The sequence below is a fragment of the Dromiciops gliroides genome, chromosome 5 (assembly GCF_019393635.1).
Source record: "Dromiciops gliroides isolate mDroGli1 chromosome 5, mDroGli1.pri, whole genome shotgun sequence".
Classification (NCBI taxonomy): Eukaryota; Metazoa; Chordata; class Mammalia; order Microbiotheria; family Microbiotheriidae; genus Dromiciops; species Dromiciops gliroides.
In genome coordinates this window covers 240,677,647-240,749,735 of record NC_057865.1, presented here as the reverse complement: position 1 = coordinate 240,749,735, position 72,089 = coordinate 240,677,647, and the positions used below count along the sequence as shown (strand labels likewise).

Genomic DNA, 72,089 nt, shown 5'->3' with positions numbered 1-72,089 from the left:
TTGTTTTTTTCATAAAACCAGCTCTTGGTTTTATTAATTAATTCTATAGTTTTTTTGCTTTCAATCAGTAATTTCTCCTTTAATTTTCAGGATGTCTAGTTTAGTATCTAATTGGGGATTTCTAATTTGTTCTTTTTTCTAGCTTTTTAAGTTGCAAGCCTAATTCATTAATCTCCTCTTTCTCTTTTTTATTCATGTAAGCATTTAGAGCTACAAATTTTCCCCTAAGCACTGCTTTGGCTGCATCCCATAGATTTTGATATGTTGTCTCATTATTGTCATTCTCTTGCATATAGTTATTGATTGTTTCTATGATTTGTTGTTTGGCCCATTCATTCTTTAGAATGATATTATTTAGTTTCTAATTGATTTTCATTCTACTTTTCCCTGGATCTTTCTTACATGTAATTTTTATTGCATCACAATCTGAGAAGGATGCATTTACTATTTCTGCCTTTCTACATTTGACTATGATGTTTTTGTGCCCTAATACGTGGTCAATTTTTGAAAATGTGCCATGTACTGCTGAGAAAAAGGTATATTCCTTTATATCCCCATTCAATTTTCTCCAGACATCTATCATGTCTAACTTTTCTAGTAATCTATTCACCTCTTTCACTTCTTTCTTATTTATTTTTTGGCTAGATTTATCTAATTCTGAGAGGGGGAGATTCAGATCCCCCACTAGTATAGTGCTACTGTCTAATTCCTCTTGTAACTCATTTAACTTCTCCTCTAAGAACTTGGATGCTATACCACTTGGTGCATACATATTTAATATTGATATTACTTCATTATCTATAGTACCTTTTAGCAAGATGTAATTTCCTTCCTTATCTCTTTTAATGAGATCTATTTTTGCTTGTGCTTTGTCTGAGATAAGGATTGCTACCCCTGCTTTTTTTACTTTAGCTGAAGCATAAAATATTCTGCTCCAGCCTTTTACCTTTACTCCGTGTATATCTCTCTGCTTCAAATGTATTTCTTGTAAACAGCATATTGTAGGATTCTGGTTTTTAATCCACTCTGCAATTCACTTCTGTTTTATAGCAGAGTTCATCCCATTCACATTCACAGTTATTATTACTGACTGTCTATTCCCCTCCATTTTATTTACCCCCTTTGTACTTTTCCCCCCTTCTTTCACCCTATTCCTCCTCACCGACATTTTACTTCTTACCCCTGCCTCCCCCAATCTGCCCTCCCTTTTTATCACCCCCCTCTTTTCTTTACCCTTTTCTCCCTTGCTTTTATCCTCCCTTCTATCAGTCCCCCCCTTTCCCTTCCCCTTTTGCTTCCCTAAAGAATGCACTAAGTTTCTTTATCCCAATGAAAGTATATGTTATTCCCTCTTTGAATCAAATCTAATGAGAGTAGGGTTGAAACAATGTTCACCCCTCCTTTCTTTCCCTCTATTGTAATAGGTTTTTTTTTTTCACCTCTTCATATGATATAATTCATCCATTTCCACCTCCCCTTTCCTTTCCTCCCCTTAGACTCCCTTTTTAACCCCTTAATTTTTTTTGTATCATCACATCAAAGACAATTTATATTTATACCCTCTGTGTAAACTCCTTCTCTCTGCCCAAATACATTTATAGTCCTTAAGAGTTATGAGTATTATCTTTCCGTGTAGGGATATAAGCAGTTTAACCTAATTGAGTAACCTTTTTTTTTTCCCTCTGTTTACCTTTTTAAACTTCTCTTCAGTTTTGTATGTTAAGATCGAATTTTCTATTCAGTTCTGGTCTTTTTGTCAGGAAAGATTGAAAGTCTCCAATGTCATTAAATGTCCATCTTTTCCCCTGAAAGAGAATGCTCATTTTTACTGGGTAATAGATTCTTGGCTGCAATCCAAGCTCCTTTGCCTTCCAGAATATCATATTCCAAGCCTTGCAGTCCTTTAATGTTGAAGCTGCCAAGTCCTGAGCAATCCTGACTGTGGCTCCATGATATTTAAATTGCTTCTTTCTGGCTGCTTGGAGTATTTTCTCCTTCACCTGATAATTCTGGAATTTGGCTACAATATTCTTTGGAGTTTTCTTTTTGGGTCTCTTTCAGGAGGTGATTGGTGGTTTCTTTCAATGATGATTTTATCTTCTGATTCTATGATATCAGGGCAGTTCTCCTTAATAATTTCCTGGAATATGGTATCTAGATTCTTTTTCTGGTCATGGTTTTCAGGCAGACCAATGATTCTCAAATTGTCTCTCCTCAATCTGTTTTCCAGATCAGTTGTCTTTCCAATGAGGTATTTCAAATTTTCTTCTATTTTTTTATTCTTTTGATTCTGCTTGACTGCTTTCTGGTGTCTCATGGATTCCTTATCTTCCAACTGACCAATTTTAATTTTTAAGGCATTGTTTTCTTCAGTGAGTTTATGCACCTTTTTTTCCATTTGGCCAAGTGAATTTTTTAAGGCATTGTTTTCTTCAATGAGATTATGCACCTTTTTTTCCATTTGGCCAAATGAATTTTTTAAGGCATTGTTTTCTTCAGTGAAATTATGCTCTTTTTTTCCATTTGGCCAGTCAATTTTTGTGCTTCCTTTTCCAAGCTGCTGATTCTTTTTTCATAGTTTTCTTGTTTTGCTTTCATTTCTCTCCACATTTTTTCTTCTACCTCTCTCAATTGATTTTTAAAATCCTTTTTGAGCTCTTTCAGGAAGGCTTTTTGTTCTTGAGACCAATTCACCTTCCCTTGTGAAGCTTCAGATGTGGGCAATTTGAGGGTATTATCCTCATCTGAGTTTGCATTGGCTTCTTCCCTATTGATACAGAAGTTCTCAAAGGAGAGGGCCCTTTTTTGCATCTTACACATTATTGCAGCTTATTTATTTTTTAAGTTGAGGTCTGCTCTGGGGGCACTAGGGTCCCTGTTTTGGGTTTCTTGTGCTGGGGTATAGGTGCTATGTGACCAGCTTTTTACTCTGAGGCCTATATAGTGTGTGCAGTTTGCCCCCCTGCACTTCCTGTCTGAGCACTCAGCCAGGCGCCCGATCCCAGTGCCCAATCCTGGCACCCGATCCCACCTGACCCATCCGTGGCCCTCCCGGCCGGTGCAGGTAGGTTTTTCCACTGTCCTTCTTGGTCACCAGATTTTTGAGCCAGGTTCCAGGGGCCTCAGTTGTTCAGCTGTGGCCCACAGCTCCTGCCTACTTGCCCCGACCCCCTCGGCGCTGGGCTGCTTCCCTGTGCTGGGCCTCCCTTTTGCCTGAGTCAGACTGACCTTTTCCTGAAGTCTTCTAAATTATCTCTTGTTGGAGGACTGTGTCTCTCTGTCTCTTTACAGGTTCTGTAGTTTCAGAATCTGTCCAGAGGCTTGATTTAATGTTCTTTTTGAGGGAACAGAAGGAGAGCTCAGGCACCTTGCTGCTTCCTCTCCGCCATCTTGGCTCCGCCCTGTATAACCTTTCAATTTAAAAACATTTCTTTTCTCATCCTCCTCCCTACTCCATCACCCACACATTAACAAAAGAAAACGCTTATGATAAACATACTTATTCAAACAAAATCGTCTTCATCATCAATCTTCTAGCATCATGATTCACTCTTTTGCTGATCAGAGTTCTCAAGTGTTTCAAAATTGTTCATTTTTATAATGTTATGGTATAAATTATTTTGCTGGTTCTGCTCATTTCACTCTACATTAGAGTTCATACAAGTGCTCCCAAGTTTCTCTGAAACCATCCATTTCATAATTTCTTACAACACAATCAGATTCCATTCCATTCCATTCATTGTTCAGCTATTCTCCAAATGATGGCCACCCCTTCAGTTTCTAGTTCTTTATTACCACAAAAAGAGCAGCTATAAAAATTTTTCTACCTATAGATCCTTTTCCCCTTTCAACCTTTTAAATAGACTGACTTATCATTAGTCTTGACTACTGTTCCTGAAATCTGTGACAAATCTCCTTTGACACGGAAACTGTTGACAGATGTTTTCCTTCCAACTTCCTAGTCAATGAAAGTAACAGAATTAGGAAGGAACAGAGTACTGACTTTAATACGGCAGTTGGGATTAATGTTGAAATTGTAGGTATTGCAAACTTTCTGAAAAGAGTTGGGAATTGGAGCCAATTAAAAACTCCACAGTGTGTGTAGCACCCACAGAAAACTAATGGTATTTTAAGCTTCATTAACAGAAATGTACTGTTCCTAATGAATGAGGTGAAGGCCCTAGCATATCTTGCCTTGTTTAGACAACATCTAGAGTATATTGGAATATTTGCTCTTGGAGGGGGTGACTTTTCCATCACTAGAAGTCTTCAAGCATAGCCTGTTTGACTCAAAGAATGAGATGAGAGAAAATAATGGGTTTTGGGGCTCCCAGAAGCCCCCACTGGAGGGCCTAACTCTGGAGCCTTGCCTGATCTCTTTCAGAGCCAGCCTAGAGTCAGTAAAGTTGGACCTAAGACACTGAATACAGACAATGGAAGATTAAAACCACACCAACATGAAAGCCTTTCCCTCCAGAGGGTCTGTCCTCTGGACTTTGACCTCAGCTCAAACTGCTCATGGACCACCCTAAAGTCCAGTAAACCAATAGATTTGAGTTCTGCTAGCCAATTAGCTTGAAGCAGTGTGTCCTCTCCCCTGGACAGCAGGGAATTTACTCTCTCTTGGCCTGGGATGCTGGAAGAAGCAGCCAGGTACCTTCCTCTCTCTCTCTCCTCTATCCTAAGGGCTTCTGAACTTTCAGAGCCAGGTGCTCTCTCTTTACTGATATTTAATATGCTTTAACAAATGCTTAATGCCCCAAACTGATGCTAAAGGCTCAAATATATAATTAGGAATATCTTAGAAACACCAGCTAAGTTCCCTAAAACTTGGGACAGAGATAGGCACCCCCATATAATTTCAAATGACACCGTTGGTGACCACAAAGGGTGTTGCAGACCCTGAAATCTTCTGATCTTTTCTTCAAGCAAGCTGGGGAAGAAATTCTATGTTTGTATGTTTCACCTGTTTTCACTGATGTTTATGTGCCTATCTCTTTAAGACTCCAGGGGCTTGTTCTGGCCTTTTTTTTTCTTCCCTAAGTACCTGCTTTCCTTTCTGGAACTTTAATCTGGTTAATTAGACAGAGATTAAAAAAATTTATTTGAGAGAATTTTAGGCTATAATTTTATAAGATCATGTTAGGGCTTTGCTTAGGTGCATTTTTTATTTTTATTTCTTTTTTTGGTTTAGTAAAGCAACTTCTGGATTACAATATGGGGGTTAAAAATGCCAAACCCTACTTGATTGTTGAGGGGTCTCCCTTAGAAAAGCCACTCATGTCTTAGGATGAGGGTAAATTAGAAGTGAAACCAGAGCTGACCAAGAGAAAGCTTATCAAACTGTGTTTTAGGTGGCAAAAACCTTACTCTACCTTATTAGGAGTTCAGCCATTGTGGCCCATGTTCGGGTCATTTAATTTTCAAACACTGAGGGATCTGACACTAATCCTGACCTGTAAACACCCCAAACAGTGAAGGTCTTGGTCTGTCTGCAGCTGATGAACAGGCTTGGAATCCTCATCAGGGGCCAGCAAGCAGCTTCTATCCTCCCCTCCCCCACTCATGCCTCCTCAGCTGAGCCCTCCTCTGAGCAAGCTCTGACTCCCTCTGCATTCTTTTCCAATTCCAACACTCCACCTTTCTCCCCCAAATCTCCATGTGAACACCAGTCTTCTTGTTGGTCCCTGTCACATGACCACAGTCCCTGCTGCTCAGAAGGAGAAGCTGGAGGGCTCTTCTCTATCTCATTGATTTTCCAGGGTAGACAGAGTAGTAGTTACAAGGGGGAGAAGCAATCAGTTTTGCACAGGCCCCAAAGCCACCTCAGCATCTAAGTAATTGGAGGGGTTTTCTTTGTTGGTGTGGTTGTTGTTCCTTTGACTTTTTTTTTTTCTACAAAGAATGAGGGTTAAGTGACTTGCCCAGGGTGACACAGCTGGTGAAGTGTGCAGTGTCCTAAACCACATTTGAACTCAGGTCTTCCTGAATCCAGAGCCAGTGCTTTATCCACTGCGCCCCCTAGCGGCCCGTTCGTTCCTTTGATTTCTAAAGAAGGCTACCTTATTCCCAATGCTTTTAGCATGTGCAGACACAGCCTAATTGCCAGGCGATTGACTTGATGACAGCTGTGGACAAGGAAGAGCCATGGCTGGGACAGCAGCATGCTTCATTGTTACACCTTAGGAAAGAAAAAGTACACTTTGGGATTTGAGGCGAAAGAAAAGGGAAATCATAGATTAAGGCGGCAAAAGGAGTGGAGGAATGAAATCTCTGTCCTGCCCTAGCTAAGGCTAGGGCTTGTTTTCACAACAGAAGCCCTGGCAACAGGGACGCTCTCCTTGTCTAGAGGTGGTCTCCGTGCCCCACCTTCCCTTAAGAAATGGCCGTTTCTCCCTCCTCCTCTTTGGGCGGGGATGGGGGCGGAGCTACGCATCCAGCCAATCCGAGGCTTAAGGCCTGCAGAATGGGAAGTGTGACTTCAGTGCAGGAGCCGTTTTGTTGACATTGACCATGGCTGAGGCAGCAGTTGTCCTGGCGCTGCGGTGTTGGAGACAGCTCTTTTTCCCCGCTCCCTGCTACTTTGTTGTCAGCTTTTGCTGGTATTCTACATATCCCGGAATTGATAGTTTTCCTGCTTTGGGAAGTCTTACCCACTCCTCCCCTGATCCCCACCTCCACCTCCACCTCCTCCTCTCCTCGATCCTGCACCTTTGCAGTCAGTCTCCTGCGGGCAATTGAAGATAGGTCAATTTTTTAATTTCTTCACCAGTTGGATCAGGATGTGGAAAATTCAACGCAGGTAAGAAGGGGAAAGGCCAGGGTCCCAGATCAACTCCTTGGGGTGGGGGCCCATGAGGCATATTTTCTTGAAATTTTGCTTTCCCACTTTTCTCTCTCTTCGGGGAACCTGGAGCCCTGAAGGGAGAAAGCCTAGTTCTGAAATGACTACCTCAATTTTTGGCGATCGCATTAGAGTTTGTAAAGAAAACTTTTCCCCACCCGGAATTTGGAACCCTTTTTGAATTTGGGATTCCTCCCCCTCCCGCGGAAAATATCGGAATTGAAAAAAGAGTCAAAGAAATGGAATAGCTTTAAAAAGAAGTATTTCTATTTCCCCTCTTTTGCTTTTAATTTTTTTGGGGGGGTGTTAATGGGGGTGGTATAACTCCCCGCCGTTCCTAGTTGAGATTCATCTTCACTACGAATATTTCTTATAGCCACTTTCTATATTTTAGATTGCATACCAAACTACAATAATTTCAGTAAGCATTTCTGTCCTTTCCCCTGGTTCCACTTATGCTTGTTTTACTGTTCACACCTTCCTCCTTAAGACCTGCATTGCCTTTCTTGAATTTTCTGGGCATCCCTGCCTGTCTTAAGTAGTTGTGATTTCCTTTTTTTTTTTTTTAACCTCAGGTGAATTTTAAAGGATCATGTGAATTAGCTCATCTGAGAGTTGCCTAGTGAAAATACTCCCCTCTTCTGGACCCACCATTAAAGAGGTTGACTAAACTCACCAGAAGAAAGAGCATCCCACACAGCTTTCCAAAAATTGAAGGACCCAAATTTGTAGCCAAGGCAGTAGCAGTTTAAAAGTTAATATTTAAGCTACTGCAAAAATCTGGGCATTCTAAATACTTAAATGTGTGCAGAGGGAGAGAAGTGACCAACATTGTACTTTATCAGTACTGTAAACAAGTGGAAATGCAATTCTTGTCCTGGAGAAGAAAATCTATTTAAAATTGGCAAAAATAAATACATACATACATATATATATATTCTCCATAAACAGAAAATATAATAAAGACCTATGTATAACTAATATTTATTTTCTTTCCACATCAGTTTTGGAACCAAGAAGGTGTTGAAGTATGGTAAAGCCTTTGCAAAACTTCATTTCTTCAAACTACAATATTTTCCTTCTTGAAGTTTTGAAAGAATTTATATAAGAAGAGAAATACTTGTTTTAGGTTGACATTAGTTTTTGATATTTTCTTTACATCACTTTAATGTTCCAATATATCCCCCTCACACTTCCCTAACTGGGAACACTCTAAAGCAAAAAAAAGAAAAAAAAAGAAAGAAAGAAAGAAAAGAAAAGAAAAGGTAAAACACCAAAGTGGCCAACACATCTAACAGGGTTGACTCTATGCAGTACCCCTTCCACACTCTTTCACTTCTATCTCCTCAAAGGATAGAAGAAGATAGGGAGGTGTGTTTTGCTGTCTTCCTTGGGGCCCAAGGTGACAATTAGTTTAGTTTTAAAGCCTATTTTGTAAATCTTTCCTCCTTCATTTCCCTGCTGTGATCAGACTGAAGGGATCGTGGTTTGGGTAAAATGATTAATAACATGTTTAATCTCTGAAGAAATGTCAAGCTTTCACCTTCTGGACTACTCAAGTACTTATGATACCATCAATTTTCATGAGATTTATTTGTGCCCTTTGATGTTTTGGTGTGCTGTAGATTCAGATTTTTTATTATAACATGATTTGATTTCATAGTCCTTCCTGAACCTTCCATTTCCCAATAGATAACCCATAGTTATTTTCCTTGTGTTTGTTTCTAAAAAAAAGAAAAATCCTATTTGATTAAAAAAAAAAGATGTCTATAGAATAGTGTTATTTCCCTCTGGGTTTTCTTGAAAGGCAAAAACAAATAGCATTTTTATATAACAATGAAAACAGTTACCACATTGTTTGCCTTTATCATAAACATCCTTCTCCCCCAAAGGCAAAGTTTAAACACATTGTGATGATATAAGTTTATTACTGTGTAGGGAAGGGGAACTCTTTAAAAAAAAAAAGTCATTGCTAGGAGAAAAGATGCAGAGAAAGAAGTGTCAATCTCCATTTAAGAGTCAAATGGTTGACTTTTTTTTTAAGCATAAGAAAAATTTCTTAGAGTTCCTAGAAAGGTAGGATTGAAGTTTCAGATTCAGAACTCAAATGTGACAATCTATCCTTTAATAATCATATTTACACCATAGCATAATACCAAAGACAGAAGCAAATATTTTTCTACAGTGGATAAAATTGTCATAGATGTTTCAAGCCTAGGAGGACTGTATCATTCTTTCACAAAATTAGTACTGTTACCTTAATGTGAATTACAGTTTATGTCAGGTAAATTCAGTTTATTTTACTGTGTGTATATTACTCCAGAGAAAATGACTAGTTTTTTGTTGTTGTTGTTGTTTTTTTTTGTTAAGGCAACTGGGTTTAAGTGACTTGCCCAGGGTCACACAGCTAGTAAGTGTTAAGTGTCTGAGGCTGGGTTTGAACTCAGGTCCTCCTGAATCCAGGGCCAGTGCTCTATCCACTGTGCCACCTAGCTGCCCCTGTGACTAGTTGTTTTAAGGGGGAAAAAAACGTTGATTTCTGCTAAGTTTTAAGTGCTGCTTTAAACTTGTATTAAGATTAAGATTGGGGGGCAGCTAGCTGGCACAGTGGATAGAGCACCTGGCCCTGGATTCAGGAGGACCTGAGTTCAAATCCAGCCTCAGACACTTGACACTTACTAGGTGTGTGACCCTAGGCAAGTCACTTAACCCCAATTGCCTCACCAAAAAAAAAAAAAAAGATTAAGATTGGTTAATTTCATCCTGGACTTTGTAAATAGTTTTTAAAACCATGCTTGATGTTGCTCTCCCTAATGAAAACTGATTTGGAATATCCTCATTAATATGACTGACATTTTATGTGTAATACTGTATTAATTTCTTATATAATTTTTATGGGTGATATTCATACCTAGCTTAGTTAACTTTTTACAACTGTTTTCCTAATAATAGCACCTAAAATTAATATTTTATGAAAATAGTTTCTTTCAGAATTTCTTTGGAAACCTCATTTGCATGGAAATGGAAATCACCATTCACTTGGCTGCCCATCTCTTCCTCCATATTCATGTACTCTTTTTGTAATCCAAATCTGTACTCACTCTCTTCCCCATCCTTGCCTGCCTTTACACCCTCTTCCACCAAGAAGTTTCCATTTCAGGGACCTGGATTAAAACTGACTCAGCAGGTATCAGGATCTGGAAGCAGAGTAAGCTATACTAAGTAGGTTGCCAGTAGAGTCTCAATTGAAGGCCCCCAGAGACAGAACCAGAAGTAGCCACATGAATTGATAACTAAACTTTAAAGTGATGTGTTAAGAAATTAAGTACTGGCAAATATGTCAGAAGACAGAGTCAAGCCTGAAGAATTGCAGTGGGTTTAGAGCTATCCATGAGGGAGACAAGAAGGTCATGAGTTTTGAAGGAAGATAGGATTTAGATGAGATGGATGGACTACATTTCAAGGAGAGGAAGTGGGATTGTCCTGGTATCTTCCAGGTTCAAAGAGTATTCAAGTTACCAGGGAGTTGTCTATGGGAGTGGTGAGAGGTTGGAGAGTTAGCTGGGGTCCAGATTGTAAAAGGTCTTTATTGCCAGACAAAGAAATTTTGACTTTCACCTGTAGAGACATGAAGATGTGCTGGGGGATGATGTGTGCAAAGTGGTGTTTTTCAATGAATGTCTAGGATGTATTGAAGGGGATCTTGGAAGCAGAGGATCAGTTCAAACTCTATTTTAGGAGTGAAGTAATCAATCAGAGCTTGAGCTGAATGGAGGGTTTGGGGAATGTAAAGAGACTTCTCTTAAAGATCTCAGAAAATCAGAACTAATATGAATTATTGATTGAATGGATATGGCAAGAAGAGGAAAAGACAAAGATGGTTTTTGAGCTTGGTTGACTGGAAGAAGGGTGATCCTGTCCACAGAAATGGGCAAATTCAGCTTTTATCTTTCTGCTTCTTTTGTCATGCTTCCCTCCATTTTCTCTTGCCCAGCTCTGAATAAAATCATAGGGCTGGAGGGACCTTAGTGATCATCTGGTTCAGATCCTTCATTTGACAGATGAACCTGAAGCTTAATTTACAGGACTTGCCTAAACTCATCTAAGTAGCAAGAAGCAGTGATGAGTCAGCTCCTTCTACTTTTCTACTCCACCATGCCATTTTGTATTCATGAACCTTATGCCCTCTTTATATTTTCTTTTTCTTCTCATCTCACTTGAACTTTCATTTTGACCATTTTGACCTTTTTGTGCTTAGGTGGTACCTACTTGTGACCTTACAGTAGGTCTTCGTTTTTTAAAAATCACATTTTTTCAGTAGGTATTTTTTAAAATAATATTTTATTTTGGCCAATTACTTGTAAAAACAATTTTAATGGCTTTTTAAAAAGTTTTGCATTCTAAATTATATGTCTCACGCCCTCCCCTCTCCCTGAGGCTATAAGGTTATTCATGTGCAATCATATAAAGCATTTCCATATTAGTCATTTTGTGGAAGAAAACTTGAAAACTCTACCCCCCAAACCCCAACAAACAAACAAACAAAAAGAAAGTGAAAATAGTACTCCATCTGTATTCAGGTGCTATCAGTTCTTTTATAGAGGAGGATAACATTTTTCATCATGTCTTGAGAATAGCTAAGTCATTCATTCATAGTTGATCATTGTACAATATTGTTGTCATTGTGTACCATTTTGTGGTTCTGCTCACTTCACTCTCCATCCATTCATATAATGTTTTCCTGAAATCATCCTGCTTGTCATTTCTTGTAACACAAAAATATTCCATTGCAATCATATATCACAACTTGTTCAGTCATTCCCCAATGGATGAACATCCCTTCCATTTTTACTTCTTTCCCACCATAAAAAGAACGGCTATAAATCTTTTTGTATAAATAAGTCCCCCCACCACTTTTTTTTTTTTTAGTGAGTCAATTGGGGTTAAGTGACTTGCCCAGGGTCACACAGCTAGTAAGTGTTAAGTGTCTGAGGCCAGATTTGAAATCAGGTACTCCTGACTCCAGGGCCGGTGCTCTATCCACTGCGCCACCTAGCTGCCCCAGAGTTTTCTTTTTATGGCAGTTGATCTACACTCCTTAAATTTCTGTAGGAAAATGTTATCATCCATTTTGAATGAATGAATGATAAAACATTTATTAAGCACTTCCTTCCTGACTGCCACTTGGCAAAGTCTTAGGGATACAAATGCAAGAAGCAAGACAGGCCCTTGCCTCAAGGAGCTCACATTCCAATTGGGAAACAGAACATATTGAGGAATGGTGGCTGTGACTGTAGGATATCTAATCTTTCCTGGAGTGTTCCTGTGGATTTGATAAGTGTTTTCAGAGCAAGACTTTTAAGGAGGAGGAGGAGGAGGGGACGGACTGGAAGGGCAATGAAAAGAAGGAAGGGCAGGTGAGATTTACCTTAAGCAAGATAGGGCAGGTGATGGGAGGAGTAAAAGGTCATGGATCTGGTTGGAAGGAAGTTACATTTTGTTGAGGGTGTCAGCATGTACACACAGAAGTAAATACACATATGTATATGTGTAACACAAGCCTGTATAACATACATGCTATACACAAAGTCATTTTAGCAGAATATGCGCAATTCGGGTCATCAGAAAATGCCTCATATAGAAGGTGTTCCTTGAGCTTTAGCTAAGAAGGCAACCTGGGAATCAAAGAGACAGAGGTGAGGAGGAGCTGTGTTTTAAGGCTAGGAGACCAAGCCTGTTAAAGATTAACGAAACAGGAGAGAGAGAATCATGTACAAAGCCATGACATGGTTTAGGCTAGGAGAATAAAGTCCTGAAATGTGGGACCAGAGGTCAGTTACAAAGAATATTTATGTTAAATTTTTTGCATTAAAAAAATTAACTCATTTGCAAGATATTTATAGCTATAGATATATGTAAAGAGAGAGATTTTATAAAATAATCTAAGACTTTTGAATGAGAGATTTTTCTTCTTGCTTCATCTAACAGAGAGTCTGATCTCTTTGATGGAAAAAAAATATATTTTTTGGATGCAGATATATATTGCTGTCTTCAAGATCTGGAGATCAAGGAGGTATGTATGATGACAGATACAATTTGTTTTTAGCCAAAGTCTGTAAGAAAGCATTTAGGGGAATATGGAAGGACCACATGGAAGCAGTTACTAAAGGACACCTAATGAGTCTGTGGATGAAGAATCAAAATGATTTTCTCCCTTGGTGCTAGAGATGGTATGGGGTAAGTGCATATAGACAGGTGCTGTGAAAGCCAGAAAGACCTAGTCTTGTCTTAGACATATACTAGCTTTGTGACTGTGGGCAAGTCACTTCACTTCTAAGTTATCTATACAACTCTGAATGATTCTGAGTTGCAGAGAAGGGACTGGCCTCCATTGGCAGAAGAAGCTCCTTCTTCAGTGGGAGATCCGTATACCAGTGAAAAAATGTTACAGGTCCAGAAGCTTTCCCTTTCCTTGTGAAGGTGGAACTTGTAGTTGTCAGAAAGAGATGAGAATGAAGTGAAGCAGAATGGGGGAATGAACATCAAGAATACAAATCGTTGCCATTGTTTCTTACATTTCAGAATTGTGTTCTTCTTGTTATGATATTTTTTCTTAAGCATGTTCTTTCCTCTGTCTGGCTGATGTAATCCTTAATATGTAAATACATTTTAGAATTATAAATTCTATTATAAATAGTATTTATATTATATAAATAATATTATAATAATATAAATAATTGTTTTCTGACCATTTCCTGAGTACATTGTAAAGTGTTCTAAATTACATTAAATACCTATGTGTCTGAATATCCCTTTGTAAATATAATTTCCAGATTCTTAATCTTTTTTTTTTTTTTTGTGGTGAGGCAATGACGGTTAAGTGACTTGCCCAGGGTCACACAGCTAGTGTCAAGTGTCTAAGGCTGGATTTGAACTCAGGTCCTCCTGAATCCAGGACCAGTGCTCTATCTACTGCGCTACCTAGCTGCCCCTGATTCTTAATATTTTTACTGAAATTAATTTTTAGTTTGGATTCTTAGTTGTGTGTTGTATATGTGTGTGTGTGTGTGTGTGTGTGTGTGTGTGTGTGTGTGTGTGTGATCTCTCCTAGGACTAAGAACTTTCATGATCCTTTGCTCATCTCAACAACTCCTTAATCTTGGCATCTCCTAGGCTTACTTTCTGTTCCCTGATAGGTTGCTTCCATAGCTTAAGTTGGTTGCTGCTGCTTATGCATATTGTCTTCTAAAGTCCTCCTCATTGCTTCATTACAGTTTCCCCTTGGGCAACAAGTAAGGATTCATTTCTCCCAGTAGCTGCTCTTGCTGAGATAGGAAGGCAGCTTACAGAAGATATTGCACATCTTAGTTTGCTTGGTTATCTAGAATATTCAGTTCTTCACATACCACAGAGTTGACTATATTTTCTGTTGCTCTGTTTACATTTTTTTAATGGTATTCCTATAGCCTTAGTAACCTGAGTTATCATGACTAATTTTGGTTAACTATCGTGTTCATTTTCATGTCATCTGAAAACTTTGCATCAGAGGAAAAGGTGAAGGATTATTCTATACTTTTATATAGAAGTTGATTTTGTGTGAGTAGCTTGCAAATGATGGACTTTCTATACTAGGGTTAATGTTTTTTTAGAAGCAATATGCCAATAAATTACCTATATAGATAGAGTATCATGATCCATCCCACAAAACATGTTACATCCCACAGTATAAAGACAAGAAACATTACTGTGGAAGGTGGTGACCTGGGCTCCATGTTAAAAATACAGAATGAATATCAATATGGTGAAATTATGCATTGCATGTTTATAATAACACTTCTTAGCAGATCATACATTAAAAAGAGAAATCATGTATGCCTTTTTTAGGTTATAAAACTTCTAAATTTTCTCTACATACATTAATTAGTAGTCTATGTTTTATTTTTATGATGTGTGACTTTTCCTAAAATTTCGTTTAAAAAAAAGTCTCCTATGAAACAGCTAATATTTTTTCAAAGCTATTGTAACGAGAGAAAACAAATACAGTTGTCTTAGGATTTTATTTGCACTTCCTTGTTTTATATTATACCAATATGGAGTCTGTTTTTTTTTCTTTTTCTTATTTCTTGAAATATGTTAACATTTTAAAAAAGACTCCCAATTTTCCCTTTTCCCTCAATGTTATTTTAAGACATTGCTTTAGATTTTTGGAATGACAAAAACATTGTGATAATAAAATTCCATGCTCTGCTTTTGTTAGGATGAACAAACAAAGGAAAACTTAGAGGAAGAGATAACACCATCCAATGAACACAAAGCAATGGATCGCCACACAGCAAATTTTCCTCAACATGGATGCGATGAATCAGGTGATAACTCTGATATGAAAGAGTAACTTACTGTTTATATTATGAGTAAGAAGCATAATACCTCTTCATAAATTTGTTTTATGTTTTCATCTTTTTTTCTGTCCAAGGCTTTTCCTTCAAAATTTTTGGATCTTTGTGTATTACTTATGTTTTTATAATATATGTAGAATGGGATATGCCTTAAAATTTCCCCATGAGGCAGTATTTCCTCACACTAGTTTTATTAGCCAAATTTATCCAAATGTGTTATGCTTTTATATTTGACACCTATTTATTTTTTTCATTTAATTCATAAATGAATTCAAGGAAACAAAAGTCTCTTAATTGTCTATGTGTACTGAGCATTAGACTAGGTTTTGGGAAGTTTAAAGTTTTGTTAAGATATTGTACTTGCCATAAGGGAGCTTACAATGTGGGGTAGTGAATTGAGATACCTACACAATACTCAGTTATGTATATGGATCATAGAATTCTTGAATTTCAGAATTGGAAGGCACTTCTAGTCACTCTACTTCAACAATTCTTGAAGAGGAGGAACCAGTTCTACCACATCCCCAATAAGTGCCTTATAGCTTCCACATGAACACTTCTAGTAATAAGGAACATATATGATGTGTCTTCTTCTTTGGTTTACTCCCATTTGGGGGAAATTTTTCCTTAAATACAAAATTTATTTCTTTATAACTTTTAACCCTACTTCCATTCTCACATTTGTCTTCATGAAAATGGAGAACAATGGGTTTTCAGGAATGCTCAAATATTCATACTTTCCACAAATTGTCACTTCAGACATCAGTTTATTTATTTGTTGGCTTATTTTTTTGTCTTTGATCTTTTGATTGTCTTAGTAACACTACAACCGGGATTTCAAAAATATTCTTATAATTAGGCATACCTCATGTTATTCAATAATGCCAAATGAAAGCCAACCAGCCATTTTCTCCTCCTGTATGATGCTTAATTAGCTGGCTGCCTTTTAATTTTCTTTTTGAATTGGTTGTTGGTTTGTATACCTTCATAAACCCATTGTTCTGCCATCCTATAGAAAGAGTTCCTTTCCTGGTCCATGATGCAGCTCCATGGTATTGGAGAATTTCCATGAAGTTGATAATGCTTAAGGAAATCCTCACTATTTTGTTACCTCATGCCACTAATGAAGTACTAAATATTTGTCAAGTGACTAATTTGTGAAAGGCACTAAGTGAGGCCAAGGCTGGGGGCGGGGACACAGAAACTGAAATGAAACTATCCATATTTTCCTAAACCATGGGAGACATACGAGTACATACAAAATAAATACAAAGTGATTTGGAAGGGACTGGACACCTGAGGAAGGCCCCAGTTTCTGGAGACAACAACAGGGAAGGTTTCTATATTGAAGCTGTGACTTTAGTTGAGCTCTGAAAGATACAAGGGATGATAATGGCTGGAGAAAAATAAAGAGATCATTCCAGGCATAGAAGACAGCCTGTACAAAGGCATAGAGATGAAAAAGGGATTATCAGGAGGGAAATAAAAAGAACTATCTGAACTTTAGAGTATGTGAAGGTAAATACCCTGATAAGGCCAGATACTTAGACTGGAGACAAGTTATAAAGGGTTTGAAATGGTTAATTTCATCCCAGCAGGATTAGGAAACTTTGGGAATTTATTTAGTGGCTGATTTTGGCAGCTGTGTGGAAGAGGGATAGCAAAGGGGTAGACAAATTGGAGACAGAAGTTTGGGCCAGGACTCAGGTAGGAGGAGAGGGCCAGGGATGGTGGGGTGGGGGAGGCATATGAGAGAGATACTATGGAGGTAGAATTAGCAGGATTTGGTAACTACCAGGATGTGTGAGGAGCGAGATAGTGAGGGGTCTAGGATGACACTGAGGTGACAAGCCCTCATGACTAGTGAGTGGTGCTGGTGCTAGGATTCTTGCTTGTAATCCAAGCTCTTCTGCCTCCTGGAATATCATATTCCAAGTCTTCTCATCCTTTAATGTAGAAGCTGCCAAGTCCTGTGAAATCCTGACTGTGGCTCCTTGATCTTTAATTTGGTTGTGTTGGGTTTTTTTTCTGGCTGCTTGCAATATTATTTTTTCCTTGGCCTGATAGTTCTGTTAATTTGGCTTCAAGATTCTTTGGAGTTTTCATTTTTGGATTTCTTTCAGGAAGTGATCAGTAGATTCTTTCAATAACAATTTTACCCTCTGGTTCCAGGATATCAGGGCAGTGTTACTGGATAATTTCTTGAAAGATTCTCTCTAGGCTCTTTTTTTGTTTTTATTTTTGGTTTTTTGTGAGGCAATTGGGGTTAAGTGACTTGCCCAGGGTCACACAACTAGTATTAAGTATCTGAGGCCAGATTTGAACTCACATTCTTCCGACTCCAGGGCTGGTACTCTATCCACTGCACCACCTAGCTGCCCCCTAGGCTCTTTTTTTGATCATAGCTTTCAGGCAGTCCAATAATTCTTAAATGATCTTTACTTGGTACCTTACTCTTTGGCAATGAACCTTTCCAAACTTAGCAATGTAAACTTCAAAGACAGAAAGCCTGTTTCCAGGGCTGTGCTGAAAACTGTCCTAGCTACGTAGTAGGACCCAGTAGAACTTGAATTTTGTATTCGTGGATACAAGGTCACGTCATCTACTGGTGAAATATAAGAATTGGGTAGAGGTGGAGCGGTAGCTTATGCTTTAAAAATAAAATGGCAGTCATTTCTGAATAATATTAAAGTTTTTATCATAATGTGTCAATTAAGTTACTCTTGACATAATATTTATATTCCATATAGATCTCCCTAAGAAGGGAAAGAGATTTTGGTTGAGAAGAAGGAACCAAGTTGTTCCAAAAGCTAAAAAAGCTTGTGATCCACAATCATCCCCAAATCCTGGTGAGTAATTAAGGGGAAAAAAAAAGATTTTTTCCAAAACATTTTTGAAGAATTTCTAAGTCCTAAATAAGCAGGTTTTCACCTTTCTAGTGCTGTCTGCAGGAAGGCAGCCAGGAGAGTAAGTACTAAAATCTCATCTCACATGAATGTGTTGAATGAGCTGTCATCATTTAGCTTAAACAAGAGAAGGTATAGGAAGAATGCTGGGATCTCTGTTGAAAGTTTGAAAGAGTTGTGTAGAAGAGAGATGAGAATTACTGTGTATAACTGGAGAAGACAGGAGGATCAGTGGAGATGGGAGCTGCCACTCAGGAGGGTAGATCTGGGATTAGTATCTTCTACCCTGGCACATGAAAATCCTTCTACCCCTTAGTGTGTGGCCTAGTGAGCTATTTTATCCCAAACTACATTCATTACCCGGTACCCAACTCTTTGGCAATGAACCTTTCCAAACGTAGCAAGGTAAACTTCAACAGCAGGAAGCCTGTTGCCAGGTCTGTCCTGAAAACTTTTCTTACTTGGTGGTGAGGCCTAGTAGAACTTGAATTTTGTGTTCATGGAGACAAGGCCACTTCTACTCCTGATGAAATATAAGAAAGGGATAGAGATTAAATATCAGTACCCTCTGCTTTAAAAAGTTTTTTTACTCATCTACTCATAATGTGGCAATTAACTTATTCTTGACATAATATTTATATTCCATGTCGATCTCAATAGGAGGAGAAATTGGGTATCCAGGATGTTGAAACGTAACCAGGTCCTACCAACAAGTCTTAATCCAAATCCACACCAAGAAATTATCTGTGGTAAATAATTAGTCAAAAAATATTTTTTCCTCAAAATATTTTGGAAGAATTTCTCTGTCCTACATGAGCAGGTTTTCACTCTTTTCCAAAAACAAAAGTCAGTCATGGTAGCCCTAGCATATAATCTTTATTCTCATAGTGAAAATAGGAAGTTAACTTGGTGTGTTTTTCCCTGAAGTTCTCTTGTAAAGATCTGTGAACGGATTGCTGTATACGGAATCGTGAATTGCTGAATTGAGAGCCCTGAGAATAGTATTTTTCATGCTCTCATACCTTAGAGTTCAGTTATGGAAACTTGCCTGTATCATTTGGACACATTGCATAATAATGTAAAGTCTACTCAAAGTGTCTGATTCTTAATTTATAGTATTCCTTTGACTCTAAAATGATTGAACTTAAAGTGTATCGATTTCCTTGGACATTTTTCTTAGTAATCCCTAATTGAATTTGAAAGCTATTTCTTTTTAAGGCTGTGCTAAATTTTTTCCTTTTATTCTAGGTGAATAAAATGTGATATGTAAAGAATGAGGCTAACTGCCATCAATTAAAAATGTAACTGGAAAACATTTAAAACAGACATAAAGATATCTAAAATTGTCATTCATTCCTTTTTCTTTGGCCTTTATGTATATTCATCACGCCTAATGAAACTAGGATACTGTCAGCAGATGCACAGCTTGACACCTCTGTGATATTTGTGAATGGTTTTTGTTTTCCTTCAGTTGGCTGCCACACCCCCATAGTCACTAGACTTCCCAAACTTGTACCCCTTGGTGAAACGCATCATAATGGCAATGCAACAAGATCATTATTTGATGCTTCATCTATATGCTCTCTATCCATTTTAACACATTTCACAAATTAGTATACAAGTTTTCAAAATAGGTTTTGATTATTTTCTTCTGATTTAAAAAATATTTTATTTTTGCTCCCTTAAGTACATTGGTGTCTGTATAGTTTTATTTGATATTCTTGAAATGCTGTTGTCAAAATTTTCTAGGTAGCACTTGACCATCACAATTAGTCCAATAATGCTAGAACAGAAAAGGAATAAAGTCTTTAATGTTTAAATTTTAAAAAGAGCTTGTTTAATAGTAACATGAAGGGATCTTAAGTTGTTCATTGTATGTTAAATAACTGTGCCACGTGAAGTCTTCTCTCATGTAAATAAGCATCTTGAATACCAAATATTCAGATGAAGTTCTAGGCAAAAGCAATTGAGGAATTAAGGAATAACTCTAGATGTCTAAAGAGGATTTTCTTATAAAGTTTAACCGCCCACATATTTAATGAAATATTATGTGCTCTGAGTGGACATGAAGTTTTGGAGTTCCTTATTATGGTGTCTGTTGAACTCTGGAAATAGTTTTTAAAGATGTGAATCAGGTAAGGAACTTTGTGTGAAATCATGTTATATCTGAAGGCTTGCCAGATGATAATTATGGAATGACTCTACAGTTTAAAACTTCATAGAGGGAAGGGGCAGCTAGGTGGCACAGTAGATAAAGCACTGGCCCTGGATTCAGGAGGACCTGAGTTCAAACCTAACCTCACAAGCTTGACACTTACTAGCTGTGTGACCCTGGGCAAGTCACTTAAACCTCATTGCCCAGCAAAGGAAAAAAACACCACCACCTTAATAGAGTATGAAATTTAGAAAAGACAATGTTATAGAAACAGAATGTTTAGTTTCTGTCCTGAACTATTTAAGTAAAAGTATTTTGTTTCCAGATTCCTAGTTCTGGTTCTTCAGGGAAAATTAATTATCCTTTGCTAGTCTAGTTAATTTTCCTTTTCAGACTTTACACTTTTTTATTCTGTGAGATTCTTTTCAGTGTCCTCCCATCAATCCTTCCTGCAGAGTCTATTCAATGTTCCTTTCTCTGGGATCTATCTTTTAATCTGGGCACTACAGTACCATTAGTGCTGCCTTTGCTCTCACTACAGGACTGGCCCCTGGGCTTTTCTGATCATATATCTGAATAGTTTGGGGTTTTTTTTTCCCCCTGTGGCTTACTTATGCCCACCATATTACGGGGACTTATTAAATATATTCTCTGCTTTGCTAATCACTTAGGAATACAAAGATAAAATAAAAATCAATTCCTGCCCTCAAAGACTTCAGAATACATACATAGGTAAACACAAGATCATCTGGTGGGGAAGAAAGCACTAGGAACAAGGGAGGCTACTCACAGGAGGTGATCCCTGAGCATGGAGCCTAGAAGGAAACTTAAAGCTTTTTACAAGTGGAGTCAGAGGACAGACCTCCTGTTGTTCACTGCATTCAGTGTGTACAAAAGTCAGAGAGGCAGGAGATAGAGCACTGTGAATGAATGGGGCATACAGAATGGGAAGGTGAATTGTGTGAAATAAGTTTAGCAAGATAGGCCAGAGTTGGATTCAGAATGTTTTTAAATGTCAAGTTAGAGGTTATATGTTATCCCAGAAACAATAGGACATTACCTTGATAATATTGTAATATATTCATTGAGTGTGAATGTGGTAAACGCTAAGTGGTTCATTTGGATTGAAAGAAAGGAGTAATTTTTTAGTAAAGGAATAAGAATTTCTGATGAAGAACAAAATAAGACATGTGCTTCTTTATCTCAAATGAGGCTGAAATTCTCTGATAGTGTGGTGCTATTTCTCCCAAAGTATGAGGCAGTATTAGAGAGTAACTTGGAAGTAGCTGGGAGAGGTGGTAGTAACTTCTCTCTTTTTTAGCTGTGAATCACTAAAAGTATTAAGTTTTTTCAATTATTTAAATAAATAAAGCTAGGCCATAGTACAGGTTTAAAGTAGTTCAAGAGAAGATAATGTATTTTATGCCATCTTGTAAATTGATTTTTGAAATGAAATCATGCAGGTTTGTTACCTATCTTTTGATGCTGTTATAATACCCAAGCCAAATTAATCACCAGGTATAGAGTCAAGCTTTTATTGCAGTGGCTAAAACTTTTGTTTTGTTTTGTAGGATTATTTAAGAAAATGTGATGAGTTTTCCCTCCAAGCCCTTCTACCTGAAACCTAGGGTTGCCTGTGTAGAGATTGTTATTTGAAAACAGAAATCAATGAAGTAAATTTGTTTTAATTATGTCTTGGTGTCTTTTCTTTTTATATAGATTTCTGTGGAAAGTCTCTGCTACCAATGACTTTATGTCATGACCGTACAGTGATACTGATGATTTTATCCCATAATAATTCTCACGCAGTGTTTTTTGTCAAGAATGACAAATTATTACAGACGGATTTAACTTGTGAACAATTTATTTTTGCAAAGAAGAAAATATTCTGTACTTTATAACCTTCAGAAATTGTATTTTTAAGTTCACTGAGATCAGTAAGTAATCAGAGATCTGATTACTTCCATTGGACCTCATTCATCAATTTTTCTTCTTTGAACCTAAGTTATTATTTCTACTTGCTCTTCATTATTTAAAGAGGCAAGGAATAATAGCATAAGCTGTGTGGTGAGATTATTGGAATTTGGCAGACTGATTAAGATGAGCCACACGTGTCCTGTCCTGAGTGATGTGTGCTGCTGATGTCAGCAGGAGAAACCACTCTCCACAGGCAGTTTTGAAGGACCTCTCCTTTTGGGGGAGGAAGAATAAATGCTCCTGAGGAGAGCTCAGTCTCTTCAGGAGTGGTTTTCCCTTGTGGTGGTCTGAGCAGCAGGAGCAGACGAGTCCTGAGGGCCCTGGCTGCAAAGCTGTTTTTCCATGAAGCTATGGACCCCAGGTGGTAAGTTGACATAAGAGCCCTGCTCTTTTGAATTAGCTGAACTGGAAGCCAGGTTGGGGATTGTATAGACTTAGGTTAGCATTAGGAGGACTGTCTGTATTTCTCTTTCCCTATTCCCTTGTTTTTGATTATATTAATTTCACCTTTGCTGTTTATTTCATTCCCATGAATAAAACCTGATTCTTTTGTGGAAAAGAGGCTGTCGGGCTCCTTTCTTATTGGCCTGTGAGAAATATCTAAAAAGCCAGTTCTGAGAGGAGGGAGCTTTGGACTGAGAGGTCCCTCATTATTTCCGGGACCCCAATATTACAGTGAGCCACTCAATTAACTCTCCATATGTTAAATTTGGCCCTCACAGCTGAAAGCTTTTGGAACCAAGTTAACAGAAAATGTTGACCTTGTAGTTTACAATGAATATTTATGGCAATAGACCTGAAGGAAGAGAACTTCAGTGCTTTTTGTATTTGGATTTGGGACACTTTAATATTTGGTTTGATAATAATCAGTATTTCTATTGTTTATATTAAAAACTATTTCTGTAAGATACATGTACATGGTGGGATAAATCCTGGGTATTATAAACTAAAATTTATATTTTTTCTAAAATTTTTCTTGAGAGTTTATAGTAATATAATTTGTTTTGCTGTTTTCTGTAGATTCTAAATATCCATATTTTGGTTTGAGAGATCACTATTTTCATAAAGCCCTATAAAATTTATCCTACTGTTCTACAGGTATATATGTCAAAAAAATCTATTCTAACTGCACAAATAGGATATATTTATCTAGCTTTATGAAGGTAGTGGATTATTCTTAAAGTATCTCTCCTCATTTGCCCTGATTTTTAATATTTTACTTCAATTTTTATATCAGAAACTGAACACTTAATTTTGCATCACATTATGCTACCTGACTAGCTTATCTCAAGAGAATTTTCAGGGTTTTTTTTTAACTCTTCGTCTTGAAGGATTTTTGAAATAGCAGTACTTTTTTTGTAAATAAAATTATTTTCTTATGTGAGAAGCAATTTAAAGAATTCCCATTTGTTGAACACATAAACAATAAATTATTTAAATGACTAAGGGTCTAGTAACACTCCTTTCAAAGTTATAGTTGTATTTTCAGGTTTTTCAAAATCTTTTTCAGTACAATTTTAAAAACTTTTTGGGCAATACCTTAATTGTTTTTTTGTTTTGGGGGGGAGTTTTTTGGTGGGTCAATGGGGGTTAAGTAACTTGCCCAGGGTCACACAGCTAGTAAGTGTCAAGTGTCTGAGGCTGGATTTGAACTTAGGTACTCCTGAATCCAGGGCCAGTGCTTTTACCACTGTTCTATCTAGCTGCCCCCGCAATACCTTAATTGAATAAAAAGTTAATGTAGCTTTTAAAAAATTGTCTTATAACCAGGTAGTCGTTATGTTAACAAGAAAATCTAGACCAAAAAAAAGCCAAAAATGTTGGTGTAATACTACATTCTTCAAATAGTATTTCATTGAATAGACCCCCAAAATGACATAATTATTCTTAAGATGAAAAATAGTATATCGTATACTTCAAGTTGAATTATTATTTTTGATGTGATTTTATGATCATCCTATATGTGACATGATTCCATTATGTATTGTACTTTCATGTATCATAACTCTATAGTTAATTAAAGATATAGCTATCTTTAAACCTAAAACACTTTTTTAATAATTAGAACTATTTAATAGTTTCCATGTGAGACAGAAGCATACTATTTGCTGATATAAACGCATTATTTTAAAAGTAGGCTTAATATAATAATTTACTTTTAACATTAAAATTGATTACAAAACATTTGAAAGACTATTTAGAACTGTCATAGATCTAGGCAGCTCCATGGAATTCCAGTCCGGATTATGAAGAACTTGAGGGGCATTTTTAAAAAACATATCTCATTTGCCATATTTAGTACGGAAAAACACTTCTATTCCAATCACATTTGCATAACAGATTATGTCTGAGAAATAGTCTAAATCTGACAAGACATGATCTTCTTGTGGACTCAATTATATAGAGTTTGAAATTCTTAGTACCTAAACGTGGTTCTGGTACATATGTTTGTTTTATGTATTATGTTTATAATGTACATACATGTTGTTTTAAAATTGAATTTATATTTTACTTTGTTTATGTATAGTTGTATAGTTTGACAGTGTATGAGGTTGTTTTCCTTAGCTTTTAGATGCTTCAATTTTATTTCAATTTAATTGGTTTTTTTGTACAACCCAGAACCAATGGTTGATTTGTTGTTTTCTGGGAGTCTTTTAGAAAATAGAAAGAAAAAAAACATAATAGATAAAGTATAACTGGCAAATACTGAATTAATAGGTTTTAATATTTCTTATAAGTCATTTGTCTCTTTTCACCCATGTCCAATTTTTTCCCTTTTTTCCCAAATTTGTAAGGATACACCCAGGGGTCATGCAGAATGCTTTCTCTCCCTGTCCCTTTAAGATGGGTTGGGCTAAGACCTTACCTGAGAAAAATCCTACCTCAGACATTGGGGGCCCACCCAATATGACTGAGGTTTCTGAGGCAACAGAGGAGAAAAACACAATGCATACTCTCAAATGAATCTTCAAAGTAGTGGTTTGTATCCTCTTAGAGGAGATAATATCACTTGGAGCCAGTGTAAGTCCATTAGGAATAAATCACTGCCAGGGCAGCTAGATGGCGCAGTGGATAGAGCACTGGCCTTGGAGTCAGGAGTACCTGAGTTCAAATCCAGCCTCAGACACTTAACACTTACTAGCTGTGTGACCCTGGGCAAGTCACTTAACCCCAATTGCCTCACTTAAAAAAAAAAAAAGAATAAATCACTGCCACTTTTAACTTCATTTCACCTTTTGACAGGGGATTGGTACATTAGGAACTCCCACAAACATAGTATGCAAGGCTATTTAGACATTATCTCTCATAATATATCCTCGTGGAGATAGAACGATGTGGACTTGATGCTAGTATGCAGTTATGTAAATTCAGAACTCGTTGAATGATCAAGACCAAAGAGATAAATTAATGGGAATGGATACAAGCATGGAAGGTCCTTTCCAGTTAAGAATGTCCCAGTGCTCTGCCCTTGACCTTGTCAATTTACTGTTTATCGTGATGTATAAAATCTAAATGTGTGGTCATCTTAAATTAGAAACTTTAGCACCAGTCTTTTGGGGCATTAGCATTTATTAAAGCATACTAGGTATTAGTAAAAAGGAAAACACATGGAGTTCAGAAAGTTAAGAAAAGGCCTATCAAGCCCAGAGTTCCAGCCTGGTCTGGTTCTTCCTCAAGTCCTCCACCATGAGCCTACTTCAGCCACGAACTGCCCCCTCAAACTGTGGAAGCTTTTGATAGGTCCAGAGCAGAGGCAATCCTTACACACTGCTTCAAGTTGATTAGTTTGGTCTCCTGTTGGGTTCAAAGTCCTTAGCTTCTGAGAACAATACCTTCTTAAGGTCTAGCCAGGTGTGGTTACAATCTAATTAACTTGAGGTAGGTTAATCAGCAAAGTCAATCACTCCCACTTAATTCAATCAGTTTAGATTCATCTCCAGGTGAGCCTTTGAATGAGGATCTGGCAAATCCCATGATTTTCTCACATGATATGAATGACTAAAAGTAGAGATGAAATGCTTAATCAAGCTGATGTATAACAGAAGCTAATATGACCAAACTGAGATCCATAATGATCTCAGTAAATTAGAAAGTATAGGGAAATCTAGAAGATGACACTTGCAGCAGATATGCCATTCTATACTTGGGTTCAAACAATAGACACTCCAAGACAGCAATGTAAGAAGTTCAAGAGATTGGGAGGTTGTTTTTGTTTTTGTTTTTGTTTTTGTTCAATACCTGGGGGCTTTGGGTAGACTGAACTTAGGATGAGTCAGTGGTGTGATAGCACCACCAAAGAAGTTAAGAATGTTTGAGGATGCATCATACAAGCATAATGTGCATGACAAAGGCCATGTACTCCAGTCTGGTTACACTACATCTGGACTAGTGTATTCATTTTTGAGTGCCATTTTTGTTTTAACAACCTTGGTCTCCCCAACGTACCGAGGCTAGAAGTGCAGGAAATATTCACAGGGTGGATCCTCCTGGTGATCAGCATGCTAGCATTTAACTCCTCTTTTTCTATCCCTCCTTCAACAACCTGGTGACCCCCAACTCCCAAGGGCTCACCATATTAATGCTAAAGAGTGGCAACACCTGAGTGACATACCCCACTGCAGCTCACAACTCCCAAACTCAAGACCTCTATGAGGCTCAGCTCTCCACTCTCTGTTCCCACCCCTTCATTTAGCTAGCATTATAGGTGAGCTGTATATTACCTTGCTCATGCTACTCTGACCAGCTAGTGCTGTCTGCAGGAAGGCAGCCAGGAGTGTGAGAAGTACCAAAATCTCATCCCACAGGAATGTGTTGAATGAACTGTCATCATTTAGCTTAAAGAAGAGAAGGTATAGGAAGAATGCTGGGATCTCTGTCCAAAGTTTGAAAGAGTTGTGTAGAAGAGAGATGAGAATTATTATGGATAACCGGAGAAGACAGGAGGATCAATGGATGGGAGCTGCCGGTCAGGAGGGTAGATCTGGGATTAGTACCTTCTACCCTGGCACATGAAAATCCTTCTACCCCTTAGTGTGTGGCCTAGTGAACTATTTTATCCCAAACTACATTCATCACCTGGTACCCAGCTCTTTGGCAATGAACCTTTCCAAACGTAGCAAGGTAAATGTCAACAGCAGAAAGCCTGTTGTCAGGTCTGTCCTGAAAACTTTTGTAGCTTGGTAGTGAGGACTAGTAGAACTTGAATTTTGTGTTCATGGAGACAAGGCCACTTCTACTCCTGATGAAATATAAGAAAGGGATAGAGGTTGAATATCAATAGTCTATGCTTTAAAAAGTTTTTTGTTTTTTTTTTAACTGATTTCCATATATTATTATGGTGTTTATCATAATATGTCAATTAACATATTCTTGACATAATATTTATATTAGATCTAAATAAATGGACAAAGTGGATAACCTGTTTGTTCGGCAGTGTCGATATCATACCAGTGGACTTTGAGGAACAAGATCCATGCCAAGAAATTATGCATGGTAAGTAATTAGTAAAAAATATTTTTTTCCTGAAAACATTTTTGAAGTATTTCTATGTCCCACATGCACTGGTTTTTACTGTTGTCCAAACAAAATTCAGTCATGGTAGCCCTAGCATGTAATCTTTATTCTCATAGTGAAAATAGGAAGTTAACTTTGTGTGTTTTTTCCTCAAGTTCTCTTTTGAAGATCTGTGAACAGATTGCTGTATATGGAATAGTGAATTGTTGAATTGAGAGCCCTGAGAATAGTGTTTTTCATGCTCGTACTTTAGAGTTCCGTTATGTAAACTTGCCTGTATCATTTGACACATTGCATAATATTGTAAAGCCTACTCAAAGTGTCTAATTCTTAATTTATAATTTTCCTTTGACTTTAAAATGATTGAACTTAAAGTATGTCAATTTCCTTGGACATTTTTCTTAGTAATTCCTAATGAAATTGGCAAGCTATTTCTTATTAAGGCTGTTTTGAGTTTTTTCCTTTTATTCTAGGTGAATAAAATTTGATATATAAATAATAAGGTTAACTGCCTTTAATTAAAAATGTAACTGGAAAATATTTAAAACAGATATAAAGATATCTAGAATTGACATTCATTTTTTTATTGGTCTTTGTGTTTATTCATCATGCCTAATGAAACAAGGATACCGTCAGCAGATTGACAGCTCTGTGATATTTGTGAATGTTTTTGTTTTCCATCAGTTGGCTGCCACAGCCCCACAGTCACTGGACTTCCAAAGCTTGTACCCCTTGGTGAAATGCATCATAATGGGAATGCAACAAGATCATTATTTGATGCCTCATCTATATTCTCTCCATCCATTATTATACATTTCAACAAATTATTACATAGATTTTGAAAATTGGTCTTGATTCTTTTCTCTGATTTCCAAAGTATTTTATTTTATTTTTGCTCTCTGAAGTACATTGGTATCTATATCGTTTTATTTGATATTCTTGAAGGGCTGTTGTCAAAATATTCTAGCTAGTACTTGCCCATCAGCAAGTAGTCCAATAATGCGAGAAAAGAAAAAGAATAAAGTCTTTAAGTGTTTAAAATTTTAAAAAGAACTTGTTTAATAGTAACATGAAGGAATCTTAAGTAGTTCGTTGTATGTTAAATAACTGTGCAACATGAAGTCTAGTCAAAAGCAGTTGGGGAATTAAGGATTAAACTATGGAGGTCTAAATAGGATTTTCTTATAAAGCTTAACTGAATGCCCAGTATTTAACTAAATAGTATGTGCACTGAGTGCACATGAAGTTTTGAAGTTCCTTATTTTAGTGGGTGTTGAACTTTGGAAATAGCTTTTTAGAATGTGAATCAGGTAAGGACATAAATTAAGATATTACTTTGTGTGAAATGATTTTACATCTGAAGGCTTGCCAGATGGTAATTAGGTAATGACTCTAGAGTTTAAAACTTATTAGAGTATGAAATTTAGCAAAGAGAATGTTTAGTTTTTCTCCTGTACTATTTAAATAAAAAGTATTTTGCTTCCAGATTCCTAGTTCTGGTCCTTTAGGGGAAATTAATTACCCTTTGTTAGTCTAATTTTCCTTTTCAGCCTTTACACTTTTTTAGTCTGTGAGATTTTCAGTGTCCTCCATTCAATGTTCCTTTCTCTGTTATATATCTTTTTTTTTAAAGAGATTTATATTTCCTTTATTAGGATATAGTCTTTCTTTCTTTCTTTCTTTTTTGGGGGCAGGGCAATTGGGGTTAAGTGACTTGCCCAGGGTCACACAGCTAGTAAGTGTTAAGTGTCTGAGGTCAGATTTGAACTCAGGTCCTCCTGAATCCAGGGCCAGTGCTCTATCCACTGCACCACCTAGCTGCCCCTTGTTATATATCTTTTAATCTGGGCACTACAGTAGCATTAGTGCTGCCTTTGCTCTCACTACAGGACTGGCTCCTGTACTTTTCTGGTCATATCTCTGAATTGTTTTGGGGGTTTATCCCCCTGTGGCTTACTTATGCCCACCATATCATGAGGACTTATTAAATATATTCCATGCTTTGCTAAGCACTTAGAAATACAAAGATAAAATAATCAATTCCTGCCCTCAAAGACTTCACAATACATACATAAGTAGGTAAACACAAGATCATCTGGTGAGGAAGAAAGCACTAGGAACATGGGAGGCTACTCACAGGAGGTGATCCCTGAGCATGGAGCCTAGAAGGAAGCTTAAAGCTTTTTCCAGGTGGAGTCAGAGGACAGAGCATCTGTTGTTCACAGCATTCAGTGTGTACAAAAGTCACAGAGGCAGGAGATAGAGCCATGTGAATGCCTGGGGCATACACAATGGGAAGGGGAATTGTGTGAAATCAGTTTAGCAAGATAGGCCAGAGTTGGATTCAGAATGTTTTTAAATGTCAAGTTAGAGTTTCAATGTTATCCTGGAAACCATAGGACATTTACTTGATAATATTGTAATATATTCATTGAGTGTGAATGTGATAAACATCTCTAAGCAGTTCATTTGAATTGAAAAAAAGGAGTCCATTTTATTAATAAAGGAATAAGAATTTATGATGAAGAACAAAACAAAGCACCAGCCCTGAATTCAGGAGGACCTGAGTTCAAATCATGCCTCAGGCATTTGACACTTACTAGCTGTGTCAAGTCACTTAACCCTCATTGCCCAGGGGGGAAAAAAAAAAAAGAAAAAAAGAAGACATGTTCATCTTTTATTTCACATGAGTCTGAAATTCTCTGATGGTGTGGTGCTGTTTCTCCCAAAGTATGAGGCAGTATTAGAGAGTTACTTGGGAGTAGCTAGAAGAGTTGATAGTAATTCATCTCTTCTTTAGCTTCGAATTCACTAAAATAGCAAGATTTAATCTTATGCCAATTATTGTAAATAAGTCAAGCTAGACCATTGTACAGGGCTGCTGTAGTTCAACAGAAGATAATGAATTTTATGCCATCTTAATAGGCTACTTTATTAGAATATAAATTGATTTTTGAAATAAAATAATGCAGGTTTGTTACATATCTTTTGATGCTGTTATAAAACCCAAGCCAAACTTCACACCAGGTAGAGAGTCAAGCTTTTATCCTAGTGCTTGAAACATTTGTTTTGTTTTGTTTTGGTAGGAATACCTAAGAAAATGTGATGTTATTTGTAAATAGAAATCACTGTAGTAAATTTGGATTAATTATGTCTTGGTTTCTTTTCTTTTTATATAGATTTCTTTGGAAGACCTGTCTATGATCTGGATGATTTTATGGCATAATTAATTCTCACGCAGTGTTTTATTACTGACTAATTTAGCTTAAGGACAATTTGTTTTGGATTAAACTTTTTTTGCCAAATTGTATTCATCTCTACACTTTTTATTGAGGAGGGTGACCAGGTCCTGGAACAAATTCACCTCTAAACTGGAGTCAGCCTCAAGCTTCTCCTCAGCCCCGGGGGGAGGGGGGGGGGGAGCAGCACTTGGGCTGTCTGTGTCAGCTTCACCAGGAGGAAGCCAGGCAGGCTGCTCAGCCTCCAGAGCTTTAGGCCTGGGCCTTCCTGTGTCAGGACGACTTCTTCAGAGAGTGGCAGGCACAGTCTCAGGGGGCAGGTGAAGGTAATCTCAGAGATACTGAATGTCCTCATTGGTACCTGTGAGGAAAATGCCTCCTGCTCAATAATTCTCTGGAACTCGGGGGTGGTGATGTGTCCAAGGCTCATTTATTGTCATTCTCCAGAGAATGGCCAGCCCAGTGTGCAGCTGGTGGGTGCCAAGAATGGGGGCTCACAGGCCCCATTCCCCCTAGTCCCTAATGCAAATGGACCTTCCCTTTTTTTCATCACTGGTCTGATTACTCAAGGGTTAGGATCTACATGCAAACATGAGCTAGCCTGAAAGCAGTATTCCTAACCCTAATTTCCATAATTATTCTTTGGGTTGGAGATGAAAGTAGAAAAGAAAACAAAATTTCTTTTTTTCTGGAGAAAGGGCACAAACCTGAATATGACAAGTGCACCACACAAACTCAGAAATAAATACACACACACACACACACACACACATACACGTAAGGCAACGCACCTCCCATCTCTCTCTGAATCCCATTGGCTTGTCGTGGAGCGGTACAATCTACACAGGACATCTAATCCAATCAGAGAACAGGGGAAGGAAAATTATATAGCAACAACAACAACAACAACAACAAAAACCAAGATGCAGGTGTCCCTGAAGTTGAACAACAAAAACAGGACGCAAGTGCCCCTAAAGCTGAATAACAAAAACAAGATGGAGGTGTCCCTGAAGTTGAATAACCATAACAGGCTGCAGGTATCCCTAAAGTTACATTAAAGAAACAGGACGATGATGTTCCTAAAGCTAAGTAACAAAAACAGGATCAGCACTTAATACAATCTGAGAAAAACACACTGCTCCCCCCATCTCTCACAATCCCCCCCATCTTATTTTCTAGGCAATGTGTTCTCACCATTTAAATCTCCACTTATCATACATTTGCTCAAATAGTGGTTTTTGGTCCATATCTTACTTTCAGTAATAACTCATTCCATGTGTCATATAGGGGAAATTGAGTCAGGAGAATCCTACCTCAGCCTGCTGCCAAAAGTCATTCTTCCAGCCTTTCCCATGACCATTCCATCACCTGCAATTCCACCCCTTAGGGTTGCTGGCATGACTCATTGAATGCTCAGTAGTAATCTTTGATGGTCATACCTGAAGTCAGACTCAGAATAATGACAGTTAACAGTCCCCTAATGACTTTATATAGCAAGTTCCAATAATCAGTACTGCAAGTGAATTCACTTCTCAAGGATCCCATATCTGAGATAGCAAACATTAGTGATACTTGCACTTATGTTAAGCAGATGCTTTTCATCCTTATGGGAGTATATACAAATGAATTTTGCTTTAAGATGCTTTGCAATCAACAAAAGAGTTGGGATAAGTGTAAATCATCCCAAATTGCATACAGAGAACAGATTAGAAAAGGCTTTCACCTACCAGTATATAGTTTTAGTTCTTAACCATGTAGGCACAAATATAGGATTTTGCCTTCAGAATTCCTTAAAACTATGGGAACATCTTGAAGGTGACTCAACTAGTTTGCAGGAAGTTCCAAACATGTTCTAATTCCAGATTAAATAACAAATATAGGTAAATTCAGATTTCCTATTTTAATAGAATTTTTAAAACTACTTCAATGATATTTATTTCTGCTGCTACTTATACTCTTGAGTTCATATTCTTATCTTTCAGCAGAGACCTTAATATCTTTTTTATTTAGAATTTTATTTTTTCCCAATATACATGGAAAAACTTTTAACATTGATTTTTAAAACTTTGTGTTCCCAAATCTCTTTCTCCCTCTCTCCCCAACCACCCCTCCTTAAGAAGACAAGCAATTGAATATAAGTTATGCATGTGGAGTCATGCAAAACATCTTCACATTAGTCAGGTTGTGAAAGAAATCAGACCACAAAACCTTTAGAAAAAGGAACTAAAAGAATTATGGTTCAGTCAGTATTCAGACACCATCAGTTCTTTCTCTGGAGATAGACTACATTTTTCATGAGTCCTTCTGAGTTGTCTTGGATCATTGTATTGCTAAAAATAACTACATCATTCACAGTAGATCGTTTTACAATATTATTGTTATTTTGTATACAGTACATCTCATTTTGCATCAGCTCATGTAAGACTTTCTAAGTTTTTCTGACAGCATCCTGCTCATCATTATTTTTTGATTTGTGGGGCAGTGAGGATTAAGTGACAGGGTCACACATCTAGCAAGTGTCAAGCGTCTGGGGCTGGATTTGAACGCAGGTCCTCCTAAATCCAGTGCTGGTGCTTTATCCACTGTGCAACCTAGCTGGCCCCTATGCTCATCATTTCGTATAACACAATAGTGTAACATCATAATCTTATCCCACAGTTTGTTTAGCCATTCCCCAACTGATGCGCATCTCCTCAATTTGGAATTCAAGTTCTTTTTCCATCTCTTTTTGGATACCCACCTAGTATTTTATTACTAGATCAAAGACTATACATGGGTTTATAGCCCTTTGGCCATAGTTCCAAATTGCTCTACAGAATGAATCAGTTTAGGGGCAGCTAGGTGGCACAGTGGATAAAGCATTGGCCCTGGATTCAGGAGGACCTGAGTTCAAATATGGCCTCAGACACCTGACACTTACTAGCTGTGTGACCCTAGGCAAGTCACTTAACCTTCATTGCCCTGAAAAAAAAAAAAAAAAGAATCAGTTTACAACTTTACCAAGAGTGTATTTTTTTTTCCAGAAAAAAGGAATTTATTTTTATTCAAGTAACTGCAAATTGGAACCAGACTGGGGGCTGGAGGTGGTTCACAACAGTCTGGGACCATCTCTTCCCCCACTTCAGCTGGACCTCCTTCCCTTTACCTTCACAATTTGAAGATTCCTGAAACAGGGCCTGATAGAAGTGGGGGTGGACAGCTCTCCTGGGACCCACTTCCCCAACATTGTGACATTTTTTAGTAAACTAGGCCTGGTGTCCACTGTATCTCCCCAAGCCCCGCTTGCGATGATTTGGGGAGGATGAGCAGGGTGGATGGGGAAGGGTTAGAGGGCAGGTGAACATGAGAACCAATAAAACTGCATGGCTGAGTGTCTGGAAGCCACAGAATGCAAGAACTAAACCGTTTTAAAAAGAAAACCAACAAAATGTGTTCAGAGGTAGACTGTGAATTGAGAGAAGATGTAATCAGGTCCTAGGGGGAGGGGAATGGCATTCTGAAAGGATGGATGGGGGAGGGGGGCCTGAGGAGGAAATATCCTTGCAAAACATGCATTGCAAAGACCAAAATCATGGCCCAAGGAGGGCCAGCCCAGGAAGGAAAAAGGTATCCATCTTCAGGTTGTTTTAGGACACCAGGAAGTCCAAATTAGGTTGAGGTCCCATGAACCTCCCACAAGGAGGAGATTCAGATAATGAAGAGATAACCTACTTTATCTCACTGTAAATATAACTATTCTTCTTCCCCCTATTCAAGACACCTATCTCCATGGTACTCTCCCTGTGGTCACTCACAGTATTGCAATAAAATTTAGGAAACTGAGTCACTGAGTCTCATAATTCCTTGGGATGCCTCTGGATCAATCTGATCAATTAAACCCACTCCCCACATCATATCCACTCTTAAGTGAGTCAGGGACATGTACTAGTGTTTCTTGGAAATTGGAGTGGAGTTTTACAAGTCACTAGTGTATGAGATAATGGACTTGAATCAGTTCTGTATGAAATGATGGATTTGAGTCAGATTAAACTCAGGGGATGGGGTCTGGAAGATACCCAGCCCCCCCCCCCCAGTATAGTTAGTTTCTCTGTCTTTGCTTAAACTTTTATTGCTTGTCAGTTCTCATGGTCTCCTTTAAATTTTATCACCAATTACCACCATTCAGGCCCTGCTTACTTGTCAGCTACATCTTAGTTTTATGGCCTGTAATAAAATCATGTCTCCAACCAGTCTGCCCCCACCCACATGTCAGAACCCCAGTCCCTGTTATGGATTAATTGCAATCAGATAGGGGAATAATTTCTGCCTCCCCTTTTCTTTGACATTCCTCAGACTTGTTACCAACCCACTTCCCTCTTCCTTTGATTTGACCTTATTCCCCTCCCCTTTCCCCCCTTGTTCCTGGAACACGTATGCATGTCTCCATACATTGATCACGAGCTAAGTACGCACCCTGGGTGAGACAGGATTGGGTATTAGATTGTGAGCTCACCCTAGTGCATGTGGGGACTTTCCTCTCCCAAATTCCTATAAAAATCCAAAGCATGAGTCTATTATTGCAACTCAATCTGTCATTGAGTTTGCCTGTTTTCATTAGAAGTAATAAATCTGTCTCTGCTTGACTTGGTGGTCTCCTCAAGTTACTTGGGTAAACTGAGGCAGTTTGTCTGAAACACTAGGAAGACTGAGTTCATCTAGCAACACCCCCAGCCCCCACCCCTACCCTGCACCCCAAGTTCAGTGTCCCTCCGGTCCTGCCCCACCAGTCCCACATCAAAGAGAAGCAGAGGGGCAGCTAGGTGGGCCGGTGGAGTCAGGAGGACCTGAGTTCAAATCTGACCTCAGACACTTAACACTTACTAGCTGTGTGACCCTAGGCAAGTCACTTAACCCCAACTGCCTCACACACACACACACACACACACACACACACACACACACACACACACACACAAGGAGCAGAGAAGATAAAGATGAAGAGTTTTGCAAGGACCACATGTCCATACAACCACAGGTTGCCGGCTTCTTTCCCCCCTGTGCAAAATCACCCACATTAGGAAACCTGCCTGAGGCATCTACCTCCCTGGTGTGCTCTGCTCCGGACAGAGCCAGCCAGGGGGCAGCAGGGCTGGGGCCAAGCTGCCTGTGTATGACAGCACTGAGCCTTCAGCTGTCTTTCCCTCCTCCTTCCCTGGCTCCTGCAGAAACTTGCACAGGTGAGACAGCAGGTGCCCACAAGCCCCAGGAACCCAGAAGGAGGGAGGTTGGGGAGCTGTGTATGGAGGAGGGGGAGAGGCAAGTCTTGGTGGAGGGTCCCCTGATTGGACAATGGAGACGTCATTCAGAACTGACAGGGCGGGGCCAACCGGCTGACTTCCCCAGTCTAGGGGAGACAAGAGGTGCCTCAGAGCAGCTACTGCTCCTGGGGCTGTGAGAACTTGGGTCATGGTGAGAGTGCAGCTGCTGCAGCTGTTGGAAGCACTGAGGGGAGTGGGGGGGAGGGCTGGAAGGGAGCAGAGGGGGAGCCGGGAGCTCTATCAAACAATTAAACAAAACTTTTTCTTCTACATTCCAGGCACAAACTTAAACATACATAGTTTCTTTTTAAAAAATTTTATAAGCAAATAACTAAATAAATAAACTGGTGTCTAAGGTGACAATTTGTGGAAAGTATGACTATTTGAGGATTCCTGAAAACCCATTGTTTTCTATCTTCATGAAGACAAATGTGAGAATGGAAATAGGGGTAAAGGTTCTAAAGAACCAAATTTTCTAATTAAGGAAAAATTTCTTCCAAATGGGAATAATCCAAAGAAGAAGACATCATAATATGTTCCTCATTACTAGAAGTGTTCAGGTGGAAGCTATAAGGCACTTAATGGGGATGTGGTAAAACTGGTTCCTCTTATTCAAGCACTGTTGAAGTAGAATGATTCAAAGTGCCTTCCAATTCAGAAATTCAAGAATTCTATGATCCTTATACATAACTCAGTATTGTATAGTTATCTCTATACACTACCCCACATTGTAAGCTCCCTTATGGCAAATACAAAATCTTAACAAACCTTTAAGCTTCCCTAAACCTAGTCTAATGCTCAGTACATAGACAACTAAGAAACGTTTGTGTAATTGAATTCATTTATGAATTAAATGGAAAAAATTGAACAGGTGTCCAAAAAAATAACATTCATAAATTTTGCTAATAAAACTAGTGTGAGGAAATACTACCTCATAGGGAAATTTTAAGGTATATCCCATTCTACATATTATAAAAATATAAGTAATACACAAAGAGGCAAACATTTTGACAGAAAAGCCTTGGAAGGAAAAAAAAAGATGAAAACATAAAACAAATTTGTGAAGAGATATTATGGTTCCTAGTCATAATACAATTACTTTTTACATATCAGGGTTATCACCTGATTCATTGCATCCTGAGGACTTTTGGTCAATATAAGTTTCCTTTTGTACTTCCATCACCCTTTAAGGGTTCTGCAATCCACAATCTGAGTCATCCCTGAAGCTAATCTGGCTCTGGGTATCAGACTGTTTGGGTTCATTGCATGGTGTCATCTCTTCATCTATATTCTGCTTTGTTTGTTCATCCTAACAAAAACAACACATAGTATTTTATTATCACAATGTCATTCCAAAAATCTAAATCAGCAAGTCTTAAAATAACCATTGAGGAAAAATGTAAAATTGGGAGTCTTTTTAAAAAATATTAACATATTTCAACAAATAGGAAACAGAAAAAACAGATTCCATATTGGTACAATATAACCCAAGAAAGTGCAAATAAAATCCTAAGAAGCCTGTATTGTTTTTCATTGCAATGGCTTTGAAGGAATATTAGCTGTTTCATAGGAGATTTTTTTTTAAATTTTTTATTCTGAATAGAATTTTATGTTCCAAAATATATGTAAAAACAAAATTTTAACATCAATTTAAAAAAAAACTTTGTGTTCCAACTTCTCTTCCCACCTCCATTCCCACCCACCACTCACAAGAACTCAATCAATTCTAAATAAGTTATACATGAGTAGTCATGGAAAAATTCCCATTTTAGCTAGTTGTGAGAGAAAACAGTCAAAAAAACCAAAACTTCAGATTAAGGAATTGTCAAAGAGGAAATGAAAAAAAATTTTTTAAACGTGTTTCCATCTATTTTCAGATACCATCAGTTCTTTCTCTGCAGATGGGCTGCAATCTTCATAAGTCCCTCAGGGTTACATTGGATCATTGCCTTGCTGAAAACAACCACATGCTTCCCAGCAGATCATCCCCCACTATTGGTGTTATTTTGTATACAGTACATTTCACTCTGCTTCAGCTCCAGGTTTTCCCGATAGCATCCTGTTGAGTGGGATGGGAAGTACAGCCACTGACCCCTGTAATAGAGACTCAAGGAGAAAGGAGGCCAAAGCACTGATTTTATTTCTTTCGAAAGAAAGGTATACCACACTCACTGGGACAACCAGGAGGTGTGACACACCGAGATTAGGAAACCAAGAAGTTTTTATACTCTTTACAGACATCTAATTTGAACAAAATGCGGTAACTGGGTTAATACTATATGTTCAGAAATAAATCTTTCTCCTGGATGTTCAGTGATAAGACTCTCTCTCCTGGGTTGTTCAGCAATAAGTCTCTCTCTTGGGTCAGAGTGCCCCATCCTCAGGGGTTCAGCCGTAGGTTATTTTGCAAAATTTCCTGTCAGCAACAATCTATCATATCTACATAATATCTCGGTAGAGACCCTATGAAGCAATTTTTAAGTTGATATGCCTATATTTAGAAAGGGGGATAGTAGCTTCCCATTATTGGCTCTCTCTAGAGAAAAAAAAAACAGAGAGAGAGAGAAATAGGGGGCTCTAAGGGGCTTTAAGACTTTGAGATCAGATCACTAGGCCGAAGGGGGGCACTTTCCATCTCAGTGGAGGGTCATATCCCTATGTCCCTCTCACTGTTCATCACAACCTCCATATAGTACCTTAAGCTTGACAGAGAATCTTCACAAAAGCCCAGCAAAGTAGGTACCATACATTTTGCCATTATAATCAATCATTATAACTATTTCCCTCCATCCCACTCCCTTCCCATGACATTTACTCTATCTTCTTTTTACCTATTCTTCCTCAGAGGTGTTTTACTTTGGACTATCCTCTCCCTCGCTCTGCACTCCCTTTTTTCACCCTTCCTTCCTTCTCCTCTTCCCCTCCTATTTTCCTGCAGAGTTAAATAGATTGCTCCTCCCAATTGGGTATGAAAGCTATTCCCTCCATGAGCCCACTCCAATGAGATCAGAGTCCCTGAGCTAATTCTGTGTTCTAAATTTTTCTTCCTCCCTCCCTCCTCAACCCTCCCTATGAGATCAAGCAATTCAATATGTCATACTGGTGCAGTAATGCAGAACATCTTTATCTTCCTTGAAAGTGTTTTGCTTTTTACTGCTCTCTCCCCCAATCTGCCCTTTCCTCCTTCCCTTCCCCCCCTTTTCTCCCTCCCCACCCAGGGCATTACTATACCTACTTGAGTATGTATGTTAGTCCTTCTTTGAGAAAATTCTGATGATATTAAGGTTCACTCACTCCCCAACTCCTTCCCCCTCTTCTACTCTATTCCATAAGCTTTCTTCTTGTTTCCTTCATGTGAAATACCTCTCCGCAGACCATCTCTCCCCTTCTCCCTCCCCCAGTTTATTCCTCCTACACCTCAACCCTATTTTAATGATGTCATCATGGATTAGCTAGGTGGCACAGTGGACAAAGCACCAGGCCTGGACCCAGGAGGCCCCAAGCCCAAATCCAGCCCCAGACATAAGACATCCCACCCTGTCTGCCCTACAAAGAAACAAAATATAAATGCTTTACAGATATCATCCCTTCACATTCAGTTCAGCCCTGTCTTCTGTGAATTTCTTGTGAAGAATTTTTGTTTTGTTTTGTTTTTTGGTGAGGCAACTGGGGCCAAGCGACTTGCCCAGGGTCACACAGCCATCAGTTGTCAAGTGTCCAAGGTCACACCTGAACCCAGGTTCTCCTGAGTCCAGGGCCAGCACTCCATCCACTGCACCACCCAGCTGCCCCTGAATTTCTTACTGAGATAGTTCTTATGATTTCAAAGTATTATCTTCCCAAGTAGGAATGGAAACAGTTTGATCTTTTAATATCCCTCATGAAGTCTTTTTCCTGTTTACCTTTTTATGCTTCTCTAAGATCTTGTATTTGAAAGTCAAATTTTCTATTCAGTTCAGATCTTTTCATCACAAATGCTTGAAAGATCTCTTTCTCACTGAAATCCCATTTTTGCCTCTGAAAATTTATACTCAGTTTTGCTGGGTATGTGATTTTTTGCTGAAGTCCCAGTTCCTTTGCCCTCAGGAATATCATATTCCATGCCCTTTGGTCCTTTAATGTAGAAGCTGCTAGATCTTGCTTTATCCTTATTGGAGCTCCACAGTATTTGAATTCCTTTTTTCTAGCTGCTTGCAGTATTTTCTCCTTGACCTGGGAGTTCTGGAATTTGGCTATAATATTCCTGGAGGTTTTCCTTTTGGGATCTCTTTCAGGAGGTGATCAGTGGATTCTTTCAATTTCTATTTTAGCTTCTGCTTCTAGAATATCAGGGCAATTTTCCCTCACAATCTCTTGGAGGATGGTGTCTAAGCTTTTGTTTTGGTCATGGTTTTCAGGTAGTCCAATGATTTTCAAATTATCTCTCCTAGATTTATTTTCTAGGTCAGCTGTTTTTCCAAGGAGATATTTCACACTGCCCTCTATTTTTTCATTCAATTGGATTTGCTTTACTGTGTCTTGGTTTCTCATAAGGTCACTAGCTTCCATTTGTTCCATCCTAATTCTTAGGCAGTTATTTTCATCAGACAGTTTTTTTTATCTCATTTTCCATTTGGCTTTTCAAACTGTTGACTTTTTTCTCATGACTCTCCTGCATTGCTCTCATTTCCCTTTCCATTCTTTCCTCCTTTTCTCTACATCTTCTTTCTATTTCTCGTACTTTCTCTTCAAAGTCCCTTTTGAGAGCTTCCATGGCCTGAGACCAGTTCATATTTTTCTTGGAAGCTTTGGATGTTGGAGCTTTGACCCTATTATTATCTTCAGGGGGGCTGCTACTCCGCTCCACTTCTATTCTCAGCTTCAGAGGGTCCCAGGTGTTTTGGGTTGGGGGGGAGGGCCCGGCTTTGATCTCACCTGGCCTGTTCTCAGGTCCAGAGATAACCTCAGGCCTATTTACTAAGAAATCAACCAGCCAAGCTTTCTGTGGTGTGGTTCTCAGTTTCCATGAGACTGCTCCCCTGCTCCCCTCCCCCACCTGGGTCTCCTGCCGCTCAGGATTTCTTCCTGGTTGAATCCTTCACCCCAATCCACTGGTACCCCTGCACTTACCCCGCCCAGGCCAGCCGTTCAGTCCAACCCTGGGCTCGGTTCCAGAAGACACCGGTGCTGCAGCCGATTCAGAGGCACTGGGGCAAATTCCTCTGGCCGGTGTCTGGTGTGTCGGCCCGATTGCGGGGATAGGCTTTATTTGTGGCCCAGTCCGGCCCCCTGAAATCTATCTATGGCTGGAGAAAACTCTCAGCCCGTATTTTTGTGTGTTTTTCTGCCCCAATGGTTTTTTTATTGCAATTTTGGGGGTTATTGTATCAGGAGCCCTGTGAGCTTAATGTCTTTCCTCTGCCATCTTGGCTCCGCCCCCAGGAGATATTTTTTAAAGAAAATTTTAGGAAAAGTCACACATCATAAAAAGAAAACATAGACTACTACTTTATTGTACGTAGAGAAAATTTAGAGGTTTTATACCCTAAAAAGTGGCATACATAGTTTCCCTTTTTAACGTATGATCTACTAAGAAGTGTTATTATAAACATACAATGCATAATTTCACCATATTGATATTTATTCTGTTTTTTTAACATGGAGCCCAGTAATGTTTCTTGTCTTTATGCTGTGGGATGTAGCATGTTTTGTGGGATGCATCATGGTACTCTGTATGGGTAATTTATCAGCACATTGCTTTTAAAACATTAACCATAGTTTATAAAGGCCATTATTTGCAAGCTACTCACACAAAATCAATTTCTATATAAAAGTATAGAATCATGCTTCAACTTTTCCTTTTATGCAAAGTTATCAAATGAAATAAAAATGAACAAGATATTTAACCAAAAGTAGACATGATAACTCATGTCCCTGAGGCTATTTTATTGGATTCATCCTTGCCAATAGGAATACCATTAAAGAAAATGTAATTTGAGCAACAGAAAACATAGTAAACTCTCTGGTATCTGAAGAACTGAATATTCTAGTTAACCAAGCAAATAAAGATGTGCAATATCTTCTGCAAGCTGCCTTCCTATCTCCACAATAGCAGCTACTGGGAGGAATCAAGCCTTACTTGTTGCCCAAGCAGAAACTGTAATGAAGCAATGAGGAGGATTTTTTAGAAGACAATATGTGTTAACAGCAGCAACAACTTAAACTATGTGAGCAATCTACCAGGAAACAGACAATAAGCCCAGGAGCTGCCAAGATTAAGGAGTTGTTGAGATGAGCAAAAGATCATGTAAGCTCTCAGTCCTAGGAGAGATCACACACACACACACACACACACACACACACACACACACACACGAATAAGAATTCAATCTAAAAATTAGTTTCAGTAAAAGATTAAGCGACTGAAAATCATATTTACAAAGGGATATTCAGACACATAAGTGTTTAAGGTAACTTAGAACACTTCACAATGTACTCAGGAAATAGTTAGAAAACAATTTATAAATTCTAAAATACATTTACATATTAACAGAAAGAGATTACATCAGCCAGAGAGAGGAAAGAACAGACACAGAATGCTTTAAGAATAAATACCATAACAAGAAGAATACAATTCTCAAATGTAAGAAACAATGGCAATGATTTGTATTCTTGATATTCATTCCCCCATTCTGCTTCACTTCATTCTCAACTCTTTCTGACAACTACACTTTCCACCTTCACAAGGAAAGGGGAAGCTTCTGGACCTGTAACATTTTTTCATTGGTATATGGATCTCCCACTGAGGAAGGAGCTACTTCTGCCAGTGAAGGGCAGACCCTTCTCTGCAACTCAGAATCATTCAGAGTTGTGCAGGTAACTCAGAAGTGAAGTGACTTGCCCAGTGATGCAAAGCCAGTATATGTCTGAGACAAGACTAGATCTTTCAGGCTTTGACACCACCTCTGTATATGCACCTACCCCATACCATCTCTAGCACCAAGGGAGAAAATTGTAGTGATTCTTCATCCACAGACTCATTATGTATCTTTTAGTAACTGCTAATCTGGTTGTCCTTCCATGTTCCCCTAAATGCTTTCTTACAGACTTTGACTAAAACAAATTGCATCTGTCATCATACATACCTCCTGGATCACCAGATCTATGGACTGAAGAGAACAGTCAATAAATATATCTTTATCCACATCAGTTTCATTTTCTCTATCAAAGGGACCATGCTCTGTAGTATGATCTTTCTCCGTCTGTTCTCTGGTAGATGAAGAAGCAAGAAGAAAAAAATCTCTCACTCAAAATTGACCTCTGGTCCCACCTCTCAGGGCTTCAAACATTCTCCTAGCCTAAACCATGTGATGGCTTTGTACATGATCATCTCTCTCCTGTTTCCTCAACCTTTAATAGGCTTGGTGTCCTAGCCTTAAAACACAGCTCCTCCTCACCTCTGTCTCTTAGATTCCCAGGTTGCCTCCTTAGCCAAAGCTCAAGGAACACCTTCTATATGAGGCATTTTCTGATGACCCGAATTGCGCATATTCTGCTAAAATGACTTTGTGTATAACATGCATATACACATGCTTATGTTATACATATTCTTATGTCTATTTACTTTTGTGTGTACATGCTGTTTCCCCCCCCAAAATAAAATGTAACTTCCTTTAGAATTTAAGGGATTGTTTTGGTTTTGTCTTTTTGTCCCAGCACCTACTAAAGTGCCTGACAAACAGTAGGTTTGTAACAAATGCTTGTTGATGGACAGATTTTTTTTAACTTATGTGCAACTTGGGTCAGAAGGGGAAGTCTCTGACTGACTTCCAACCTCATCAAGGTCATGGGGTTTTAAATATTACTATTTATTCCAAATGAAAATAATTCATGCTTACTAATTTTCCCACTTTAAAAAAAAGTCTGTATTAGTACTGTAACTGGTGGTATAGAAGAAAATAATATTTTCCCCCCCAAAATCTTTATCTACTCTATGACACAGCTGATGATTTGACATACACGGTAATTGTTCCTTTTTCTGACCTGTTTCCTGTCTTTTTCTTGAATATTTATTTATGTAAAAATAGAGAGCATGAATGCCACCCCTATAGATATCATTTGCTTACATATTTAAATGAGAGAAAACATGCAGAAAAGATACATCATTAGAACTCACATTTAAACCACTGCACAATATAAAACAGTATAAGAACCTAATCATGTAAATATAATAAAGCAGTACTCAGGAAAACTAGTTATTAACGGCATATTCACTGTCTCTGCGATATGTAGCAAATGATACCATATATGAAAGGTAATTAAGAGTTCCTGAAACAAGACAACAGGGATATGATAAAAAACATTTCAAGAGTTTATTAGCCCTGGATCAAAGCTATAACATCATGACACTAAGGGACATACCTGACACTTTTAATGCTTATATATACTATCATAAAAACATTTTTCAAATTCTTCCTTTAGTAGTTGTTTAAAAATACAATCAGGTGTATCTATCCATATAACATTAAAAATAGTATTTTGTTTTCCAAATATACTGGAAATGAGGAACTAGATCAATGTGACAAAATGCTGGGAAATGAAAAGCTTCTTCATCACTCAACAATTGACACCTATGTATTATTAATCATGGAGGCTCTGGTCACCAGAAGGGACCTTGGAACACAAGTGTGGTTGGGTCTGCATGGGGAAGGAGGAAAGGGGGGAAAAAAGAGGAATGTTACAGGGAAAGTTGCCTACCAAGTGGCCTGTTGTTTTGGGGGAGGAAAAAATAAAAATACTATGAAAAAATTATTGACAGTTTCTTTCATAAAAATAGCTCATTGAAATGCTTGCTTTGTGTAAAACAGGAAAAAGAGACTCAAAGAATCTCAGCAATATGTATAGTTTTGATAGAAGTTTTCCAAGTTTAATCTATATATCTATATCTATCTATATGTTACTGTTATTTTGTACTTTGAAAATGATACAACATTTAAGGCTTAAAAAATGCAATAAACAAAATAGCTTGATTCAAGCCAAAAGAATTAAAAATTTCTCTGTAAATGAATATCCTCATGATCATATTATTTATCAACTGTAAATTACGCTAGTAAAATGATGAAACCTAATTCTCTCTGAAGACGAACAAGGACATTACTATATGTCTGACTTTCTTAGGAAAAGGAAAATTAATAAAACTACTCTATACAAATATTTTCCCCTGAGGATCAAGTCTATATGTGGCTTAAAGGAAAAATTGTCACCAGAGAACAGTATTAGCATAGATCGCGAAAACGCATCCTTGTTTCTGACCAAGAGCTGGGAGAATCATAACCTGTTAGCCCCACGCTATCATGATCTCTGCCATGCCTTTTTTAGGTCCCTGCAATCTCTGTGCTACCTTGTTGTCCAAGATTATCATTTTCCAAGTAAGGATAGGACAATTACCCAGCCCCTCCCCGCCTTTCTTTCTCCCTTGACATCAAGACAGACAGATACATGTTCAGGAATGTGGTGTGAATTTTAATTCACACTTTATGATGTTTATATCAGTGCATTGTTTAAAAATAAAAAGGCACGATTGATTTTTAATCCATCATTTGATAACTTAAACCTTCAGTGTTTTCATTCAGGCAATATTGTTTTTGAGGAGGGTAACCTTCCTTACCCTTCCATGGAAGTAGAGGATAAACAGATCTTGGTCTAACGATACCTTTCACTTTGTCTCAAAGTCGACAAGGAATATAAATAAAATGACAAAACTCTGAGAGATGATGAAGGCTTATAAGCAAAAAAGATGGTTTTTGTGTAAATTTGCCAATAGCATGATATTTGTATAATAATGATAACTGTATAATATAAGGAGTATCACAAAGATATCATCCAAACTGGCCTATGCAAAAGATCCATAGGAATAACAAATTCTTACTCAGTGGCTTCCTTCATTCAGAAAGAGGAAACTGAATGGATAAAAATAACAAATGTAAATTACCCCCACAATTAGCGTGTTTTTGATAAGAGATGCATTTATATGCCTGTGTACTTTAATTAGTCAGTACCTTTGTCTTTGGAGTTGCCTCATTTGCTCAGCTCGTTCCTGTTTCTCCATGTCCTCAAAAACTTGTTGAGCAATTGTGTCTCTTTCAACTCGCTCCTTTAATGCATCAAAGTCTTTTTCAATGCTACACAGCAACCAATAAAGACCATTTCTTATGGATTTGTCACTGTTCTTTCCAAAACCCAAGACCGCTGATAGAGGTTCCTAAAAGCATGGTAAACAGCTATTTAATAGTTAATGGTAAACACGTGAACATTATTTAGACATAAAATAGAAGGCATCTACCCATAGTAAGACAGCTATCTCAAAATAACTTGAGCAAGATAACTGTACAACTCTCAAGTTAAAAAGGAATTTATCTTTTCATTCAACTTGCAAAATGTACTATTTATAGGATCACAAATTTAGTCTAAGTTTCTCATTTTGCATTTGAGGAAAACTGTTAAGTGACTTGTTCATATTTCACAGCTAGTAAGTGTCTGAGGCAGGATTCAAACCCAGTTTTTCTTGATTTTGATCCCAGCACTGTATCTACTATACTAGGCTAATCAAATGTAATTAATATACTTTACAAACTTTAAAGAACAATGTATATGTCAGCAATTATTATTATTATCATCATCAATAATCTATTTGCACATAAGGGAACTGAAACATAAGGTCGTAATGTGGTTTTAAGTATTAGTAGCTTTAGTAGAAGAAAGACTTTTGGGACATCTTGAATTCTGACAACTTTCATAAGGAATTTATACTAACAAATATTAGAGTGAATCAGTGGTCTACATCTTTGAAGTTAGTTATGTCAAACTACTGGAATGTGGGAAGAAAATATAAATTCTATTTACGTTTATTTTTAAATTTAAAAAAGAGGGGGCAGGGGCAGCTAGAAGGTGCAGTGGATAGAGTACCGGCCCTGGAGTCAGGAGTACCTGAGTTCAGATCCAGCCTCAGACACTTAACACTTACTAGCTATGTGACCCTGGGCAAGTCACTTAACCCCAATTGCCTCACTTAAAAAAAAAAAAAGAGGGGGCAGCTAGGTGGCTCAGTGGATAGAGCACTGGACCTGGATTCAGAAGGACCTGAGTTCAAATCTGGCCTCAGACACTTGACACTTACTAGCTGTGTGACCCTGGGCAAGTCATTTAACTCCCACTGCCCCACAAAAACAAACAAACACAAAGAAACTAAGCTTAACTAGCATATATACATACTCTCATAACCCCCTAACCCTCCCCGACACACACACATATGGCCACTGGCAAACTCCCTGGCCTATACATCTGTCAGGTGTCATAGACAATATTTGTGATATCTCAAAGCAAGAGTGAACTTATACAATGATTGTGAAAATTGCTGCAAAGCCTCAGTGTTCATTTTTTAACACCAGGCTTAATTACTGGATGCTCTTTACATGATTTTCAACAATATAAAACTTTCCTATATATGTAGTCTATTTTGAATCAGCGATTTCACTGATATAGAGATCTCAAAGGAAGGAAACTTTTCTATCAGCATAGACTGGAAACTGCTCTGCAATTATAGTTAAAGATTTTTTTCCTGTCTATGTAAAAGTCAGTATAATGTATAGCATACTATATAGGGCATGATTGCAAGCTCTACGCTACTGAAAAACTAAAAATTTTTTAAAATAATTTTATAGTACTGATGTGACAGTTTACAAAAGTTAATTTAACTGAAAATAAATTTTATAGCATTTATCCACACCAAGTATGGAGTCAGAGAAAACATAATTTGTCAAACTATGGTGCCTATATAATGAATTTTGTCTGAAATGACTAGCATTTTTCGTAAAAATAAAGTGTCATAAAATAATTAGCAAAGATAGAATGAGGGATGGAGAAACTTACTATCTTGCACAGACATTTTTGTTCACTGACAAGTTTTTCTAGAGATAAACGTTCAATTATCTCTGTTTCTGTTAATGCTCCTTCTTCATCTTGTTTATTTGCCAATCTAGAAAACAAAAGTAAGGGTGGTTTTATAACCAAGTTATTCAAAAATCTAGTCATGCAAAAATATCTGAAGATATGCTGATATTTAAAGTTTTCATCCACTATGGATTTTAGAACATTCTGTAAGATTTCTTCCTTTGTATTTGTAAAGCAAATTCTTTTTTTTTTTTTTTTGGTGGGGCAGTGAGGGTTAAGTGACTTGCCCAGGGTCACGCAGCTAGTGTCAAGTATCTGAGGTTGGATTTGAACTCAGGTCCTCCTGAATCCAGGACTGGTGCTTTATCCACTGCGCCACCTTGCTGCCCCGTAAAGCAAATTCTTAATAAAATCTTAGAACTGATCTAGTTTACTGACCATACTACTGGGTATGAAAAAGAAATCCTCTTCATTTTGATCTTAGAAATAGCCTTCAGGGACAGATAGGTGGTACAGTGGATAGAGCACCGGCCCTGGAGTCAGGAGGACCTGAGTTCAAATCCCACCTCAGACAGTTGACACTTATTAGCTGTATAACCTTGAGCGAGTCACTTAACCCCAATTGCCTCACCAAAAAAAAAAAAAAAAAAAGAATGAAAGAAAGAAAGAAAAGAAAAGAAATCTCATATGTATAACCCATATCTGATTGCATGTCACCTCAAGGAGAGGAGAGGGGAGAGGGGAGGGAGTGAAGGAGGGATAAAAATTGGAACCCAAAACTATAAATCAAAATGTTATTACATTCAAAATAAATTTTTAAATCTTCCTGAAAGCCAAGCAGTAGACTTTTTCTTCTTGGGAAGAAACCTAATAAAGACACATTGAATAGGCTACAATGACTATGTTTAGAGCTGCCCTTCATAGTTCTGCTAAACTATATAAGAAGGTTGGCATCTGCTTCCAGGCTTGCAGTGACCCAGTGCTGGCAGGATTGAATTGAAGCTAGTAAGCCTTGAACTGATCCTTACTTCTCCCCGTCTCCACAGCATTAGGAATTATAGGTGAAGAGATAGAGCAAGGGGCAGCTAGATGGCACAGTGGTTAAAGCACGGGCCCTGGATTCAGGAGTACCTGAGTTCAAATCCGGCCTCAGACACTTGACACTTACTAGCTGTGTGACCCTGGGCAAGTCACTTAACCCCCTATTGCCTGCAAAAAAAAAAAAAAAAGAGAGATAGAGCAAGCAATTTTATCTTAACTGGCACAGCAACCCCCCCCCCCTTAACAAGCAATGGTTTTAGTAGCCATAGAGTATACAAAGTGACTCTTCCATATTTGCCCCATCCATCACACAGAAAAAAAATCCAACTTCACCCAGCTGCCAAAGTTCCCATTATAATTCATCATAACCAAAAAAAGCAACAACAAACATATCCTCCATTACAAATAAATAAATAGAAAATCATTTAGTAAATAATAAAATTATAAAGTGAGAAAGTCCCAGGGGGGCTGCTAGGTGGCGCAGTGGATAAAGCACTGGCCCTGGATTCAGGAGTACCTAAGTTCAAATCCGGCTTCAGACACTTGACACTTACTAGCTGTGTGTCCCTGGGCAAGTCACTTAACCCCCATTGCCCCACAAAAACAAAACAAAACAAAACAAAAAAGTGAGAAAGTCCCTGCCCTCAAGGGACTTATATTGTACTACTAGAAGAAAAATCCTATAGGAAAGTAATGGATAGGAGGGGAGTTTTGGTCTAGGGTTACAGTTAGAAAAGAAGATAACAAATATTGCTTGTGTTAGGGTTGTTATTAATGAGTTGATCCCCAAAGAAGTGAAATGACATACCTTTTCTACCCTTCCAGGAATAAGAGTTGTAGTATGGTAGTATTAATTTGATAAGTGACCCCCAAAAAGTGATAGAAAGTGTGGGGAGAGTAGTAGGGAGTAGGGGGATGCCGCCCTACTATAGAAAGGGATATAAGATTGGTAAGAGTATTTTTGTTGTTATGTCATTTCACTTGTGTCTAATTCTTCATGACCTCATTTGGCGTTTTCTTGTCAAAGATACTAGAGTGGTGAGTCATTTCATTCTACAGCTAATTTTTACAGATGAGGAAACTGAGGCAAACAGGGTCCGTGACTTGCCTAGGGTCACACAGAAAAGTGTCTGAGGCCAGATTTGAACCAGGAAGATGAATCTTCCTGATTCCAGGGCCAGTGCACTATCCATTATATTTCCTTGACAACAATATTGTTTGATGAAGAAATGTGAATGACTTAATTATTCTCAGCAATACAATGATCCAGGGCAATCTGGATCATACTGATTGAACACAGACTGAAGCATATTATTTCCTTACTTTCTTTCATTTTTTTCCTTTTATTTGAGTTTTTTCTACAAAATGACTAATATGGTAATGTTTTTCATAACTGCACATGTGTAACCTATATCTGATCTCTTACTGCCTCAGGGAAGGGGGAGGGGAGGAAGGCAAGAAGGGGTAGAATTTCAAACTCAAAACTTTAAATAAAAATGTTTATTTTAAAAATAAAGTATAAATACATACTTTATTTTATGTCTATGTATGTATACACACATACACACACAAACACACCTATACATATGAGAATAAGACAAAAACAAACCCTAACTTCAAGGAGCTCATATTCTATTGGAGGGGGAAAACATAAAAATATTTAGGTACATTATAAGATATATAAAAAGCACTAGCACTTGAGTAGATTGGAATGGCCTCCTCTAGAAAAATGTCTTTGGAGCATTTGAGCTCATACCCATATTGAATTGTTTGCAGCCTTGGGAAGTGGGGAGGGCAGGAATGATAGAGATTGGAACAGAAAAATATGAATAAAAATGTTTCATCTGAAAGAAAAATAATACAATTTTTAAAACCCAACAAACAGAATTAACAGCTTGCTAAAAGAGGCATAAAAATTACTAAAGAGAACACCTTAAAAACAGAATTGGCCTAATGGTAAGAGGCACAAAAACTCACTGAAGAAAAGAATTCCTTAAAATGCAGAATGGGCCAAATGGAAAAGGAGATTAAAAAACCTCACTAAAGAAAATAATTCCTTAAAAATTAGAATTAGGCAAATAGAAGCTAATGACTTCCTGAGACATCAAAACACAATAAAACAAACACAAGAAAATGAAAAATATTAGAAAATATATAATATTTCATCAGAATGAAAAAAGTGACTTGGAAAATATATCATGGAAAAAGAATTTCAGAATCACTGGACTACCTGAAAACCCTGATAAGAAAAACGACATAGATACCATATTTCAAGAAAAACTTCCCTGATATCTTAAATCCAGAGAGTAAAATAAAAATTTTAAGAATCCACTGAATGTCTCCTGAAAGAGTTACCTAAGTGAAAACTCCCAGTAATTTTATAGCCAAATTTCAGAGCTCCCAGGTCAAGGAGAAAATATTGTGAGTAGCTGGAAAAAACAATTCAAATCTAGAACCACCATAAATATCACACAAGCTTTAGAGGCTTCTGTTTTAATGGAGCAAATGGTTTGGAAGATGATATTCCTAGAAGCATTTTGTCCAAGCCATTCTTGAGCAAGAAAATTTTCCATAACACCCCCAAGTGAAATCTTGCCTCTGCCTGAACATCTCCAAGAGCCAGAAACTCACCACCTACAGAAGCAGTCTTTTGTCATTCTCTAAATCAGTTCTGTCAACTTCATATAGAAACAAGATGGTACATAAGAGAGATAAGAATGCATTGATTTAGAAAAATCACACATTAACTTTACTTATGCTCTACTGTATTTTGATTTTTCTTGTTAAATATTTTGCAATTACACTTTAATCTGCTTCAGGGAACTAGAGAGTGTTACATTAATGCAGTGGCTGAGTAAGGTACCTTTGGCTCTAAATGTTAGAAGATAGTCCTTATATGTAACCTAAATCTCTCTCTGAACTTTCTACCTGTTATTTTAGTTATGTCAGGTGGGACTGAACATGTCAGGCCCTATAATACTTGAAACATCTTTAACATAGTTTTTTCTCATTTCCAAGTCTTTACTCCTTTTTTTTGCTTGTTTCAATGCTTTTTAATATGATGTTTTCAGCTTTTTTTATATTAAATTTTCATTTTATTTAGAATTTTCTTTTTTCTTTCTTTTTTTTTGGGGGGAGGGGTGAGGCAATTGGGGTTAAGTGACTTGCCCAGGGTCACAAAGCTAGTGTCAAGTGTCTGAGGCTGGATTTGAACTCAGGTTCACCTGAATCCACAGCCGGTGCTTTATCCACTACACCACCTAGCTGCCCCTCACATTGATTTTTTAAAACTTGGTGTTCTAAATTTTCTTCCTCCCTTCCTCCTTAACCCTCCCTATGAAATCAAGCAATTCAATATAAGTCATACATATTGCAATTATGCAAAACATCTTTAAATTAGTCAGGCTGTGAAAGAAAATAGACAAAATAACTTTAGAAAGAGGAGCTAATGGGGCAGCTAAGTGGCACAGTGGATAAAGCACCAGCCCTGGATTCAGGAGGACCTGAGTTCAAATCTGGCCTCAGACACTTAACACTTACTAGCTGTGTGACCCTGGGCTAGTCACTTAACCCCAATTGCCTCACCAAAAAAAAAGAAAAAAAAGAAAAAGAAAGAGGAGCTAACAAATAAAATTTGACTTCAATATGTATTCAGATACCATCAGTTCTTCCTCTATTGATGGTTTGCATTTTTCATAGGTCCTTCTGATCACATCCTGCTCATCATTTCTTTCACAGTTACTATTGCTAACTGTATTGCCCTCCACCTTATTCCCTCCCTTTGATATTTACTCTATTTGCTTCACCCTATCCCTTCTCAAAAGTGTTTTGACTTTTACTGCCCCCTCCCCCAATCTGCCCTCCCTTCCTTTGCCTTCCCCCCCCAATCTCCTTCCCCTCCCACTTTCCCTCAGGGCAAAATATATTAGTATACCCACTTGGCTTTGTGTGTTATTCTCTGTTGAGCCAATTCCGATGAGAGTAAGGATCACTCACTCCCCCTCTCCTTCCCCATCTTCCCCTCCTCTCCATAAGCTTTTTCTTGTTTCTTCTATGTGAGCTACTTTTCCCCAATCTACCTCTCCCTTTCCCTTTCTTCCAGTGCATTCCTCTTACCTCTTAACTTTATTTTAAAGATGTCATCATGAGTCAGCTCGCTGACACAGTGGACAAGTACCAGCCCTGGACCCAGCAGGCCCTGAGCCCAAATCTAGCCCCAGATATATGCCACCTACCCCGTGTGCCTGACACAAAAAAAAAATCCTTTATAGATATCACCCCTTCATATTCAATTCACATCTGTGCCCTCTGTCTTAGTATATTCTTTTCAGCTGCCCTAATACTGAGTAAGTTCTTATGAGTTAGAAGAATTATCTTCCCATGTAAGGATGTAAACAGTTTAACCTTATAATATCCCATATGATTTCTTTATCCTGTTTAACTTTTTATGCTTCTCTATGGTCTTGTATTTTAAAGTCAAATTTTCTATTCAGCTCAGGTCTTTTGATCGAGAATACCTGCAAGTTGGGGCAGCTAGATGGTGCAGTGGATAGAGCACCAGCCCTGGAGTCAGGAGTACCTGAGTTCAAATCCGACCTCAGACACTTAACACTTACTAGCTCTGTGACCCTGGGCAAGTCACTTAACCCCAATTGCCTCACTAAAAAAAAAAAAAGAAGAATACCTGAAAGTCCTCTTTTTCATTGGAGGACCGTCTTCCCCCCTGAACAATTATACTCAGTTTTTCTGGGTAGGTGATTTTTCATTGTAGTCCCTGTTCCTTTGCCCTCTGGAATATCATATTCTATGCCTTCTGGTCCTTTAATTTAGATGCTGTTAGATCTTGTGCTCTCCTGACTGTGGCTTGGCTGCTTGCAATGTTTTCTCCTTGACCTGGGAGTTCTGAAATTTGGCTATAATATTCCTGGAGGTTTTCCTTTTGGGATCTCTTTCAGGAGGTGATTGGTGGATTTTTTTCAATTTCTATTTTTACCTTCTGCTTCTAGAATATATGGGCAATTTTCCCTGTCAATTTCTTGGAAAATGATGACTAAATTTTTATTTTGATCATGGTTTTCAGGTAGTCCAATGATTTCCAAATTATCTCTCCTGGATCTATTTTCCAGGTCAGCTGTTTTTCCAAGGAGATGTTTCATATTGCCCTCTATTATTTTATTCATTTGGATTTGCTTTATTGTGTCTTGATTTCTCATAAAGTCACTAGCTTCCATTTGTTCAGTCCTAATTCTTATGCAGTTATTTTCATCAGATAACTTTTGTATCTCCTTTTCCATTTGGATTTTCAAGTTGTTGACTTTTTTCTCATGACTCTTCTGCATTGCTCTCATTTCTCTTTCCATTATTTATTCCCTCTCTCTGCATCTTCCTTCTATCTCTCCTCCTTTCTCTTCAAAGTCCCTTTTGAGCACTTCCATGGCCTGAGGCCAATTCATATTTGGATGTGGGAGCTTTGACTTTGTTATTATCTTCTTCTGAGGATGTATTCTGATCTGCCTTGCCCCCCAAAAAGCTTTCTATGGTCTGCTGCTTTCTTCGCCTACTCATCTCGACCTGGAAGCAGATGTGTGATTGAAATCTGATTCTCTTTGGTTTGAAGCTTGGTGTGCCTGTGCTGCTCCCCCACTACTCCACAACCATTGAAGTCAGTCTACTGGTTCAGAACCTGGGTGCTTCACCCCAACTCCAGCAGAGACTACAGCCACTTCATCCCGGCCAAACACTGAACCCCCTCAATGATGCACAAGCCAAGCCTCAAAAGAAGCAGCTGGCGCTGAAGACTCTGAGGCCCTGGAGGCACAGTCTTTCCCATACTGGGTCCACACCACATGCTGAGCTCCTCTCTCAGCCCATACAGCAGGTGACCCCAGTTGCCTAATTAAGTGGTCTTTGACAGGAAAATAGTCTCACTCTGTTCTTATGTAGATTAGGTTGCCCTGGGAGTTGTCTTATGGCATTTTTGGAGTGTGTGGATGGGTTTGGCAGGAGCTTGTGGGAGTCACAGTCTTACCTCCAACATCTTGGCTCTGCCCCCAAGTCTTTACTTCTACAGGTCGAATATCTCATTTTTTCAATCAGGCTATAGATGATCTTGGGATGTCAATCCTTTCACCATCCTTGTTTCTTTTCCTCTGGATGAGTTCAAGCTTATCAGTGTACTCCCTAAAATGTGGCTGCAAGAACTGAATATGATACTCTGGATTTGAGCAGAACAAAGTACCAAAGGATTACAAGGATTCTGGATTCTCAATAATGCTGTTCAAGTTCACATTCAATTATTTGGCTGTCATCATGCTACTGACTCATTTACTTTACGGTACATTAAAAAGTCAGATACAGATATTTTTTTCTCTCTAGTATTTGTGCTATTGAATCTTGGAATGCAAATGCAGAAACTAATTTATTTCTCCCCACTAAATTTCAGAAACAGTGTGGTACAGTCTTGGAAAAATGAATTATTTAAATCATTGTTTTAAAAAAGGCTCCCATAGTTTTTCACTAGACTGCCAAAGGGATCAAAGATATAGAAAGGGTTAAGAATCACTGTTCTAAGGGTATTTCTTTTATGTGTTATGTAATGGTATTCATGATACTAGTTAGAACTCTTAGGATCTGAGAGGATATTTGTTTATTATCTTTCTAAAAGTATTCAATATTTGAGCTTGAGGTATCATTAAAGGAATCATTTGCATAATTTATTTCCATACATTTATCAGATATAAGGGAGAGAAAGAGACTGCTTGTATGGTGTGTGTGTGTGTGTGTGTGTGTGTGTGTGTGTGTGTTTTGGTCCAGATTTGTGGTTTCATTCTTTCAGCATACAAACTCCTTCAACCACAAAAGCCAGCAGCAACTCTGCAATACACAGTCTTAGAAAGCTGCCTAGAGGGACACTGGGAGGTTAAGTGAATTAATTACTCATCGGCACACAGCTTATACGCCATAGGCCATACCTGAACCCAGATCTTGCTAATTACAAGGCCAGCCCTCTCTGTTCACTAGGGGTGATCCCTTGCACCCTTTATTATGGTACATGACAAGTAAGAAAGTTATACTTAGAAGCTCTCATTTATAAAATTCCCTTCTTTATACATTTCAGTCATAGATTATAAAATTAGTTAGGGGTGGCTAGGTGGCACAGTGGATAAAGCACCGGCCCTGGAATCAGGAGGACCTGAGTTCAAATCTGGCCTCAGACACTTGACACTTACTAGCTGTGTGACCCTGGGCAAGTCACTTAACCCCCATTGCCCCACAAAACAAAAACAAAAACAAAAAATAAAAATAAAATTAGTTAATAGCTTCTTCTTGGAAGGAAACAAAAATACTACAAAACTTATGTGATTCTGAAACCTATGACATGGACATTAAGTTGTTGTTTTCAAAACCATGGCTTTTCTTTAAATGAATGGCAAAGGAAGATAACTCATTAATTGAAAACCTATGGGGGCAGCTAGGAGGCGCACTGGATAAAGTGCTGGCCCTGGATTCAGGAGGACCTGAGTTCAAATCCGGATTCAGACACTTGACACTCACTAGCTGTGTGACCTCGGGCAAGTCACTTAACCCCCATTGCCCTGTACCCCCCCAAAAAAAAAGAAAAGAAAAAAGAAAACCTATGATCATTTGACAATAACATAAATGTCCCAAAAAAGGAAGAAGGTAGACTTCTAAGCAAGTTAAATGCATACCAAATTCCAAGAATAATGTTTAAACAATGTCAAGTCTTTTTGAAGTACTTTGAAAAACAAGCATTTTATGAGAAATGACAAGTAGGATGATTTCAGAAAGGCCTGGAAAGATTTGTGTGAACTGATGTATAGTGAAGTGAGCAGAACCAAGAGAATGTTATTTAAGTGAACTGTGAATGATCTAACTATTCCCAGCAATACAATGACACAAGACAATCCCAGGGGGCTAATGATTAAGCACACTATCCAACTCCAAAGAAACTGATATCAATTGAACACAGAATGAAGGATGTTATTTTTTACTCTTTCATTTTTTTCTTTTATTCAAGTTTTCTCTTAGAAAATGAATAATATGGTAATCTTGACATAATTGTACACGTACAACACATATCTGATTGTTTACTGCTCCTCAGGGAGGGGGAAGGAGAGGGAGAGAAGAAGGGATAGAATTTGGAACTCAAAAGTATAAAAAATGTTTTATTTTAAGAAAAAGAAAGAACCCATTTAATGATGATAATTAACATTTATATAATGCTTACTATGTGCCAAGCACTGTGCTAAGCGCTTTACAAATTATTATCCTATTTGAGAATCAAAACGACTTATTTAGATGAGGAAAATGAGGCAGAAGTTAAATGACTTGTCTGGAGTCATACAGCTAGTAAGTACCTGGGGCTGGATCTGGACTAAGGTCTTCCTGGACTAAGGCCCAGCATTCTATTATGTTGGCACCAAATAGCTGACCCATTTATATGGAATATACTAATTATAAAGCATATTTATTAATTTTTCAAGACAGACTCCAGGATCTCTATCTAGTAACTCCTCATTAGCTTACTTCCCATTGCTGCATATACTTGAAAAAGATTCAGAGAATGCTTTAACCACAAACTAAGGGATCGTATCTATCTAGTCCAACTCCATCATTTACTGATTAAAGAAAAAAAACTGTGACCCAGAGTGACTTGCCCAAGGCCATATTATATATACTAAATAAAAGCTGCCATAAAGTTACATTTCCATTGGAAACATTTAAACACACAAATGTATAGCTTTTATATACTTAATACTTACATATATATGTATACTATACCTATGAAGTATATTTTAATTAATTCAGATTGTGCTTTATAATGAGTGGGATGGGAAGTACAGCTACTGACCCCTGTAATAGAGACTCAGGAGAAAGGAGGCCAAAGCATTGATTTTATTTCTTTCGAAAGAAAGGTACACCACACTCACTGGGACAACCAGGAGGTGTGACACACCGGGATTAGGAAATCAAGCAGTTTTTATACTCTTTACAGACATCTAATTTGAGCAAAATGCGGTAATTGGATTCAGCAATAAATCATTCTCCTGGAATGTTCAGCAATAAATTATTTTGCAACATTTTCTGTTTCTGCAACAATTTATCATGTCTACGTAATGTCTCAGTGCAGACTCTTTGAAACAATTTTTAAGTTGATATGCCTATATTTAGAAAGGGGGATAGTAGCTTCCCATTATTGCCTCTCCAGAGAAAAAATATATAGAGAGAAATAGGGGGATATAAAGGGCTTTAAGACTTTGAGATCAGATCACTAGGCTGAAGGGGGGGCACTTTCCATCTCAGTGGAGGGTCATATCCCTATGTCCCTCTCAATAATTAGCTGTGAGATTAGTAGTAAGATTTTGTTTTATGTTTTCTCTGATTTACACAATAAAATATTATTCATATTTCCCATTACTTACATTCTAATTTCAAAATTTTATCAATTAATAGGCATTTATTAAGCACCAATTGCTCTACTAGATATAGGGGAAAATGTTACAAAGGAAACAATCTTTACCCACAAGGAGTTTACTTCATTTGGGGTAAATAAAACCAAAAGTAAATTGCCAAATAAATTTTCCTGGAGGAAGAACTGGGGGAACAAAGGGAAGGAATTTGGGAAAGGTCTCATATAGACCTTGAACAACTTTGAAGGGAACCAGGGATTCTCTGTGGTAGAGAAGACAAGGGGAGAGCATTTCAGATTTAGGAAACAACCTGCGCAAAAGCACAGAGAAGTGAGAGGGAGTGTTCTGTGTAAGCAAGAAAATCAGTCTGGCTGGACCTAAGGCTGGAAAAATAGGTTGGAGCCAGGTTGTGAAGGACTTATAATTGCCATCTAATTTTTATCTTAGGCTGTGCAACCCTAGGCAAGTTCACTTAACCCTAATTGCCCTGCAAAAAAGAAAGAAAGAAAGAAAGAAAGAAAGAAAGAAAGAAAGAAAGAAAGAAAGAAAGAAAGAAAGAAAGAAAGGAAGGAAGGAAGGAAGGAAGGAAGGAAGGAAGGAAGGAAGGAAGGAAGGAAGGAAGGAAGGAAGGAAGGAAGGAAGGAAGGAAGGAAGGAAGGAAGGAAGGAAGGAAGGAAGGAAGAGAAAGAAAGAGAGAAAGAAAGAAAGAAAGAAAAAGAAAGAAAGAGAGAACAATGACAAAAATGAAAAAATGATTTTTATCTTAGAGCTAATAGGGAGCCAGTGAAGTTTTCACAGCAGGGGAGTGATATGGTCAAATCTGTGCTTTGGGAAAATCACTTTAGCAGTTATGCGGAAGATAGATTGCAGAGGGGAGAGACTTAAAACAAGAAAACTAAGAAGGAGGCTACTGTGAGAGGTGACAAAGGCCAGAATTTAGGTGATAAAATTTTAGTGTAGAGAAGGGGCCGCATGTGAGAAATGTTGTGAAGCCAGAATTAACAAGACTTGGAATTTGGCTAAATATGTGAAATAAGGGGGATTGAAGAGATAAAGAAGACTCTTAAGAGGTAAATCTGGATAACTGTGATTTAAGATCACCGATCTTAAAAGAAGTTCAGAAGAAAGGTCGATGTAGAAGACAATTCTCACCATCTATGTCCCATTCCCTAATAATGTATGTCCTCCAAGGTTGGACCACTTACTTTTACAGGATTATCATGCTCCTTTTTATGCACTGGACATTCCAGCCAAACTGGCCTACTTCACATTCCCTAAACACAACATTGCCACCTCCTAACTCTGCCTTTGTACAGACTCTCCCTTATGCTCAGAATACTCTGCCTCTTCTCACGTGCCTCTTAGCTTTCTTCGTATCTCAGTTTTAGAGCCATTTCCTATAGTATGACTTTCCTAGCTACCTCCTCTCATCATACTTTGTATATGTTTATATTTTACTTATCTGTGTACAGTAAACTCCTAGGGGGCAGGAATTATTTTCAATTTTTATATATTTCCAGTGTCAGTATCTGGTACATAATCAGGAGCTTAATAAATGCTTATTAAAAATATTTATAGCAACTCTCTTTGTGGCGACATAGAATTGGAAATCAAGGGTATGCCCATCAACTGGGGAATGGCTGAACAAGTTGTGGTATATGAATGTAATAGAATACTATTGTGCTGTAAGAAATGACGAGCAGGCAGATTTCAGAAAAACCTGGAAAGACATAAGTGGACTGATGCTGAGTGAAGTGAGAAGAACCAGGAGATCATTATACACAGCAACATTGTATAATGATCAACTGTGAATGACTTAGCTCTTCTCAGCAATACAATGATCCAAGACAATCCCAAGGGACTAATGGTAAAGCATACTATCTACTCCCATAGAAAGAACTGATAAAAAGAGCATTTGTAGATTGAACATATATAACCTATACCAGATTGGTTGCTGTTTTGTGGAGGGGGAGGAAGAAAAATTTGGAACTCTAAATCTTATGAAAATTGTATGTTTGAAGTGAATGTTGTAGTGGTGGATTTGCACGTTCATGTACATTCATATTTTTTATTGTGCTATGTTATAGAAATGCTTGTTTTATTCCATAAATAAAATAACATCAGACAAGTTAATGGCAAAAAACCATACATTGTTAAAAACAGCTTTATATAATAGAAAGTTATGACATCATCTACATTTTTCCTTTTTCTTTCTGCACCAAAAGGCTCCTATTTTCTTGTCAAATTCATAATAAAACAGGAAAAATTTTAAATAAAAAATAAAATAAAATAAATAACCTGAATTACCCCCCCCCAAAAAAAGTTTAGTATTAAAATGCACATTGGAATTTAAGGTATTTAATAAGGGGGAAATGAGTTGGCACCTCTTCCCATTCCCATTCCAGGAAAGACTGTATAGTCTTTTGTTTCTTGTCTTCCAGCTAATCACTGATTCCACAGGGCTGCCCCAGTCTCCGGCTCCAATTATTTGATGCAACATCAAAAAAAACAGAAAAAGTGAGCAGGCACAGGATATGCCTTAACCAATGGCAGAAGGGTGGATAGTAAAAAACTACGTAAAAAAGAAAGGTAAGAAGGATCACTAATCGGCCATACACCCAGGCCTCAACCCCCGGTACTAGGTCTCGATTTCCTAGATCAACACTGCCTAAGGAACTCCATGCCCAGTGCCGGGTCCTTCCCTTCTACCATGCCCCGAGGGGGCTCAAGCCCTGGCCCCCCACAGCCAGGGCCGGAGCCAGAACCGGAGCCCGAGCCCCCCAAGAAGAAAAGGAAGAAGAATTACCTTCGGCATGACAAGCCTCCCTCCACCTACCTAGCCATGATAGCCCTGGTGATCCAGGCTGCCCCGGACCGGAGGCTCAAACTGGCCCAGATCATTGACTAGGTTCAAGCCCTGTTCCCCTTCTTCAAAGATGACTATGAAGGGTGGAAGGATTCTATCCGGCACAACCTCTCCTCCAACCGATGCTTCCACAAGGTGCCCAAGGACCCGGAAAAGCCACAAGTCAAGGGAAATTTTTGGGCAGTAGACATGAGCCAGATCCCTGTTGAGGCCCTTCGGTTGCAAAACACAGCTGTGGCCCGTCGAGGGGAGAGGGGTGGCCAGGGCAAAGCCTTTGCCTAGGACCTGACACCCTATGTTCTCCATGGTTGGCCCTACCGGCCTCCAAGCCCCAACCTGGCCATCGACTCCTTCAGTATTGATTCCTTGCTTGGGGATATTCCAGAAGGGCCCCAGCCTCCACGGCCATCCTCTTCTTCTTCTTCCTCTTCTTCCACTTCAGAGCCAGTGTCCTGGCCCTTGGGTCCCCTGTCCAAGTTACAAGAGGGTTGTTTGAGGGGCCATGGGGCAACTACTTCTCCCCTGTCCTCTTCCTCCTCTCCCACAGAGGGGGGACTCTGGCCTCTCCGGCCCATTCCCCTCCTGCAGGGTGCCTCCACCCAGGCAGGGCTCTTGGGAACCACAGGGGGGGGTCTCAGCCCCCTCCTCTCTCATCTGAGCAAGGCTCCTGGCCTCTCCTGCCCCTCCCTGTAATTCAGGGTACCTCAAGCCAGGTGCAGCTATCAGGGGGGACCAGGGTCCCACTTTGGGGACAGCTGCCCACATCATATTCCCCCATATACACCCCAAATGTGGTGATGCCGCTAGCACAGCTCCCACCCCCACCTTGCCTCAGTGTCTGCCCTCCCCAGGCCCTTCCTACTCGGGGCTAACACCTAAGACCACAGGTCCCACTGGCTCCCTAGGGGACTTGGATGCCCTCTTTCAGGTGGTGCCACCTAACAAGAGCATCTATGATGTGTTGGTTACTCACCCCTTGGACCTGGTATCTCCGAACCCCAGGGGTTCTACGCCAGGTCCTCTACTTACCTGGTACAATGTGTGAAGAAGTTGGGCCAGGATCTCTCTCCCATCCATTCCTTGCCTTCTTCCCCAACCTCCCCCCCAACTTGAGTCCACATAAGGAAAGCAAAGGAGATAAGGCTTCACCTTGGGGGGGTTCCCAAACATCCTTAGACCCAAGTCCCAGGTCCACAATTTCAAACCCCAGTTATTCCCTTCCTTGGGCAACTACCCAATGGCCTGTCATCTTATTACCACCTTTCTAATCAAAGGATTTAAAACCAGAAAAGAAAAAAAACACATCAAAAAAAAAAAAAAAGAAGGATCACTAATGTCTTAGCACAAAAAAAGTTAAATAAACTGCATACATTTTTCATCATACTAGTAGAACTAATATGGTCATCTGTCCAATATTTGAAAACATAAACCAATCTCTTTATTACTATGTATCACTTATCTTGAATTTCTATATGTATGTGTGTGTCTGTGTGTGTGTGTATATATATATATATATATATATATATATAAGTATTGTTACTTACACCAATATAGGCTTTTCTGAAATCCTGGGATGTCTTATAATATGAGTAAGTATTTCACGAGCTTCTTCCATCCTCCTTTCTTCACTGGAATCAACCACAAATATTACTCCGTATGATTCAGCATAATAATGTTTCCATATTCCTCGAATTCCATGCCCACATCTTACTTGATAGATTGTAACTTCAAATTGTCCTTCTCTGATGTCCACTCTCGTAAATGCAATAGAATGTGTTAGATTTTCAGGGGTCTCTGTTTTAAAGGAAAGGAAAAACAAGATAACACATTATTTAGGTTTGTCTTTGCTAATGAATATTTAACTTTAGGTTAAATTATTATTAAACAACAGCTAAAATCTTACATCATTCTACTAAGGTAAAGTCACACTTACCTGAAATATTTATTTACAGAAATAGTCAAAGACTGATTTGTTGAAAAAAGATTTTGTTAGGCAGGCCCTGTGGACTATGGAAACTATAGAACTATATGATACAAAGACTGTACCCATGAAGAGCCTTACAGTGTAATTGAGGACAAGAGATGAGATACACAAAAAGTTAGACAACATAAGCAATGAAATACTATACTTCTTCCTTTACTTCCTCCCTAAGAAAAATATCTCAAACTTGTTCATAGTTTTTTATATGTGTGTAAAGAACTGCAAACAAGCAGTTAGGTGGCACAGTAAGAGTGCTGAGTGCTAGTTCTAGAGTCAGGCAGACCTGAGACTCTATCAACCTCAGACTCTATCGAGATGACCCTGGGTAAGTCACTTAACCTTGTTGGCCTCAGTTTCTTCATCTACAAAATGAACTGGAGAAAGAAAGGTCAAAACTACTCTAGCATCTTTGCCAAGAAAATCCCAAATAGGGTCACAAAAAGTAAAACAAGACTGAAATAACTAAACAACTAAGGATTACAAAGGGTTTCTGTTTATTAGCTCTCATGACCCTTACAACATCCCTGTGAGGTAGATGCTATTGTCATCACCCGCATGTATAGATGACCAAACTGAGGCTCAGAGAGTTTATGTGACTTTGTCACAAAGATAGCAAACATCAGAAAAATGGAAAAAAGAAATTACTGATTGAACTGTCACAGCATTGGATGATCTAAAGTGCGCCCCAAACAACAACAAAAAAACCCACAACACTTTGTAAAACACGAGCAGTCAGAATTAAGGATAATTTAACAATTATATAAACACCCATAGCTTACCTCTGATAATGGTTTTTGCTGTGGCAGGACACACCATTAGAAGTGTTACTTTCCTTAAAATAGAAAATTAATCATGTCAGAATTTTAAAATCACATTAGAATATAATAACTTGCATTTAAAAAAATTTATTTCTATGGCATAATTAAGCAAAATCATTTTAAGATAGTTACTTTCTGATAATCTGTGAAAAGAGAGGGAATTAATGTAATAAATAATTCAAAATGGCTGATAAAAACCAGCAAAAAAACCCATATGATAATCACATACAACTGTATTTTAAAAATTCATGAACCTATGTCACTGAAGGGATGGTGGCGCCCTAAACAGAAAAAAGTTAAAAAGAAGGGTGAAGTGAGAAGACAATCTTGTTCATTTTGTGCATGTTGTGTTTGAGATTTCTATGGGAACCCCAGTTGGAAACATCTAGAATGACATTGAGGACATGGGACTAGACCTCAGGAGAGTCCTGCTATCTGCATTTAAAAGTAACCTGTGTAAAGATAACTGAACTCGTGGAAGCTTTTGAGGTTGTTGAGAGAAGGTACAAAGAGGGAAGAGGGTGCAGGACAACTCTCTAGACTCCAAGTCTAGTGTTCTTTCTATAATACTATGCTTTCCCACCATGTTTAATAAGAAGAAATAAGAAATGTACTTTGCCTTCCTGAATTATCTATCAGTATATAACCAGAACACTACCTTGTAAATGTCAAACTCCAACATGACCTATTTAAAAAAACTACTAAACCCCCAAAATAGAAGGGGGTTCAAAGCAATGGCTATTCCCCACTCATCTGCATGTCATGCTTATGAAATCTAGCTTTCCAATGGTTACCATTCACTATAGTCCAACCAGATCCATGACCACTGCTGTTACTCCTCCCATCACCTGCCCTATATTGTTTAAGGTAAATCTCACCTGCCCTTCCTTCTTTTCACTGCCCTTCTAGTCCCTCCCCTCTTCCTCCTCCTTAAAAGTCTTGCTCTGAAAACACTTATCAAATCAACAGGAAGACTCCAGGAAAGATTAGATGTCCTACAGTCACAGCCACCACTCCTCAATATGTTCTGTTTCCCACTTGGAAGGTGAGCTCCTTGAGGCAAGGCCCTGTCTTGCTTCTTGCATTTGTATCCCTAGGACTTTGTCAAGTGGCAGTCATGAAGGAAGTGCTTAATCAATGTTTTATCATTCATTCATTCAAAATTGGTGATATGGGGCAGCTAGGTGGCGAAGTGGATAGAGCACAGGCCCTGGAGTCAGGAGGACCTGAGTTCAAATCTGGCCTCAGATACTTAACACTTATTAGCTGTGTGACCCTGGGCAAGTCACTTAACCCCAATTGCCTCACTTAAAAAAAAAATTGGTGATAACATTTTCCTACAGGAATTTAAGGAATGTAGATCAACTGCCATAAAAAGAAAACTCAAGAGGCCCAGAAACTGCTTCAGGGAGCAATCAGATTTTGCTAAAGTGATAGCAGTCAGGCCAAAACCAGCTTAGAATAGAAAGTCAGGTGAGAAGAACTTGACAAAGAAAAGATGATAGAAGATTATGAGAAGTATCACCTCATACAAAAGTGAAAACAGAGGGGAAAAAACACATTTAAAGAATGCTTGATAGAAGGTCTTGATAGAAGGTTAATTCTGGTTCTGTCTCTGGGGGCCTTCAATTTAGACTGTACCAGCAACCTACTTAGTATAGCTTACTCTGCTTCCACATCCTGATACTTGCTGAGTCAGTTTTAATCGTGGTCCCTAAAAAGGAAACTGCTTGGTGGAAGAGGGTGTAAAGGCAGGCAAGGATGGGGAAGAGAGTGAGTACAGATTTGGATTACAAAAAGAGTATATGAATATGGAAGACAAGACAGGCAGCCAAGTAAATGGAAATTTCCATTTCCATGCAAATGAATATTCCAAAGAAATTCTGAAAGAAACTATTTTTATAAAATATGAATTTTAGGTGCTTTTAATTAGGAAAACAGTTGTAAAAATTTAAATAATTAAACTGCATATGAATATCACCCATGAAAATAATGAAAGAAATTACTACAATATCACACATAAAATTTCAGTCATATTCATGAGGATATTCCAAATCAGTTTTCATTAGGGAGAGCAACCTCAAACATGTTTTTAAAACCTATTTACAAAGTCCTGGATGAAATTAACCAATCTTAACTTTGGTACAAGTTTAAAGTAGCACTGAAAACTTAGCAGAGGGGGGCAGAGCCAATTACCCCCCAAAAACAATAAAAGAAATCCTGGAGTAGAAAAACCCACAAAAATACAGGCTAAGATTATTTTCCAGCTATAGACAGATTAACGGGGCCGTGCTGAGCTACCAGTAAAGTCCAACCCCACCATTGTGCTGGCAGAGACCCCAGGCATGCCACACCAAAGGAACTTAACCCCAGAGCCTCCAAATCAGCTGCAGCACAAGCGTCTTCTGAAACTGAGCTTGTGGTCAGGTTAGAGGGCTGAACAGCTGGCTGGGGGGAAAGTGCAGGGGTCTCACCAGGACCTAGGGAGGAATTCAGCTGTCCCTCCCCAGCAGGAAAACAGAAAAAAAATCCTGAGCGGCGGGAGGCCCAGGTCGGGGAGGGGCACAGGCTCATCAAAGCTAAGAACACCACAACAGAAAACTTTGCTGGTTGGTTGTTTAGTAAGTAGGCTTGAGGTTATCTTTGGACCAGAGAACAGGCCAGGAGAGAGAAAAACCTGCCCTCACTCTAACCAAAACACCTGGGACCTTCTGAAGCTGGGAACAGTAGTGTAGCCTAGAAGAAGGACCTCCAGTGGGCATTTAAAAGTCAAGTAAAAGACGGCAAGATGAACAGGCAAAGAAGGTTGAGAACTATAGAAAGTTTCTTCAGCAACAAGGAAGATCAAGGTGCCCCCTCTGAAGAGGATAATAATCTCAGGGCCCCTACATCCAAAGCATCCAAGAAAAATATGAACTGGTATCTGGCCATAGATGCTCTCAAAAGGGACTTTGCAGAGAAAGTAGAAGAGATAGAAGGAAGATTTAGAGAAAGGAAGGAAAGAATGGAAAGAGAAATGAGAGCGACGCAGGAAAGTCATGAAAAAAAAAGTCAACAGCTTGAAAAGTCAAATGGAAAAGGAGATAATAAAGCTGTCTGAAGAAAATAATTGCCTAAGAATTAGAACTGAACAAATGGAAGCTAGTGACCTTATGAGAAATCAAGACACAGTAAAGCAAATCCAATTGAATGAAAAAATAGAGGGCAATGTGAAATAGCTACTTGGAAAAACAGCTGACCTGGAAAATAAATCTACGAGAGATAATTTGAAAATCATTGGACTACTTGAAAACCGTGACCAAAATAAGAGACTAGACATCATCTTCCAAGAGACTGTCAGGGACAATTGCCCTGGTGTTCTACAAGCAGAAGGGAGAACACAAATTGAAAGAATCCACTGATCGCCTCCTGAAAGATATCCCAAAAGGAAAACATCCAGGAATATTTTAACTAAATTCCAGAACTCCCAGGTCAAGGAGAATATATTGTAAGCAGCTAGAAAAAAGGAATTAAAATACTGTGGAAAGGACCAGAGGGCATGGAATATGATATTCCAGAGGGCAAAGGAACTGGGACTGCAACCAAGAATCAAGTATATAATCTTTCAGAGGAATAAATGGGATTTCAATGAAAAAGAGGACTTTCAGGCATTGGTGATGAAAAGACCGGAACTGAATAGAAAATTTGACTTTCGAATACAAGATCCTGGAGAAGCATAAAAAGGTAAACAGGAAAAAGAAGCCATGAGGGACATTAAAAGGTTAAACTATTTACATTCTTACATGAGAAAATAATACTTGCAACTCAGAAGAACTTTCTCAGTAAGGGATACACAGAGGACACAGGTCTGAACTGAATACGAAGGGATGATATCTGTAAAGCATTCATTTTTTGTTTATCCTTGTTCTTTGTGGGGCAAACAGGGTGGGGTGTCTTATGTCTGGGACCAGATTTGGGCTCAGGGCTTACTGGACCCAGGGCTGGTGCTCTGTCCACTGTGCCATCTAGCTAACCCATGATGACATCTTTAAAATAGGGTTGAGGGGTAGGAGGAATAGACTGGGAGAGGGGAAATGGGAGAGATGAACTGGGGAGAGGTGGCTCACATGAAGGACACAAGAAAAAACTTATGGAGGAGAGGGGAAGAGGGGGAAGGAATAGGGCAGTGAGTGAACCCTACTGTCATCAGAATTGGCTGAAAGAGGGAATAACATACAAACTCAAGTGGGTATGGTAATATATTTTTGCCCTGTGGGAAAGTGGGAGGGGAAGGAAATAAGGGGCAGGGTGGGAGAAGAGGGGAAGGAGGGAAGGGAAGTTTGGGGGAGGGAGCTGTAAAAAGCAAACCCCTTTCCAGGAAGGTGAAAGTGTTCTGTATGACATATTGAATTGCTTGATTTCATAAGGAGAGTTGACAAGGGAGGGAGGAAGAAAAATTTAAGAAAACAGAATCAGCTCAAAGACCTTAACTTCATCAGAGTGGGCTCAAGGAGGGAATAATATACACATTCTATTGGGAGGAGTAATCTATTTAACCCTACAAGAAAGTAGGAGGGGAAGAGGATGAGGGAAGGGTAGATGAAGGGAGAGTAGAGCTGGGGAGGGGGCAGTCAGTAGCAAAACACTTTTCAGGATGAATAGGGCAAAATAAGAAAAAATAGAGTAAATATCGTTGGAAGGAAATAGGATGGAGGGAAATAGGTATGATGATTGAGTATAATGGCAAAACATATGGTACCTACTCTGCTGGGCTATTGTGAAGAAAATTCTTTATCAAGTTTAAGGTACTATATAAAAGTTATGATGAACAGGATGTTATCAGAAAAACCTGGAAAGACCCACATGAACTGAGGCAGAGAGAAATGTACTGTATACAAAATAACAGCAATAGTGTAAGATGACCTGCTGGGAAGCACGTGATTATTTTCAGCAAGGCAATGATCCAACATAACTCTGAAGGAAACAATACAGCTACAGAGAAAGAACTGATGATATCTGAAAACAGACTGAAACACATTCTTTTTTTGAACAACTCCTTAATGTGAAGTCTTCTTTTTATCTGTTTTCTCTCACAACCTAGCTAATGTAGAGATGTTTTCCATGACTACTCGTGTATAACTTAAAATCAATTGCTTGAGTTCTTAGGATGGGGGGTGGGAAGGGAGGGAGGAAGAGAAGTTGGAAAACAGAGTTTTAAAAACTCGTGTCAAGGGCAGCTAGATGGCGCAATCGATAGAGCACCGGCCCTGGAGTCGGGAGTACCTGAGTTCAAATCCGGCCTCAGACATTTAACACATACTTACTAGCTGTGTGACCCTGGGCAAGTCACTTAACCCCAATTGCCTCACTTAAAAAAAAAAACAAAAAACTGGTGTCAAAATTTGCTTTTACATGTAATTTGGAAAATAAAATTCTAAACGGAAAAAAAAAAAACCATGGAAAAACACCATAAAAAAACCCAGCAGAAATCAACTATTTTTTTTTCTTAAAACAACTTACCATCTTCTCTGGAGTAATATACACACAGTAAAATAAACTGAATTTACCTGATATAAACTGTAATTCATATTAAGGTACAGTGTCAAATTTGTGAAAAAAATGATACGATCCTCCTTGGCTGGAAACACCTCTGATAATCCTATCCACTATGAAAAATTATTTGCTTCTGCCTTTGGTATTAGGCTATGGTGTAAATATGCTTATTAAAGAATAGATAGGGGGCATCTAGATAGCACAGTGGATAGAGCACCAGCCCTGGAGTCAGGAGGACCTGAGTTCAAATCCAGCCTCAGACGCTTGACACTTACTAGCTGTGTGACCCTGGGCAAGTCCCTTAACCCCAATTGCCTCAATGAAGAAGAAGAAGAAGAAGAAGAAGAAGAAGAAAAGACTAGATTGTCACACTTGAGTTCTGAATCTGAAACTTCAATGTTACCTTTCCAGGAACACTAAGAAAATTTTCTTATGCTTAAAAAAAAAAAGTCAACCGTTTGACTCCTAAATGGAGATTGACATCTCTTTCTCTACATCTTTTCTCCTAGGAATGACTGTTTAAAATAAGGTCCCCTTCCCTACACAGTAATAAACTTATATCATCCCAATGTGTTTAAACTTTGCCTTTTAGGGGGGAAGAATGTTTACAATAAAGGCAATCAATGTGATGACTCTTTTCCTTGTTATAGAAAAATGCTATTTGTTTTTTCCTTTCAAGAAAACCCTGAGGGAAACAATAATACTATTCTATATACATATTTTTTTTAATCAAATGGGATTTTTTTTTTTTCAGAAACAAACCCAAGGAAAATAACTATGGGTTATCTATTTGGAAATTGAAGGTTCAGGAAGGACTATGAAATCAAATCATAAGTTATAATAAAAAATCTGAATCTACAGCACACCAAAACATCAAAGGGCACAAATCAATCTCATTAAATTTGATGGTATCATAAGTACTTGAGTAGTTAAGAAGGTGAAAGCTTGGCATTTCTTCAGATATTAAACGTGTTATTAATCATTCCCTTCAGTCTGATCACAGCAGGGAAATGAAGGAGGAAAGACTTACAAAATAGTCTTTATTGTTGGGGGGCAGCTAGGTGGTGCAGTAGATAAAGCACCAGCCCTAGATTCAGGAGGACCTGAGTTCAAATCCGGCCTCAGACACTTGAGACTTACTAGCTGTGTGACCCCGGGAAAGTCACAACCCTCATTGCCACATTTTATAGGAATTGTCACCTTGGGCCTCAGGAAGACAGAAAAACACACCTCCCCATCTTCCTCTATCCTTTGAGGAGATAGAAGGCAAAGGGAGTGCACAGAGTGAGCCCTGTTAGATGTGTTGGCTACTTTGGTTTTTTACCATTTCTTTTCTTTTTTTTCTTTTTTATTTTCTTTAGAGTGTTCCCAGGTAGGGAAGTAAGGGAGGGATATATTAGAAAATTAAAGTGATGTAAAGAAAATATCAAAAAGTAATGTAATGTTAACCTAAAACAAGTATTTTCTTCTCATATAAATTCTTTCAAAAATTCATTTTCAGGCAGTTCAACATGAAGGAAAATACTGTAGTTGGGAGGAATGACGTTTCCCAAAGGCTTTTCCATATTTTATCATCTTCTTGGTTCCAAAACTGACATGGAAATCAAATAAGCATTAGTTATACATAGCTGAGGTCTTTATTTTCCTGCTTCCCAAGTTGCTCTAGGCAACTCTCAGATGAGTTAATTCACATGATTCTTTAAAGTTCACCTTAAGTTTAAAATGAAGACTACAAATTTACTGAGAACTGACAGATGGCCACCCACTCCCTCTGCCCAGGCAAATTGGTTAGCTTGGGGCTAATCAATCTTTTGTCAATTCCAGATTCTTGATAGACTTATGGACCTTCCCCCAAGCAAAATGATCCCTGCCTTACTCCCTGGACTTTGTTATTATGTAAAAAGGGTCCACCTACATTAAGTAGTTTCTATTTAGAGTTAGTAGTGTCTAGACTTAACTCAGGAGGAGTTCTATTGTTTCTTTCAAAGGTTCATTTACACTATGTAGTTGTACCTGACTCTGGAGCAATCTTTTGGTTCCCTTGTGTTCTCTTACCCCATAAAAACCCTGTCCTCAGCTCCCATCTTTGGGTATTCCTAGCTTCTGAGTTTTGTGATACTATGAGCTATAGTTCCTCTGCCCTGATTAAACACCTTAATTCTCC

At 38.4% G+C, this 72,089-nt stretch overlaps 1 protein-coding gene and 1 long non-coding RNA gene across 2 annotated transcripts; one reads left to right on the top strand and one right to left on the bottom strand.

Moving 5' to 3' along the window:
• The first annotated feature begins 22,260 nt into the window (after positions 1 to 22,260).
• LOC122730049 lies at positions 22,261 to 31,063 on the top strand. The gene is made up of 3 exons (XR_006353376.1): positions 22,261 to 22,642; positions 27,670 to 27,771; positions 30,972 to 31,063. It is a non-coding gene; the product is annotated as an uncharacterized LOC122730049 (long non-coding RNA).
• Positions 31,064 to 37,514: 6,451 nt separating this feature from the next.
• Positions 37,515 to 64,391, bottom strand: LOC122729003 (ADP-ribosylation factor-like protein 13B). Its single transcript, XM_043967686.1, has 6 exons — positions 64,355 to 64,391; positions 63,139 to 63,388; positions 48,236 to 48,341; positions 46,366 to 46,568; positions 43,453 to 43,576; positions 37,515 to 37,637 (listed from the first exon to the last, which is right to left on the bottom strand). Exons 1-6 carry the CDS (start codon positions 64,389 to 64,391, stop codon positions 37,515 to 37,517), a joined length of 843 nt encoding a protein of 280 aa, XP_043823621.1.
• Between the last annotated feature and the right edge of the window lie 7,698 nt (positions 64,392 to 72,089).

What these genes read in the sequence shown, in the direction of transcription:
- LOC122729003 (XM_043967686.1), bottom strand. Translation starts at nt 64,391, where the DNA reads ATGGTGTGTCCTGCCACAGCAAAAACCATTATCAGAG. An exon ending in AGCAAAAACCATTATCAGAG is followed by an intron (nt 63,389 to 64,354) that starts GTAAGCTATGGG and finishes CCTTTAAAACAG; the next exon opens with AGACCCCTGAAAATCTAACA. An exon ending in TAGATCTGGTGATCCAGGAG is followed by an intron (nt 37,638 to 43,452) that starts GTATGTATGATG and finishes TGTTTTTGTTAG; the next exon opens with GATGAACAAACAAAGCAGAA.